This window comes from Peromyscus leucopus, chromosome 7 (genome assembly GCF_004664715.2).
Source record: "Peromyscus leucopus breed LL Stock chromosome 7, UCI_PerLeu_2.1, whole genome shotgun sequence".
Lineage (NCBI taxonomy): Eukaryota > Metazoa > Chordata > Mammalia > Rodentia > Cricetidae > Peromyscus > Peromyscus leucopus.
The window spans coordinates 60,486,406-60,558,494 of record NC_051069.1 but is presented as its reverse complement, the minus strand read 5'-3'; the positions used below and the strand labels follow the sequence as shown (position 1 = coordinate 60,558,494).

General features: G+C 42.7%; 1 long non-coding RNA gene across 1 annotated transcript; it reads right to left on the bottom strand.

Annotated features, from left to right (window-relative positions):
* Positions 1–25,203: 25,203 nt before the first annotated feature.
* Positions 25,204–36,260, bottom strand: LOC119088427. The gene is made up of 2 exons (XR_005092097.1): positions 36,222–36,260; positions 25,204–25,728 (listed from the first exon to the last, which is right to left on the bottom strand). It is a non-coding gene; the product is annotated as an uncharacterized LOC119088427 (long non-coding RNA).
* Positions 36,261–72,089: the final 35,829 nt, after the last annotated feature.

Below are 72,089 nucleotides of genomic sequence, written 5' to 3'. Positions count from 1 at the left end.
GCCTTGTTGGAAAAAGTGTGTTACTGAGGGTTAGCTTTGAGGTTTCAAAAGTCCCTGCCATTCCCAGTTAGTTCTCTCTCTGCCTCCTACTTACAGATAAGGTTGTGAGCGCTCAGCTACTGCTCCAACACCATGACCACCTGCCTGCTGCCATGCTCCCTGCCATGAAGGTCATGGACTCTAGCCCTCTGGAACTGTAACCACTATAAACTCTTTCTTCTATAAGTTGCCTTGATCATGATGTCTCTTCACAGTAACTAGAATATGCCATGCCACTCTCTCAGCAAAGAGACAGTACTGTACTCCGACTGCCCATTTGGGCCATTTGGTACACCTTGTGGTCTGGAGGGGGCAGGGCTCTCAGAATTAACCACTGTAGCAGAACTGGAGTAGGCAGGGAGGTGAACCTTCTGTAAGGAAATGGAATTGCTGAAGACCTGACAGTGACAGATGGCCACTGTGCTATCGTAAGCACCTGCAGTATTGCTTGTCCAATTTTATGGACTCAAAGAGATGGCTTTGCCAACATTCTCAGCAGTTAGCGAATAGCTGGACTAACTCTTCTAACAACTTTTTTGTTGGTGTTTAAGTTGGAGAGCTACTTTAGTTTTTGCTTTTTTGAAAAATAGTAAATGAAATGTATTTATTTTATGTGTGTGTATATGTATGTGTTGGGGTACAAAGTGAAGGCCAGAGGACAGCTTTCAGGAATCCATTCTCTCTTTCCACCATGTGGGTCCTAGGGATCAAACTCAGGTCCTCAGCTCGGCAGCGACCATCCTTAAACCTTGAGTGCCACTTTACTGGCACACATTAGGTACTTTACAAGTTTGTTTTCACCAGGCACAGTAGCACACAGGTGTAATCACAGCACTTGGAAAGTGGAGACAAGAAGATCAGTAGTTCAAGGCTATCCTCAACCACAGACTGAACTCAAGGCTGCCTAGAGATCCATGAGACCTTGCCTCAAAAACATTTTTTTTTTCTATTTTCTGAACAGAAGGGGTATATAAATAGGCATCTAAATTTCCTTCTCAAAGTAAAAACAATTTGGCACATTTTATGACCTAAAAAGAAATCTGAAATATTTTGCAAGTGGTTGCAAACAATAAGAAAACATTGCTTTAAATATATCCTAAAATTGTAAAAAGAAATATCAATATGCACACATAAAAAATCTGCAACATTTTTCCCAGTTGGAAATAATGTTTGGCACAAAAGTTATTATCAAGCTTTGCAGTTAGTATCATTTAAAAAGTAAGTTTCAAAATTAGAGCACTTAGGAACAGCAAAACCTCAGTTCATACATTAATAAACTACAATGTCATTGCCGTTGGGATATTAAATACTGTGATTTGAGAGTCAAGTGCCCTCTTAGGCTCATGGCTTTGAGTACTTGTCCAAACTGGTCGTGCTGTTTTGTGGGGGAGAGGGCATGTTCAGGAGTAGATCTTAACTAGAGAAAATGAGCCACCTCATTTTTTGTCCAGCAATTCTCATCTATTTTCAGCCCTTGATCTGCAAAGGTGTGAGGAATCTCGGCCACACAGCCCTGTAAACATGAACTCTTCTGTGTCTTCCTCACCATGGTGAATGGTTCCTTCTCAAACCATGAGCCAACATCAATTCTCCTTCCTTTGAGTTACTTCTATTATATATTCTGTCACAACAATGAGAGAAGAAACTAAAAGAGAAAAATTAAAAATATGATATAGAGCCGGGCGAGGTGCCACAAACCTTTAACCTTTAGTCTCAGAACTGAGGCAGAGGCAGGAGGATCTCTGAGTTCAAGGCCAGCCTGGTCTACAGAGTTCCAGGACAGCCAGGGATACACAGAGAAACCCTGTCTCAAATAGCCAAAAAAGAAAAGAAGAAAGAAAGAAAAGAAAAAAAATACTGATGAACCTCTCCTTAAAAATTCTTCTAGAACATCAAGATTGGATGATAGGGAGAATTTGGACAGAATGATGGAGAGACACAGGGAAAGCAAGTAGCCTCTTCAGAAGTGTGTTTTCCCGTGGGCTGTTGTCAGAGGAAGTGAAGACATGAATGGGGAAAGGCAGGAAGTGAAGGAGTCCCAGGAATACCTGATGGAAAGCTGGGTGTGCCCACCTAATTTATATTTCTAAAACAAAACTGAACCCATGGGAACGCACAGGTGTATGTGTGGTACTGGAGCCTGGACCTGAGGCCTTACAAACACTGGACCAGTGCTCTGCCTCTGAGCTACAGCCTGGGTCCTTTTAAACATGTAAGATAGGTATTATGGTTAATATTCATTGTCAACTTGCAGGAATCACCTTGGAGACAAGCCTTTAGGCACCTCTTGACCAGGCTCTTTGAGGTGGAATGACCCACATGACCAGTGAATGGTTCAGTTCCCTGGGATCTGGTGGAACACTGCATAAAAATGAGCTGAGCTAGACCATCTCTCTCCTCTTCCCAACCGGATGCAATGTGACCAGGTGCCTCTTCAAGCTGTGGCTGCCTTGACTTCCCTGCCAGGACATTGCACCCTCAAACTGTGAGCCAACATTGACCCTTCATTTCTTTCTTTTTTTTTATTTAACATAATTTCTTTATTGAATCTTTGGGAATTTCACATCATGCATCCCAATTCCACTTATATCCCAGTCCCTCTATTTCCTTCTCCTGCCCACTGCAGTGACCCCCCAAATGAAAGTTGAAAAGAAAAAATCAAAACAAAACAAAACAAAAAGAAAAACAAAGAACAAACAAAAGCCCCAAAGAACAAAAACAAAACAAAACAAAAACAGCAGAAGAACCTCTTCCCTCCTCCATCTTTCCAGCCTCTCCAACATCTTTTCCTTTTACCTGGTGGCACTGGGAGCAGTGTGTCACACAGCGTACCCTTTTGTCCTGTCTACTTTACTAGCAGATGTTCATTGCAGTGAGTCACTGGTCTGGTTCAAGGCCTCTGATTTCTGGTACACCATCATCCCGGGATCCTCATTGAAGCTCCTCTCAGATATCCCTTGGCTACCCCTAGTCTAGGAGATTCTGTGGTTGTCCTTCTATAAGCCCAGTTTCTTCACCAGCTCCAGCAGGTCCTAGATGGGGTAGATATTAAGGTGAGCCAACCCTAGACCTGGCTGTGGGCCTGGGTGGTAGTGGAGCTGGTCAGTCCAGGCCACTATGGTTGCCTCCCTCAGGTAAGACGTGGAGCCAGTTCCCTACGCCCATGTCCTCAGGGTCAGATGTCCCACCCCTCACCACGGGGTCAGCTCTCCCATGCCCCTGGTGAGGGGTGGGACCATCTCACCCTAGTGTCAGGGGATGGCTCTCCCATGAGGGTCAGGACCAGCTCTCCTACTGCAGTGACCAGCGAGGGGCAGTCCAAGCGAAGGACAGGGCTAGCTAAGTATGGCCTTCTGATTCCATCATACATGGTGCCCATGGCTACCTAAGGAGACATGGGCCACAGCTGCAGCAGGACCACAGACCCAGATGTGGCCCTCAGCTGCAGCTCTGCCCTAAACAACACCATGGCATCGGGTAGCAGCACAGGCTACTCAGATCTGTGTGGTCCCAGCTTCAGCATGGCCCTGGGCCACCAACATGGACGCAGGTGGCTGACCTGACCCTGGTCATCTGTTATTATTCTGGAGTCACATGACCACGCATGCACTGTCAGCAGTCAGGCAAAACGATTAGTCACCCCAGGGCCTTATGTCCTATGTGATCTATGGTCATGTAATCTGCACACAGCATGATCATACAATCTTTGTGTATGTGTGGGGTAGCTATGTAAGCCCATAAACACATGTCGAGGTGACCTATGAAAACAGACTCTACCCGCTCCCTGCTTTCTCTCCCTCTCACCAGAGGTAGTGTGCACCTCTCTCTCTCAATCTCTCTCTCTCTCTCTCTCTCTCTCTCTCTCTCTCTCTCTCTCTCTCTCTCTCCCCTCCAGCCTCTGCAACTTTTTTTAAAGTAGGCTTACTCTCCTCCTCCATTTCCTTCCCTAATAAAAATTCTTAAAGTGGGTTCTGTTGTACCTTGTGTTTTCTCCTGCCCGGCAAATAATGCCAACAAAAAAATAACATCATCCACACACACCACCTTCAGTGGCAACATGGGCCATTGACTTCAACAGAGACCCTAGCTGCAGTAGAGCTATGGACTCAGACATGGCCCTCACCAGCAACCCAGGCCTCAGCCAACACCATGGCCCCTAGTGATATTGCAGGCCACTCAGATGTGTATGGCCCCCAGACTCCAACAAGGCCACAGGTTGTAGCCCAGACCCAGGCCTCTGAGCAGCCCTTGGTGGTCACATGTGTAAACGGATGGTTCTCTCCTGACCACCAATTCCCAAATAACCTCTCAGAGGCTTATAGTAATTACAAATGTTTGGCAAATGAGTGAGACTTATTTCTAGCTAGCTCTTACATTTAAATTAACCCGTATCTCTTATCTATGTTTTGTCAAATGGTTCATGGCTCATCACCTCATTTCCTGCACATCTTGCTTTCTCAGAGGCCGGCTGGAGTCTGCCCTGCTCTGCCCTCCTGCTTGTGTCTCCACTTGGCCTTCCCACCCAACCTTATTCTGCCTGGCTATAGGCCAAAACAATTTTATTATCAACCAATGACAGAGACACATATTCACAGTGTACAGATGGACATCCCACAACATACATGGGTCATGGACTTCAACACAGACCCTGACTGTGGTAGGACCACAGGCCCAGACATGGTCCTTTGTGGGTCTGGATATCACCGTGGCCCCAGCTGGCACCACAGGGCACACAGATTGGCATGACCCATTGGCATGGCCCCAGTGGTAGTGTGACCCATGGACACCAACGTAGGCCCAAGTGGTGGCCCAGACCCCAGAAATCCACATGGCCCTCATGGCAACAAGAACCACGGACATCAACACAGATCCTGGCTGCAGTAGGGCCATGGACCAAGACATGGTCCCCAGCTGCAGCCCTGACTCAGATGTCACCATGGCATTGGATAGCAGTATGTGCCATTTAGATCTGTATGGTCCCAGATGCAGCATAGCCCTGGGCAACAACATGCACAGTCATCAGTTGCAATAGGACTCACAGATGTCGACTCAGACATGGCCTTCAGCATCAGCTTTAGCCTGGACAACACCATGGCCTCTGATCACAGCACAGGACACCAAGATCCGAGTGGCTCTGGTGGCAACATGGCTCTTGGACACCTACATAGCCACCAGTGGCAGCCCCATACACTGGGCATCCTTGTGGCCTTTGGTGGCAACATGGACCATGGATAGCCACACAGACCCTGGCTATGGTAGGACCACAGACCCAGACATAGCCTTTGGTAACTGGCTGGACCTGGACATTACCATGGCCCCAGGTGGCAAGCAGACCTCCCACTGATATCAACCTACTCCTCACCACCTTAACTTCTTCCATTCTGCCTCTTTCCACAGCACATGAACCATTCAGCATCTCATTTTCTCCCATTTCTCCACTGCATACTTGTTCATTATAACGGGACCCACCAGCCCAGCATTGTAGGGTGGCTTGCAGCCATCTGACCTGGATGGCATCAGATGAGTCATGGATGTCTTCCTGCCTGCGCAGGTCTTGATGACCCAGGCTGGCCTTTGGGTGGCCTGTACCCATCTGAGCCAGGTGGTATCAGATAGACCACGGATGTCTTCCTGCCAGCTGTCTTGAGGACCCAGGCTCAACCCATCATTTCCTCAGTTGCTGTTGTCAGGATATTTTGTCACAGCAGCAGAAGACTGACAAAGACAACAGGGGCTGCCCAATTTACCTAGGCTGACCTTGAACTCATGATGCCTCAGCCTCCTGAGTAGCTAGGATTACAGGCCTGTACCATAAAGCTGGATGATAGTTACTATTGTTATTTGTTTTTATTCTTTTGGGGGCCTCCCATCCAGCTCCCAAATAAATCACACATGGAGGCTTATTCTTACAAATGTCCAGCCTTAGCTTGGCTTGTTTCTTGCCAGCTTTTCTTAACTTAAACTATCACGTCTACCTTTTGCCTCTGGGCTTTTCCTGTTCTGTAAATCTTACTCTGTGGCTTGCTATGTGGCTGAGCGGCTGGCCCCTGATGTCCTCCTCTTTCTCTGGCTACTAGATTTCTCCTCCCAGATCTCTCCTTCCATAATTCTCTCTGTCTGCCAGCCCCACCTATCCTTTCTCCTGCCTCACTATTGGCCATTCAGTTTTTATTACATCATCAGGTGTTTTAGACAGGCAAAGTATCACAGTTTCACAGAGTTAAACAAATGCAACATAAGCAAAGTAACACTCCTTAAAACAATATTCTACAAGTTCCTGACATCCATAAGGTACAGATCAAAAGCTGCTGACGTTTTCCAGGTTAACTCTTTGCCTGCTGTACAGTTTTACCATTACCTTTGCTGCTTTATTTCCTAACACACTTCAGGAACATTAAATTGTCTCCTCAGGAAGCTTGATCAGAAGTCACAGAGTGAAAACGAAAAAGTCATTAAGGGAAGTTTTGTGACGAAGGGGCTGGACAGACAGCTCTGTGGTTAAGAGCGTTTGCTGCTTTTGCAGAGGACCTGGATTTAGGTTCTGGTACCACATGGAGCAGCTCACAACCACCTGTAACTCCAATCCAATGGATCTGTTGCTCCCTCCTGGCCTCCAATGGCACACACACATTTATGCATACACATAAAAATAGTAAAATAAATCTTTTTAAAAGAGCTTTGTAGAGAAAAATGACAGATGAAAATCTCAGTTTCAGATTAAACAGAAAGACTGGGGGGAAATGCAATCCCCAAAGTAGGTTGACCATGCTGATCTGAAGAGAGGAGCTGGAGGTCATGGAGACTTTACTAAAATCAACAACTCAAGAGGGATTGAAAGCACACAGCTGCAGAGAAACAAATTCACATATCATGTGTCCTGGGGTCTGATTAAGAAAAAAGGACCATAACTTAGGTTCATAAATTATAGAAGCATCTGAGCCACATAATTAAGAGGCATTTCAAAATGATAGTTCAGTGCTTAAAATTGTCTTGTGGCTTTTTTCTTCTAAAGACGGGATAATGCTTTTGGTGTAAGAGAAAAAATGGTCCTATGAGAATTAAAATATGCTCAGTGTATAAAATAACTACATGGTATTCTCAGATTGTGGTTTTGAAAACATATGCTGATCCTATATATTCTGCAGATTTAACAATGTCTATAGCATATAGACTATATAATATATATATATATGTATATATATACTAGCTAAAATACTGATTTAAACATTTTCAGATATGCTATGAATACAATGACTTTAAATAAAGAGTGAACATTTTATACTAATTTGGCTTATTTTATCATCATCTGCCTTTCTACAACATGTCTGACTATCTACAATTTATTAGCCTGTAAGTGTGAGTCTGTAGTGAGTTTTTGTTCTCAAGAGCAGGATGATGAAAACTCAATGTTGGAGATTTAAGTACATTTTAAAATAGGTCATTGGATGACTTAGGGGACTCTGTTCCCTTCTTCTATCATATGAGTCCTAGGGGTCAAACTCAGGCCATCAGATGTGACAAGTAGATGGCTTTACCTGCTAAGCCATCTTCACAACCCTAAAAGCTCTATCACGTTATCCTTGGGTACTCAAGTTCTGTTACAGCTGGAGAGTGACCGACTGACTGGCTGCCTGAAGCCGCACTAGTCAGTCAGGAATCTAGGTGTTGACTGACAAATCCCCAGAAGTGCTGGGTCTGGAAGAGCCTGAGGGAACAGAGCAGACAGAGATCCTGACCCTGCTCATAGGCTCCTCCATGAGTCACTTCTGTTTACAAATCTCAAGGCACCGAGTTCCATGCATTCAGTAAGATATCCAACCCCAACTCCTTCATATCTGTTCATAAACGTCACTAAGGACAGTTAAAACAGACTTTCTTAGGCTCCTGAAAAATTGCCTGTTTGGTAACAAGGAAACTTTTTTTTTTATTTTCTCAGACATTTAAAGAGAATTTATTGCAAGAGAGGAGGTAAGCATCATGGCACAAACCTGCATTCTCCATTTTTGGCAGGCAGAGATAGTAGAGTCATGAGTTCAAGGCCAGCCTGTGCTACATGAGAGATCCTGTCATCAAAACAAAATGCAAACAGTGGTCAGCCTTTAATATAGCAGCCATGACTGGTCAAAGCACTGAGAATAAGTGACTAAATGCTGAGCACTAAAAGGCACATCTACATCATTCACCCCCTCCATCCCACAAAGGGCTCAGGGCATATCATAGAAGAGGGGGCAGAAAATATGTGAGAGCCAGGGATAAGGAGAAGAGCTGTGAATGCTGTTGTTTGCACTGGACAGGACATGACCATTGCCCTCATGAACTAATAGCAGCTGTGGTTACCTACATAAAACCTGGAGAGGATCAAGCAAAGAAACATTTTTAGCATGTGTGGGGAAGGGACTGAGGAGGCCTCACTTGTAGCAGAAGAGCTATTGATTGATGGCTGTTGGAAGAAGAGAGTCATTTTTCCTTGGGAGGATGGTCACTGATAGGTTGCCTAGGCTCTAGCAGATGGACCCACACTCATGCTTATGTGGGTAACATTAATGGACCTCAGTGGGTTATGGGATGGGAGAGAAGAAAGGAGCAGATTGTGTCGGCTGTATTATCCCTATCTAGCGTATAATACAACTCAGAGCTACCTAAGATTGCACTTAATTGTGTAAAACTGGAAAACCATTTAGGCTTACAGCTCCTAAACGAACGTGCTGACCCTGGCATTGATTTCCACTTGAGACAGCGCTGACGACTCAGAGTGACTGAGTCTTCCACCAGTAGCGCTGGCTGTCTTGCTAAGTGGTTTTACAAGAAGGCACACAGTGCACCATGGCGGAGGGCCAGCAGCTCCAGACTCCCTTCCTCCTGCTGTAGAGCACGTGGCTCTTGCTGCAGTGAGGATCCTGTGGGCCACAGGCAAACAGTGCTGTGTCCCGGTGTGTGTGTGCCCGAATCTCTTCTCAGACCCCGTCCCCAGCCATAAAACACAAAACTAGAAAGCAAAACCCTTCCACTTTTCGTGGCACTGCACCAACTTCAAATCACATTCTGGATTCAGATTGAAGGAGCAATACTCATTTCTTTTTAAAAAAATCATTTTTATGGGTTTGGCCAGATGGCACTTTTTAATTTTAACAATTCTCATGAGTGTTTCAATGTAATAGTGCATTTTGTGAGATAATAACACATAATTATTATTATCTACTATTATGCAATGACCTCATGGTGGGGTATAAACACTAATTAATTGAGGTTTACAAAACCCTGTGAGCAGAGTGGCTATGATGCGCTCACCCTCATTTCTCTAAAGGCTGCTTTGAAGTCTTTGAATAGTTAATTAATGATTATAACTCTCGCTGCTATCTGGGATAAGTGAAGCTGACTCGTTTTTATCTTTTCCTATGGTTTTCAAATGATTTATCACTCATGATTTCTGAAAATAACTGGAGAAATTTAACTAGTTAATTCTGACTCAGGGCCAGTTGTGTGGTGGATGCCCGTAATCCTTGCACTGGGGAGGTGGAGGCTGGAGGATCAGGGTTCAACTACAAAACAACCTCATGGCTAGCCTGAGCTGTGTAAGGTCCAGCCTCAGTAAAACAATAACAGTTTGAGTAAGGCTTGAAACTCCACGCCAGCCAGAGCTGCACAGTGACACCTTACCCCGAAAAGTAAATCAAGAAAATGTAAAGCCAAGAGCATGCAAAGTTCATTTTTAGAAGACCTGCTTGATTCATAAATTTCAAGAAATATCAAAGGCCTGTTTTGTACCAGTCTATTTAAAAGTTTTGGTGACACATGCCTCTAATCCCAGCACCAGGGAGGCTGAGGCAGAAAGATTACATGGTCAAGGCCAGTCCAGGCATAGTGAGGTTCTGTCTCAAAAAAGACAGAGGGGGAAATGTTGGGTAGGTTTGGAATATAACAATATGTAAATAAATAAACAAGGGGAAGAAATAATGGTGTTTTTATGAAATGTGCAATCTAACACCTGGGTGGTAAGCAGAAATCTATGATATGATTATAGATTACTGCTTTGAATTTGTTTTGAATGATTTACTATGACTTGAATAACAGTCTCCACCAAAATTCATGTTGCAATTTTTTTATTTCTTGTTTTGTTTGTTTTTCTTTTGAGACAGTGTCTCATTATGGAGCCCTGACCGGCCTGAAACTGCTTATGAAGGCTAGGCGAGATCCAATGGCCTCTGCCTCCTAAGTGCTAGGATTACAGATATATACCACCATGCCCACATCAAATGTTGTGTCCTTTGTTTGTTTGTCTTTTTGAGACAGGGTCTCATTCTGTGGCTCAGACTGGCCTGGAATACTCTATGTTGCTAAGGCTGGCCTTGAACTCATGATTCCTCACCTTCTGTCTCCCAAGTGCTAAGATTACAAGCACACACCAACGTAGCTGGTTTTGGTGCAAACACCAAAAGACAGGTTCTTGCTAGACAGCCTTGCCTGTCTTTAGATGCACTCTATGTAGTATGGGATGGGGTGGCCTAACATTCAGAGAAATTCCCATACCTCAAACTGCTAAGTGCTAGGATTACAAGTGTGTGGCTTCCACACCCGGTATTGTGTTGACATTACTAGAGTGTTAAACATTGAGACATTTGTTACAGTTTAAGTGTGAAATGTCCCCCACAGTCTCATGTGTTTGAGCCCTTGGTTCCCAGCAACCAGAGCTGTTTTAGAAGGCTGTGAGGTCTGGGTGGGAGGGCCGCTGGGGGATCCTGGTAACTGAGGAAGGGTCTTGGTGTTATATCACACACAGCTCTCTCACTTTGAGATATGTGGTTGCACATACATAAACATAACCTGTTTGTATATGTATATAAGTATAACATACGTGTATATGTGTCTACACATATCTTTCTGTTGCTGACCCACTGACATGTGAATGAACAGCTTCACATGCCTGCTGACATGACCATGAGCCACCCCACTGTCGCTCCACAGCAGAGTGCATCCTCAAGCTCTGAGCCAAAACAAATCCTTCCTTCTTTAAGTTCCTTCTCCTCAGGTATTTGGTCCCAGCAACGAGACCTAACTGATGCAAGTGTTAGGAGGCTGTGAGATTACCTCTGTTACAAAAGGGAGCTTGGATGTTTGGTTTCTTTGTTCTTCTGGCTTGAACATGGGTAGATGAAGCATTCAACGAGCTGTCTTGGAATCAGAACCATGGATCTGCCCATGCCTTTATACTCAATTTTGTGGACTTTCATACACAAGAATGCATTTCTGCTCACTCGGAGTCACCCAGTGAGTGGCAGTCTGCTACAGATGGTATAATGGTGACATACTTTATGGAAGATCCTATGTCCATACAGGCTCTAACACTTACAAGCTATATGTCTGGGAAAACTGCCTGAGGGTATGTGTTCACTTTTCTAAGTCATGAGATGGAAAAATAAAAACAACACATTGAGATTGACTGTTGTGAAGTGTTTTATCACAAATAGTTTGGTTTGCTGCTCTCATAAGACTAAGTGACTTCTAAGTGATTTAGAGTTGCTAGGCAAACAAGGCAAGGAGATTTCCTGAGACACTGTTGGTATTCTTAGAGGTGGGGTATAACCTCAGGCCATTAAAGTCTGGGTTGTGCACTTAACTCTGGACTGATGTCACCTTGAAGCAATGACTGCAGCTGAGAGAATCACACTTTTGATTTCATCTAATCCACGTAGGAACCCTACACAGATGAGAACATTAACGTTGCCTCTTGAGGCCATTCCACTGCAGTCCTAAAGCATCCCTAGCAGGTGGGCAGGTTTTCTTCCTCAGAGATGAAGCTTCCTTTGTGGGGCAATCTCTCCAAGTTCTGGTTGCAAATCTTTTCTACACTCTCTCTTTGTCCAGCAGTGCTGGCTACGAATCACTATGTAGGATTGGTTAGTTAGGGTTACCCAGACTGGCCTAGAACTTATTCTGTATCCAAAGCTAGACTCAAACTCTTGATTCCCCTGCCTCCACCTCCTGAATACTGGTTTTGACAACATATACCTGGCAATGTTTTTTTAAAAAAAAAGAAAAATTTTTTGAAGACTTAAAAATTTTTTTTAAAAACTTAAGTCACTTTCTTTTTACATAATCACTGGAGGTTTCACAGGGGTTGTGTTAATTATATATGACTCTGCTTAAATATATATCATAAATAAAAATTGTAACTAGTAAGGAGTATGCTGATATTAATTTAAATTATGTTAATATTTATGATATATAAATATAATGGTGATGGGGAAATCATCACATCAAAATTTCATATTACTAAAAAAATCCGTAATCACTCTGGAAAGAGAGCTGGTTTAAAAATGTTTTAAAGTTTTGTTTGTTTGGTCTATTGACAGGGTTTCTCTGTGTAGCCTTGGCTGTCCTAGAACTCTCTGGGCAGACCAGGATGGCCTCAAACTCACAGAGATCTGCCTGCCTCTACCTCCCGGGATTAAAGGTGTGTGCCACCACTACCTGGCTTAAAATATTTTGTTGTTGTTTGTGGTTGTGACAAAAAATAAAATTTCTCTGCTGTGTTTGATGAGGCAAAATGTTAATCTCAGCATCCCAAAAGCAGAGACAGGCAGGTCCCTGTGTGTTCTGGGCCAGTTGCTGTGAGAAAACACTCTGACAGTGGCAATTAGGAAAGAAAGATGCATTTGGTCCAGCTTCTGGGAGGAGCTTGGGAGAACTGATCAGAGAGCTATGCACATTTGTGCTCGGCTCATTTTCTCCCTTTGTTATGGTCTCAGATCCCTGCTTGGGAAATGGTCCCACCTACTTCCTTTCTACATCAAGAACCCTCATATAGTCCTTTACTGGTGCACCTGGAGACTTGTCTTCTGGATTATTCCAGATCCTGTCATGTTGACATTTGACACCAACCTTCACATCATCCTCAACATTTATTGGGCTAGAGGGATGTCTCAGGGGCTATGAACCCAGAACCCACATGACAGCTCACAACTGCCTGTAACTCAAGTTCCAGGAAATTGGATGCCCTTCACAATACTTTCCTTCTGTGACTGATTTATTTCACTCAATGTGATGCTTTCGAGTTGATCAGTGTTGTAGCATGTAGTAAGACTACCTTGGGATTTTGTGCATGCATGCCAGGAAAGTCTAAGATCAAGTGTCTTGGAGTTCCCTTTTGCTATGTATAAGTCATAACAGGGTGGGAGGTCACGGTATGGATGTGGAAGTGGGCAGGACACTTACCTGGGAAAGCTGGCCTTTATGGTCAAGCCCCCATGACCCTTTCCTCCAGAAGGACAACAGCCATCCTGAGCCAGTTCCAGCTTTACCTCCCCTCCCACACACAAGGTCACTGCGGCACACGAACTTCTGAAGACGTTGAAACCATAGGCTTTGTTAGATCGGAATTTCTTTACCCATTTGTCTATGGATGTTTTGTTACTGGGGAAACTGAGGTTCTTTAGGGGGAGTTTCTTAGTCTCCATAATAAAAGAAGTTAGACACAGGGTGGTTTTCTTTTTCTTTTTCTTTTTAAGTTGAAGGCCAATTTTGTTAGACTTTAAGAGAAAAACAAGAAGTCAGATTGCCAGGTCTCAAACTCAGCACAAAGGGCTGAGATGACTATTTAACATATCAAAGCGAACCTGGCCACCAGATTCTCCCAGCATCCCTCAGTCCCTACCTGTAACAGGCATGACTGGCATACCCTCTCCCTTACCCTAAACTTCTGCGCCCAGGGACTGGGCAGCTCTTCCCTGACATGTCCTTCTCTAGATAGTCCAGCCATTTTGGTTATGAGAGATGAAGACAGGAAACATTGACCTTGCAGGTTAAGAGTTCGTTGCACTTACGCTTAAGTTCCTGTTTGTCCTGTGTGTGTTTGACCCATCTACACCGGATGTGCTTGATCACCTGTGGGCGGGAGGGTCACAGGCAGGAAATAATAATGTGAGAGAGATAATGTGGTGAATTATGGGGCTGTCTTTTTAAGCCCTTTCGAAACATGGCCATTTTCTGGGAACCCAGAGATGGGCCTGGGCAGAGTCCATCCTCCTGGCCAATATTTAATGGAAGCTTGCTAGTGACCTTATTCTTGACTGGTGTGATTAATAGTTACCCTGCCGATTCATCTATCCTTTACTCTCCCCTCCCTACCCCTCCTCACACGACCGGCCTCAGGGTCATGTTCACTCTGGATCCTTCCAGATACCGCTGATTATGCTCTCCCCTTTATCTACAATAAACCTTCTTCTCCACCATACCTGGGAGCAGTCATGTCTTCCTTTTTATTTCTTTTTTTTAATTCACAGGCAAGCTGTAAATCTTGACAGTTGCCTGGAAAAGGGATATGGAAAGAGAGAAAGCCATCCTGATTGCAATGGAGTCCACAAGGCAGAGGTGGGCTTTAGGAGTGAGAAGCCCAGAATGCCAGGGAAAGCATGCTTATGCTTTGGACAATATCTCCCTTTCTCCACAAAAAAGGAGATTAAAAGAAGTTATACTTTTCTGAGTTGTAACTCTTCAGTTGTTCACTGCTTTTATAACCTCGAGGAAGGACGTTGTGAATCCTGTAGCTTGCATGAGCTTCCTGTGCCTTATACGTTTCCTGGGCTTCCTGAGTCTCCGTCTCCCCTCTTCCTCCAGGAGGGGAAGTGGGAAGGAAATAGAAACACACGTGATCACACGCACAGGTTTCTTTCTGGCTCTCTAGTCTGTTGCAGTTCTCTACAGTTTTCCTTTTAGCACCACACGGAACTTTCGCTCCATTTCATCAACTGCTGCTTGTGTAGTGTTTTGGAATTTGGAAGTGTGAGGCTTCCCACTTGAAGTCATCTCTCAAGTTGATTACAGTTTTTGATATTTTTCTCTTGGTTAGATTCTGAGAGGAATATCACAGAAGAAACGTTCTGCTCTCAGTGTATCGTGTGCTGTCAATCACTTCCCTGTGGGTGAGACTGACTTTGGTGTCTGCTGGATGTAAGGACTCACCCTTTGACAGTTTATTTTTGTTTTTCATGCTGATCTGATCCATGACTTCCTCCTCTGGATTTCACTCTCAAATATTTCTCAGCTTCATCTGTTTTCCTCTGTGTCTTTGATCCAACATCCATAAAACACGCTATTCCATCTCTTAGGACCATGGCTTCTTCTCGACATTGCGGCCCTCAGACTAATTTCATCCTTTCTGTTTTCCCACGTCAGATCAAACATCACCTCTTCCAGGAAGCCACCCCTGACCTTCACAGACAACAGGAAGCCCTGCTCTTAATTCTCATAGCACTGTGCCTGTCGTTCTTAGAGTTACTACCACAGTACATTGAGCTTTGCCTGTATGGACTCTGGATGGACCTTTACCTCCTTGATAAATGCTAAACTCCCTAGCACTAGACGTTATCCTCATGTCTGTGTTGGTGTGAAGCACTGGGCTGTGTCATTCATAACAGTCACGTGATGGGTAGACACATGATGGCATGCCTTCTGAGTGCTTGTATTTTCAAGCTAAGTTCTCAGTGCTAAGAAAAGAAATGGGAAAGAAAGAGTTCATAATAATCTCCTTGAATGTCATTGAACTTTCCATTTGTATAATCATTAAAAACACATTATATTGTGTATCTGCTTTTGGTAATTTACTGCCTAAATCAAAGAGTCACAATAACTTAACCCCCTCAAAAAAGTGTCACCGCAAAACAGACATAATTTCACAGAGATTTTTATAAATAATTGCCATTGTCTTTAACAGTGATCTCTGTGTGGACGAAACATTGCGCTTTCTCTTGTCTGTAGATGGTGTACGCTCAGACTGCACAATGGATTCTTATAAACAGTGCTGCAGCAGCAGAGGACACCAGCAGTAAGAATTATAGACTCAAATCCATGAACTAATTTTAAAAAGATTTAATTTATTTTTACTGATGTGTAATTATCTGTGTGAATGTATGCCACATGTGGGGGTGACTGCAGAGACCAGAAGGGGTGTCAGATCCTCTGGAGCTGGAGTTAGAGGTGATTGTGAGCTGACTGACGTGTGTTCTGGGAACTGAACCATGGTCCTCTTGACCAGCAGCAAGTGCCCTGGAACGCTGAGCCATCTCTCTAGCTACTTCTCTCTCTATTTCTCTATTTAAAATTAATCAAGAGTGTGTCTGTCTGCACACATGTGTGCGTGTGTCTCAGAGGACAACTTGTGAGAGTTGGTTTTCTCCTTCCACCATGTGGATCTCGGGATCAAACTCTGGTCATCAGGCTTGGTAGCAAGCGCCTTTATCCACAGAGACATCTTACTGGCCAGATCCATCAGCTTTTATCCCCAAGTCAGAGTCCGAAGACTTTGACTTCCATTACCCACATGCATTTTCTGGTTTTAACTCTCTTGACTGTGGTTTTCTCAGCTAAATATCAGTAGGAAACATTTGCTTTGTATAAGCTTTGGAAGAAGAAGGGAATGTATTCTATTTATTTACATATTTCTTTGTTATTTTGGGACAGGATCTTGATGTGGAGCCCAGGCTCGCTTTAACCTTGAAAGCCAAGATCCTTCTTGCCACAGCTGAGATTACAGGCATTGCCCACCATGCCTGGCAATTTATTATTTAATTATGACTTGAGGTGCTGGAGAGATTGCTCAGTGTTTAAGAGCACTGCCTGCTTTTCCAGAGGACCAGAGTTGGTTCCTGTCATCTACATGGTGGCTCAAAACTGCCTGTAACTATAGTTCCAGGGGATCTGACACCCTCTTCTAGCCTTCCTGGATACCACCAGCTATACATGTAGGCAAACACTCATGCACATAAAATAAAAACAAATAAATCTTTTTTTAAAACTGCATTTAATTATAATTGGAATGAGTATAATTTTGAGTTTTTACAAGTATGAGTAGCTCCCGTCCCCACCCCCACCTGTCCTGTCCCATAGAATGAAGGAGTCACTTTGCTTCTCTTGAAACTGTTTGCAGTGGTTGATATTAGCCTATAATTTAATGAATGGTCTTTGTTGCCCTGCTGTGAGAGAAAGGGATAAAATAGTCATATACTATGGTATTTAGTGAGATCCTGCTGAACTCTTTATCTTCTGGGAAAAATACTATAACCCATGTTTTTACCATAACAGAGCAGTCAGTCTGTCTGCCTAAATAAGACATGCCTGAACATTCATCTTCTCAGAGGAAGGCATGGCTTTAGAAGGCCTTCACTCTTAGAAAAGATTAAAAAGGTTAGGTGTGGTAGCTCAGGCCTGTAATCCAGCACTTGGGAGGTTGAGGCAGAGGAGTTATATATGTGAGGCCAACATAGTGGGACTATGACTCAAAGATTAAACAAACTTAGGAGATTTTGTCAATCCATAAGTCACAGCTCTAAGTTCTGCAAATCCAAACTCCTAGAAAGATGGGCGTACTAACGTTTTTGAGACCCAGAGAAAAAGAGTCTTTCGTTTTTTAATCCCACTGTGTAAAATTTTATTGAATTTATGCATTTGGGAGAAGGAGCCTCAAATGTCAAACAAGCTCTCTCCTGCTGAGCCACAAGCCTAGCCCAGATGGAAATACAGAAGTACAGCTAGTCAGTTCTAAGTGGAAAGATCCCAAGGACAGTTAACTCTCTAGGAAGCTGTATTTGCAGACCAGAGACGAGGTTTAAAAAGAAGCAGAATGTGCTCTTCTTGAATTACAAAGCTGAAAAAAATAGTTGAAGTACTATTTTTTTCTTATCAAAATTAAAATCATAAATATGTTCTAGAAAGTACAGAGAAACTAAATATAAACATATACTTGATATATTTCCCCAGCTTCTTTACATATACAATTTTTTTCTTAATACCCAGTTTTAAAAACGAAACATAGAGCTGAGAGATTGCTTAGCAGTTAAAAGCATGTGCTGCTCTTGCAGTGGACAAAGATTTGGTTCCAGCACCAACACCAGGTAGCTCCCAACTGCCTGTAATTCTAATTCCAGGGAGTCTGACCACATCTTCTGGCCTCCAAGTACACCTGAGCATGCATGGTGCATATAAGTTCATGTCCGTATACACATACACATAAATAGATAAATAAAGGAATTGACATTCAATTTCATGTACTGTGTGCTAAGTTGCTTTTGTTAGTAGATACTGTATCATGACTGATCAAAACTTTAAATTTTCCTCTGTGAAATTTGTTGGAGAATTACTTTTTTAAACACAGCTGTTGTGTAGTCAGATTTTGCATTTGAGTTTGAAAGTGTATAATTATCTGTTAGAAAAGGAGACTATAGTCCATACTATGGTAATCCTGTGACCCCAGTGCAGGGGTACAAGTTTTACAGTATGTTTTCCTGGGGAGATGTGGTGTTGACATACTCATTAAAGAGTGGAGACCAAGGATAAGCAAAGAAATGGTGTATGCTAACTCATGAAACCTGCATCCTGGAGCTCTCCATGCAACATGCTCACCAGCCTGGACACTCTCCTCTGCTCAGCAGTCCTTACTCCATATATAACTTGGGGAGGGAAGAGCTTTGTGCATCTGGTAAATTTCAGGGACATCCTGAGACTTATAGGTTGTTTATTCCAGAGTCACCATGAGCCTGTCTTTAGAATCCTAGGGGCACTTCAATTAGGAGGAAAGTGCTACACAACATTCTCCCACATAACTTCAAGGAAGCACAGTATTCCACAGTAAGACAGCATCATCTGTATAACATGTTCTAGATAATTGAGCACCACCTTGCTCCAAATGTCTCATTATTAGGTACCACACTACAAGCACCATCCTTGAAAGCCAATTCATTAGCATTCCCCTGATTACTTCTTTGAGATCATTTCTTGAAAATGGAATTTCCAAGTGACAAGTTCTGTAGTTTTATAAGGTTTTTCAGTGAATTACCAAAATTTTGTCCTAGACAGAATTTAAAAAACTTAATACAATGCCTCAGGAATAAGTTTAGGAATTTCAGTTTTGCCACAACATTGACATAAGTTTGCTGGAGCTATGAAAAGAAATGAATTGTTAAGTGAAGAATGTGCCTTACCACAGACAAACGCTGAAAACATTATGCTTAACGAAATGAGTTAGTCACAAAAGACCACATGTTATATGAACTGTCCAAAACAGACTAATTCACAGAGACAGAAAATAAATGAGTGGTTTCCAGGAGTGGGAGGGAATTGATAGTGATTCTTATATTGGGTTTCTTTGGGGGGCAATGAGACTATTCTAAAATTAGACAGTGGTGAAACTCACATAACTGTGCATATACTGAGATCACTGACGTTTATACTTTCAAAGGAAAAGAACAGGCTGGAGAGAAGGCTCGGTAGCAAAGAGTGCTTGCTGCTCTTGGAGGGAACCCAATTTCATTCCCAGCACTCACGCAGTGACTCAGCCACCTGCAATTTCAGCTCCACGACACCCAATGCCCTTTTCTAGACTCCATGGGTACCAACATGTACATATATTCCACCAGCATCAACTGAATACATATAATTAGAATAAAAATACATCTTTAAAAGGGTAATACAGCTCAATAAAGCTATTTTTAAAAGCTTTAGCACAAATCATCACCATGAAGAATGACTTGATTGCCTTGGTAATTTGCTTCAATTAATAGTGATTTGTGCTCTTTATTTCCCTCATGTCTCAGCATTGATTCTTGCTTAGTTCCTGTCATGTCTCTTTTCTCATTTTCATGTCATCCTTTTAGCAACGATTTGTGTTAGACGATTGCTGCTTTTCACTCATTTATTTTTATTATCTTTATTTTTAAGTTAAAAATATTTATTTATATACTCGTGTGTGTGTGTGTGTGTGTGTGTGTGTGTGTGTGTGTGTGTGTGTCTGCCTGTGTCTGAGTATGTATGTGCACCATGTGCAGACAGTGCCTGCAAAGACCAGAAGAGGCTATCAGATCCCCTGGAATTGGATTTACAGGCAATTATCAACAGGCAAGAGGGTACTGGGAACGAAATCTAGGTTCTCTGCAGGAGCAGCCAGCTCTCTTAATCACTGAGACATCTCTCCAGCCCAGATATATGCTTTTTAGTACGTGCCTTTCTTCAGACAGAGGAAAAGTCATTGGAAAACGCTGGCACCATGTTTAAGATTCTGGCCACTACATAGCTGTTTCGTATCAGTAAGAGGTGGGGTGGAGCCTCCACTTCTGCATTTACTCTGGGCTGCTGGTCATCTCGATGATGCTCTAGAAGATGGCAAGCAGAAGGTAAGGACTTGAGCTGAGTTAGTTTCAACCTTGCAGGTCAGTTTGCTGCTGCTGGTATCTGCTCAGCCCCTAACTCAAATAACATGTTAAATTTAAATGCAGTTTTAGAAAGAATTTGACCTGGCAAGTCTCCTTCAGTATATAGAAACACTTTGGAAAGTTAGGAAATGCTGAAACAGCGGGTAGCGTTAAGCAGAAAATGTGTCCTTGGATATCTCATAATGCAGAGATTTACTTCAGTATGTTCAGCATCACCTATAGCCTAGGCTGGCCTCACACTCCCCATGTAGCTGAGGATGATGCTGAATTTCTGTCTTTCTGCCTCCCCCTCCCAAGTGCCGGGATGACAAGTGTGCACTGCCGTGCTTCGCTCATGACTGTTCTTCTTTGTGTAGAGTGAAAGATGAGGGAAGGAAGGCTCTGCTTTGATGCCCTGAAGCCTAAAGTCCGTGTTGGTGGATCTGTGTAAACCACTTCTAATGCCTGAGGTGAAAATCCAACACTCTCCCATTAAATACATGTACCAATTATAAAATTCATCACAATTTTAGAATTTGGTTTGTTTTTTATGTTTTTGAGGCTGAGTCTCTTTCTGTAGCCCAAATTGGCCTAAATCTCATTACATAGCCAAGGATGATTCCAAACTCTCAGTGGTATTTCTGCCACAGTTTCTTTGGTGTTAGGATCACAGGTATGTTTCACTATGCCAAGTTCTATATTTTCAATATCAAGGGTATCATAAATAAATCAACCAGCAGGGGATTGTAAATCCAGGAAAGAACTTCACATTCTTGATTGTCTTAGTGTATGTAAGTCTGTTCTCAGCAACATGGTCCAAGAGATGGCTCATCGCATGCAAATGTTATGTTGTAATGAAAGAGCAGAGCTGTAGAGACCAGATTGCAATCTGTATTGTCTAGTTTATTGTGAACTTTATTGTCCGGCCAAATCAACGCCTCCAACTCAGTCCCAGAACTAATTAAACCTAAAAGTCAGTACTTGCAAGTGGCTGTGGAGAGAGCTTCTGGAAGCGTTGGGCAAGACTTGTTCTTTGTTCCTGTGCCCCACCCCCCTCGCCACGGGGGGGCGGGGGTAGCAGGACCTTAACAAACTTGTTTCTCCATTTGGTTTGGGAGGCTGGGAGAGTTTCTCTGACTGACAGCGAAGAAGGCGTGGTCTCTCAGGACCCTGACTAGTTACAGATGACTGTATACGTTGTGGACTGGACATTCCTTTTCTGGACAGATCTTAAGCATTCTTATCTCAGACACGATGGAAGGTTCACTGTGAGATGATGGATGTAATTTGTTTGGCTATAGTAACCATTTCATATGTGTAAATATGTCAAAATAACATCACAAATATATACCTGAGCCACACATCGCTAAGGACCTACAGGCAGTTAGTGCTTTTAGGGTGTGGAGAGACATTGTCTTCATGATGTATCCACTGGTAAGTTGCTCATGCTCCTATAAATAACCCCTCACCATGTACCTGTAAGTAATCCTATCTCACAGTAAAGTAAGTAAAATATCTCACAGTAAAAGGCATGAAATTAAAAGGGGAATTAGTAATGAAGAGGAAGGAAATCATGAGTGGGAGGGGGCAAGAGAGGGAGGAATCTAGGGAGAATATGATCAAAGTGTGTTATACAGTATAATACATCCCAACGAAACCCATAATTAATTAATATGTGCTAAGAAAGCACTTACTAATAGTAGGAATAAAGTCAAGAGAAGCAGTCAGGGAATTTAGAACATAGGGAAGGATGGGAGGCAGGAAATGAGAGATGGCAGAAGCAGATGTGTGGCTGGAAGATGCTGGGGATTGGGCAGCTACGGACCTCTAGGTCAGGGGCAGTTCAACTAGCCTGGATTCACATGAGAGTGGAGACAGTCTTTGCAGTGGGAAAACAGATGATGTATCACAGCATAAATAAACAAGCTTCCTAGGGAACGAGTCACATGTCTAGAGACCTGAAAACAAGAGCGGGCAGGCCCTACAGAGAGCCCTGGCTGTGATGAAGGGAGCTTGCTCCCTGGGAGGCAGTCAGGATTGTGTAGAAGTTTGTATGTAAACACATTTCCAGGCCCAACTAAAGAATGTGTTTACTTAACACCTCTCTTGTAAGCACTGGGAGTTTCTCAGACATACATGTACACAGCTCTCTTGGATTCTGTGAGACTGGTGTGGAATTGGTCCTTATGAATGCATCAGTAGCAGTCACAGAAGTTATGATAACATGAGGTAACAATGAAGGGAATAGAATGTTGGATTTCTCTTTGAGTTCTATAAAATGCTATGAAGTGAACAGGTTGGGCAGCTCTTCAAGGTTCTGATGGTCAATGAGATTGGTTCTACATTGAATTTCATGTGCCTTACAGGATCAGGTGCTTATGCAAAATGACTGTGAAGTCTGCATTTGTTTTTCACAACCATGCGAGGCACACGTTTCTATGGCCAAATATGATGTATTGACTTGGGAAACAATTTTATAAAAGATTACCGGTTCTATCTACGTGTACATACTGCAATATATATATTCTTTTCTCTTAAAGCTGGGTGCACGCCTTTAATCCTAGCAGCTGAGAGGCAGAGGCAGGCAGATCTCCATGATTTAAGGCTAGCTCGTTCTAAATAGCTAGTTCCAGGTCAGCCAGGGCTACATAGTAAGACCTTGTCTCAATTTATTTTTTCCTTTTTACCTCTTCTTACTGCTTCTCAGATGCAAGACATCTTACAATGAATGCAATTGCCTCAACAGATTTTTTAAAAATTAGAAAATAAAAGATACTCTTCTAGTACTCAGTGAGATTTATGTAAAAGTGTTTTGCTGCCGTGTGGTGGTGGTACACGCCTTTAATCCCAGCACTCGGGAGGCAGAGCCAGGCAGAACTCTGTGAGTTCGAGGCCGGCCTGGTCTACAGAATGAGCTCCAGGAAAGGCACAAAGCTACAGAGAGAAACCCTGTCTCGAAAAAACCAAAAAAAAAAAAAAAAAAAGAAAAAGAAAAAGAAAAAGAAAGTGTTTTGGGAGGGGATTTACAGGTAATTTTGTAATTTTTAACCTTTCTAAAATAGATAAATGTACTTATTTCTAATATCATGGATACTTTAAAAAGATAATTTGAAATTAAAATTTATTACATTTTTACTTATTTTTTTTTTTTTGTGTGTGTGTGTGTAAGAACATGTGCTTATACCATAATGTATGTGTGAAAGTCAGAGAACAGTTGGCAGAAGTCAGCTTTTTTTCCCCACAGTGTGGGTTCGAGGGATAGAACTCATCGCCTCAGGCTTTGCAGCAGGCACTTCTACCCTCTGAGCCATGTAACTGGCCCCAAATTAAGACCCAGCTGGCAGAAAAATGTCAGGATAGAACGAATGTATTTGTGTTGTTTTATTATCAATGCATCTTTTCTTTGCAGAGCCTCGTCTTACACAGGAGGACCTTCCTATGTAAAAGCACATTCTTGGGCTATCAGGACATGTGAGAAAACAGATGGTGTCAGGTGGGGGATGGGATGAGGCAAGGGCAGAGCAAGAGGAGCGTTGCATACACATGGGAACTCAGCTTCAAGGGGCCAAAGTGTTCCTGGAGACACCAGGGACTTGGGGCTTGAGGAGACTTCATAGACAATGTACTTCAAAGCCTGACCTTTTTAAACAAGAGCAGTCTGCCAGCCAGGCAGCTAGGAGCCGTGCCTGGAGTCACACAGCTTGCTCAGTGCTGTCTTCCCATTTCTGTTTAGCAACTGTTCTTATCAGTCATGTGGGTCCCCCAACCCAGACTGCTTCTTCAGCTTGGTGCTCACAATTCTGAATTCTTTTCACAAGAGGAACCCCAAGACACTCTAAGAAACCCACAGATAGCAAAGAGCTCCCCCCACACCTCTAGGAAGAGAAGTGTCCTCCCAGATTCCCCCCTGACACCCCCAGGGAGACAAGCGTCCTCCCAGATTCTCCCCTGACACCCCCAGGGAGACAAGCGTCCTCCCAGATTCTCCCTTGACACCCCCACGGAGACAAGCATCGCCCCAGATTCTCCCCTGACACCCTCAGGGAGACAGTCATCCTCCACAGATCCCCCCATCCCACTTGTCTGGCCTATGCTGCTGCTTTTCCTTGGCACTCACTTACTTGTGATCTCTTCTAGATCTTTCTGTAGGAAGACGCATGGCATTGCAGCTTGGTATGCAGATGCAGAGTCTCCAAACCTGAGCTTGACCCATAGACTGGAGAGAACTACATATGCATACCAATGGTTGAAGAGGCCAGGGTGAGGATGAGGATTTACTCAGTGAACAGGTTTTCTGGGCACTGAAGGGTAGAATGCAGTTGTTGATCATGTGTTAACTAAAAGGTCCCTGGATGTGTAGATGTAAACTCTGCTAGATGTGGCAGTGCTCATGGGGATGGGGGCATTGACGAATCACACTGCATTACCGTTGGTGGTCTGACTCTGATGGGGAAGAGCCTGCTGGTGGGAGTCTAGGCTGAGGGAGAAGTCAAAGGCACTTGAGGGGACTGTGATCTGATGCCATCGTGACCTAAACACAATCCTAGTGGTCTACACAAAAGCCACATATTAGTGATGTGTGCCTTGGAAGAAGGAAAAGGTCTGGAATTTGTAGCTGGGTTTGGTGATGTTTTATCATGGGTCTCCAAATAGCATTATCAATAAAACCCACATTTAGTGCTTGCTATGGTAAGGGACTAGACTACCCCCATCAAGCTTTGGTACACAGAAGGCAAAGTCAAACTTTATCAAGAATTGAAGCTTTCTTTGGATAATGAAAAGGATCTGTGCAGTCATCTAAGCACTTAGAGATACAGGTTACTAGGGACCTTGTCAGCAACACTGACAGGTCTCAAAAGACTGGAATAGATGCCAGATTGAGCATGTGGGGCGGGACTTAAGTCATTTAATCCTCAGCCTTCAGTAATGAGACTTCCAGCTCACCATCAGCAAAGGTGAATAATGAATCCAATGCTCACACCCGATGTATGTTAGCAGGGTCCTTTATTTGCTACCCAGTTGCTGTCAGTGGCTGGAGACTTTCCTTCACTCTGCTCAACACCTGTTGCAGTTCCCTGTTAGCCTGTCTGTTCACAGACGTCCTACGACTTTTTCCATGGGAGGGAAGTTCATGGCCTGATAGCAGAAGAAGTTTGTTGGAATGTTGATCAAGTTGATTCTGGAGCAGAAGTACCTGGTGGGGTGATAAAATATTTCTTGTCTCTTTAATTCCCGGACTGTAATCAGTCAGTTTCTGACATGTCAGTCATCTCACCCGGAAGCCCAGACATCTGTGACTGATAAGGTCTTCTGAGGCTGCTCTACAGCTTTACAGCAATCTTGGTGTCATTACCTCTTCAGCCCTCTGTCCGCTCTGAGTCTGCGTCGCAATTGTGCAGAGCACCCTCAGTCCCACTGCAGGGGAAACACACTCCAAGGCTTTCCTCTGGACTCCCTAACGAAGCCGGCCTTTACACCAGGTTTCTTCTCCAACATCTGTCCTTCCAGTTTCCTGATGAGATAGAGATGGAAAGTGGAAGGCTATCTGGGATTGGGGAAGGATGTGGGGAGGCTGATTTTGTTTTGCTTTTGAGTTTGTTTGAGATGATGAGCATATTTCAGCAATATACAGTGATGAAAGATTATCCAAGATTGTAACTGTTGGGTTGGGAGAAGGCTCAGTAGCTGAGAGTTTGTGTTATTCTTCCAGAAGACTGCACAACTCTAGCTCCAGGGGATCTGACATCTTCTGGCCTTCTCAGGCACTGCGCTCCTGTGACACACACACACACACACACACACACACACACACACACACACACACATTTAAAAATAAAAATTAAAAGCTATTTTAAAAGAAGATTGTGACGGTAGGCTGGTGTGCAGTTCAGTTTGCAGAGTGCTGACCTAGCATGCAGGAAACCCTGGCTTTGGTCCCTAGCACCATATAAGATTGAATATGTTGGTGCTAGCCTGTAATCCCAGCATTTGGGATGTGGAGGCAGGAGGATCAGAAGTTCAAAGTCATACTAGGTGACTTGGTGAAAGTGAGACAAGCCTGGGCTAAACAAAGCTGTATTTCAAAAATATTGTAAATATGCTTTTTCATACTCAGCTGGACACTTAAACACAGTGATCGTGGGAAAATTTTATGCTATATTTAGTTCCTCAAATGTTTTTGCTACCAAAAATAGTTCCATAAGAACATAGTACATAAAACCTAGCAGTTTTCTAAGTACCTTTAAATATTTATATCACCACTACCACCACCATCATTACACACGTGTGTACACGCAGATGTATGCATGCTGTGGTATATATGTGTTGCTCAGGGGAAAACTCTGGGGAACTGGGATTCTCCTTCCATCTGGGATTGGAACTCAGGTCCCCAGGCCCCCAGAGGCAAACGCTTTGCCTCCTGAACCATCACACTGGCCTGAAAGTACCTTTCCATCGTTGAGGTAGCTGCTTTTTGTTTTCTTCTGGGATTCAACTTTGTATGTCTAAACGAGCGCTTGTCTTTCCTCCCTCTCCCTTCCCCACCGGCTCTTTCTCAAATAAGATCTCACTGTGTATCCCCAGCTTGCTTGGAACTTTGGGATTGGTATTTAGGCCAGGCTGACCTTGAGCTTAGATCTCCCTTCCTCTCCCCTCCCCCTCCCTCCTTTTCTCCCTCCCCACCTCCCTCCTTCTTTCTGCAGTGTACCCAGGGCTGTGCACACGCTAGGCTATCACTCTATCAAAGAGCCCATTCAAAGCCCTTAATTACTCCTTTTTTGGCACAAGAGCTCTTGCCTTATGCTTTGCTCATCTGAATTCCCTATCTTTTCAGTATTTGTTCTGTTTCCTTTTTTCCTGTGTATTTTAATCAACTCTTGTACATGTTGGAACCTGGATTCTGTATCGTGTGTCCCTGGAGTGGCCGTTGGCTTCAGGCACTCTCTGAGTGGGCACAGTCCCATCCTTTGTTTTCTCCTTTGTACCAGGTTCGGCTGGCACACTATTCTGAATACCTTCTCATTCGTCTGAGTCTGACAGCATGCCAACCTCTGCCAGCTCTCCTCCATGGCTGGTTTAGAGTCTGCATATTCCTGGTTTCTGGCTCTGGCTGGGTGCCCGCTTCCAGCAGACAGTGCTTATAAAGTCTGCTGCTGCAGCCGGTGTGGCTTCCATCCACTCTCTCCTGGAGATGCTGCCACCATTCTGGTCTACATGCCAGAATGAGTCTCCGTGGACACAGACAGCAGATAGAACCGAGGACAGTTCACTCTGTCGTTAGTGCCCACAGTTAGGTTTACTGCTTCTCCAGCCCCCAGTGCCCTAGTGCATCCTGCCCTCCCTTTGGGCTGTGACCCTAATGTTCCAAAGTGGCTCACAGATATGACTTCTTACATTACAACAGAGGGACCCTTAGTAAGAAGCCAAAATAAAGCAAAGCACGCAGAGACCCAGAGGGGGAGCTGAGGGGGTTCCAGAGGAAGTGGCCAAGAAGAGGAAAAGTAGGGGCTAACTAGGAGAGTGGACAGAGTTCTGGGTTTGGCCTCTGTAGAATCTTCAGCTTTGGTCTGTTTTCTCTCAAATAGTCATAATGAAAACACCGGCCACTCTTTTCCTTGCAGAGCTTCCATGAAGACCAACTGAACTGTACACAGGAGCACTAGCCATGAGGGAGCACTTGGGAGGGGGAGATAGGAGGTCAGAAATTCAGGATCATCCTTGGATATGACTTGAGTTCACCACATATCCAAGGGGAAATACAATCAATGTTAAAAATTACATTTATTTGTGTGTGTGTGTGTGTGTGTGTGTGTGTGTGTGTGTGTGTGTGTTTAGGTCAAAGGACCACTTTCAGAGTTCAGTGTCTCCTTCCACCATGTAGTTCTTGGGACTGAAGTCAGGTTGTCAGGCTTGGTGACACACTTTTTACCCACTAAGCCATTTTGCTTATACACACACACACACAAACACACACACACACACACACACACACACACACACAACACACAAAAAAAAAAAAAACACACACACACACAAACACACACACACACACACACACTCACACACACACACATCTAATATTGAAAGCCTAATTGTCTCTAATAATAAACTTGATCAGTTTAGAGTTCTAGTTGTTTCTTTTTCCCCAGTTGCAAACGAGCTCCTTAAGATTTATGTCATGGGATGCACTGATATTTCCTTGCTTGGCTTACTTGACAAATCTGAAGACTGAGCATGTACAAGAGAACTCACTGTCTAAAAAGTTAGGCTGTCCTTTACAAAGCAGCAGAGAGTCCAGTACTGTGACTCATTTTTTTGTTCTGTTTTGAATCTGCATCTTGAACCTTTTATGTTCTTCAGGACATACAACTTCCTCTCCTAGAAATTTCCCACGGTTTCACAGGCTGCGCTGTTCCTAACTCACTCACAGCAGACTTCATGCAGCAGCTGCAGATGACTGAACCACCTGACCACATCACCAAATGCTGTCAGTCTGTTGAAATGCACTTTATATTTTAACATTCATTACATCCTCCATGTATCTCAGCAGGGATGCAGTCCTTGGAATATATGAGAGACTTTACAAATAGGTTTATGATTTATGATTTCTCCCTGATAGAATAAGGAAGTCGGAGGAGTACAGCTTCCGGCAGCACTCTAATTTTAGTTATTCTATATGACTTGTGTTCTGGGGGTGGCATTTAATATTCAATAAATGTTCACAGAGTGTGTGCATGAATAAAAGAAAAGGGGTAAAAGAAGGAACCAGGGGAAATTCACATTAGTTAGCTTTGCTATTGGCTGGCGTGTGCTGGTTTTAAATGATTCTTCCCACGCCTTCTGAAAGCTCTCTAAGCACTCCCAACTCTGCTCACTGCTGATGAAAATTGGCTCGTTCTTAAAGTTCTGCTCAGAGTTTATTGTGTGGGACACAATGATATGTCACCCTCTTCGGATCCATTGCCCAGGCTCAACCACCTGCTGGAACACCTGCTGGAGACTGTTCCTAGCCTGCCTGTTCCCGTTAGAAATCTCTTGGAACTCTGCTGCTCCAGATGGGTGAAAATAGCCCAGAAAGGGGAGAATTCTGGGCAACAGCCAGGAGATGTTCATTTAGTCATGAGATGAATAGAAAGAGGTACCCTGGAGGACTGCAGCAATTAGGGAATATCAGAGGGAGGATTGGGGTAGTGGGTCAGCCATGGTCTTACTCAGAACACATCTGTGGCCCTTAACTCAAAGGTGACTGGTGATTTTCTGTGTGGGGTTTCTGTATGCCTTACCTGTTACTTATAGAGGCCATAGCCTGGTTACACTCACATGCTCTTTTTTTCTTGTTGCTTGTTGTCTCCGTTCTCTACTGTCTTGGTTACTTTTCTACTGATGCAATTAAGCACCATGACTAAAGCAACCTGGAGAGGAAAGGGCTTATTTGGCTTACACTTCCATATCACTGTTGATCACTGAAGGAAGTCAGGACAGGAACTCCAACAGGGTAGGAACCTGGAGGCAGGAGCTGATGCAGAGGCCATGGAAACAGCTGCTTACTGACTTGTTCCCCTGACTTTCTCAAGCCTTCTTCCTTCCTTCCTTCCTTCCTTCCTTCCTTCCTTCCTTCCTTCCTTCCTTCCTTCCTTCCTTCCTTCCTTCCTTTCTTTCTTTCTTTCTTTCTTTCTTTCTTTCTTTCTTTCTTTGAGACAGGGTTTTTCTGTGTAGCTTTGGAGCCTGTCCTGGAACTTGCTCTGCAGACTAGGCTGGCTTTGAACTCACAGAGATCCCTCTGTCTCTGCCTCCTGAGTGCTGGGATTAAGGTGTGCATTGCCACTGCCAGGCTCTGCTTTCTTATAGACCCCAGGACTACCAGCCCAGAGGTGGCACCACCCACAGTGGTCTGGGCCCTCCCCCCTCAACTATTAACTAAGAAAATACACTATAGGCATGGCTACATCTAGATCTTATGGGGGCATTTTCTCAACTGATGTGACCTCCTCTCAGATGACTTTAGCTTGTGTCAAGTTGGCATAAAATTAGCCAGCATAATTGACCCCTTGTCAACTTGACACACAAACACATCACAGTTAAGCTATAAACTTTCCTTTCTTGTTCATCCCCAAGATTATACATTAATAGCCACATCATAACATAAAACTTTTTACAAATTTAAAAGGTCCCACATCCTTACAAATGCAAACATTAGAGTGTTTTAAATTTTTAAAGAAATTTAAAAATATCCAGCCTCTTTTAAGATCCAAAGTCTCTGTAAAACTTCAAAAGTCTCCTTTTTAAAAGTTTAAAGTTTTTCAACTGTGGGATCCTATAAAATTAAAAAAAAATCAATTAAATACTTTCTTATTCTAAGAGGAAAAACCAGGGCATAGTCATACCCTAAACAAATCAAAACCAAACTCCCAACAGTGTAAATAAGCCAATGTCCAACATCGGAGATTCACTCATGATCTTCTGCGCTTCTCCACGGGGCTGGGGTCACTTCGCCACCTCCGCCCTCTGCAGCACACACAGCTAGTCTAAGCTTGGGCAGCCTCCACTCCGCCATGGCTCCTGTTCTCTTGGGTCACCACACGGTACTGATAACTCCAAAATGCCGGAATCTGCTGCTACCGGACTGCACTTTCACCGGTAGCTTCTCTGGGCTCTCTTCACTGCACCAAGCCTCAAATTCTGTTCATGACCTTCGGTACTGCGGCTTCAACTGCTACTGGGCCTGCGACTTCTGCAATGGCTCTCCTGGGTTCTTACAGTGCCAAACCTCAGCTGTTCTCCATGACCCCTTCATGCCTTTAAAACCAGTGCTACCTGGGTGATGCTTGCACATGACCAGGCCTGGCTGCCAGTATGAGATACAACCTTAATGGCCTCTGGAACATGGCTTCTGTGTGTTGCTTCTGATGAAACACTTCCCAGATTTAACTTTAGTAGTGTTGGGCCTCTTCTGAATCACCACTAATTTCTCAGCTCCAGTCGACCAGCATTAAGTGTCCCAGCAAAGCTAAGTTTTCACTTAGTGGTTTTGGTATCTTGTTGATTACTGCCGATTTTTTAGTCCCAGCTAACCAGAAACACAGAATTTTTACTAAAATATATGAAGTCCCTGATAGAGTTTTTAAATGACTTAAATTCCCCTCTGGAATGTCCCAAGCCAGGTCTCTTATCTTCCAATCCCCTATAGAACAGCTCACCAAGCTTTGAACACTCAATGGCTTTTCTAGCCATTGTTCCAAAGTCCTTCCACAATCCTCCCAAACCAACACAGTCAGGTCTGTCACAGCAATGCCCCACTCCCAGTACCAATTTATTGTAGTTACTTTGATACTGCTGTGACTAAACACCATGACCCACAACAACTTGGAGACAAAATGACTTATTTGGCTTATACTTCTACATCACATGTTCATCACTGAAGGCAATCACAACAGGAACTCCAATGGGGAAGAAACTTGGAGGCAGGAGCTGATGCAGAGGCCATGGAAGGGTGCTGCCTACTGGCTTGCTCCCTATGGCTTGTACAGCCTACTTTCTTATAGAACCCAGGACCACAAGCCTAGGAATGGCCCCACTCATAATAGTTTGGGCGGCTGGAACTCTTGGAAAATGGAGCTTTGCCAGAGGAAAGGGGAAGGCCTTGAGGTTAGGAACCTATCCCCCCCCCCTTATTCTTGTTCACTCTCTGATTCCTGGTTGTACAGGAAATGTAAAATGTGGCCTCATGTTCTTTCCTACATGCTCCCAAAAACCACCACCATGATGGATTCTACCTTCAAATTGAAAGTCAAATAAATCCCCCTTTAAATTGTGTCTTGTCATAGAAACAAAAAACGTAATTTATGTAGTCACTACTTAAACAATAGCATCCCTAGTGGTCCTCCACTCCTGAAGGTGATGTTTGGTGCATTCATGGCTATGCCGAGCCCAGTCCTTCCTAACCAGGGTGTCTTCATCTTTCTGTAGGAGCTTTGTGTACTGGCAGTTTGCACAGTGAAGTGAAGTCCCATGTTTACATAGTCATCCATGCTGCTTAATCTGCTCTCATCTCCCTTCTCCTGGCTTGAGACCTTTCCCTTTTTCTTAAAAGATTCTTTGCAGAGACTGATGAGTTGGCTTAGCCATTAAAAACACTTGACATCAAGTCTGAAGACCTGAGTTCCAACCTGGGACCCATGTAAAGGTGGAACCAATGCTACAAAGTTGTACTCTGACCCCCAAATTTGAAATGAGATGCAAATGGGTGCATGCACTGGCATTCACACATGTGTGCACACATGGTGATGGTGATGAGAAGAAAGAAAGAAGGAGAGAAAGAAAGAGGAAGGAAGGAAGGAAGGAAGGAAGCAAGGAAAGAAGAAAGGAAGGAAGGAAGGAAGAAAGAAAGAGAGAAAGAACTTTCTTTAAGCCTTGCCTTCCCACCAAACTTGTTTCATAGGTTGCCTTTGATCTATCTACTTCTACCTCTAGAGTGCTAGGAATGGAATGGGTCCCACCATGTCTGGCCCATGCACTTTATTTTTTGAGACAGGGTCTTTTAATGGGCTAGAGCTTTCTCCTCAGTGCTAGGACTGCAAATATGCCATTACAGTGTGGGAAACCAGCCCCACACTTATTTATTCCAGGAACTCTTGAGGAATGAGGGATAAGAGACTTAGAAATAGGAAAGAGAAAACACAGGATAGATCGGGTGGGCCCAGAACTTCACTCCAAAGGTCTATTTATAACAATGCCAAGAGGTGGAGCAAAAGACCTCCCCCTTGCTAGTTAGACCCTTACAAACACTGGGTACCCAGGCCGGTGGTCCAATCAACCTCCCATACAGTCCTGCTGGGTACAGCCACTAGGAAACCTAGTGGGCTCCAACACTATATCTGGACTTTTTCAGTGAATTCTGGGGGACAGAACTCAGGACTTTGTGCTTGTGAGGCAACAACTTTATCAATGAAGCTATCTCCCTAGCCCCCAGGGTCACCTTTGCTCACAGGAGACCATGGTGAGGCTGAGTCATCAAGGCAGACGCTTGAGTTCTGTCCAAGCCATGAGGCCTTTGCTTGACTCACTGGACTCATCCTTAGTGCTTGTGAGCCAGTGGATCAGTGACCACACCAAAGATCTGCTACCCTTGAGGTCAACATGCAATTAATTTCCATGCACAGGAAAGCACTATGTCACTAAATGTTTAACCAGACTTAAGACATAAACAACCCTGTCTGAGGTCATACAACAATTTCTGTGGTATAAATACATCATTCTTGATCCCACGCCAACCAGCATGACATTCCTGAGAACAGATGTCATGTAAGTCCTGATGCTTCACAAAGTTTACCATCGATGCCAAGTTTAAAGGTAGAGGGAGTGGCCAACAGCCGAAAGTGTGTCTCACCTGATCATAGACTATGATGCTGGAGACAGTGACATTTCTCTGGCGTACCACATGCCAAACACTGAACTTTCCCCTGCTCTGGGTTACTGCTTTATGAATTAACTCACTTACCCACCAATCCTTTGCTCCTAATAGCTTCAAAACAAGTAGTTCTCAACCTTCCAATTGCTGCAATCCTTTAATACAGTTCCATATGTTATGATGACTCCCAACCACAAAATTATTTCATTGTTACTTCATAACTGTAATTTTGCTACTGTTATGAATCATAAAGTAAATATCTGATTTGCAGGATATCTGTATTGTGACCCCCAAAGGGTTTGTGACCCACAGGCTGAGAACTCTGTAAACCTTCATACATTAGGCCACTCCCTAGTACCCAGCTTTTTCAGCTCTATCTTGGGTGTCTATTATTAATCTTTATTGATATATTATTTTTAATATTTGTGAGCTGCATCTCCAGTCTACAGCATTTGACCAAATTACCTTTTATGCATTTCCTCTGGATTCTGTCATAAAAACAAAAGCAAAGCACACACACACACACACACACACACACACACACACACACACACTCACACACAGACAAAAACAAACCCACTATGTTCAGAAGCCAATATACTGCCTTAATTACCCTTAAGCCAATGCTTATGCTCCAACTGATTTTTCACATTTTCTGATATCTAAGTTCTGTGTCTGTCACATTTCATCCTTATTTCCATTTTTAACTTTCTTTTTATTTTATTCTTTGTGTGTTTTTCACATCATACATTTAGATCCCATTCATTTCCCTTCATATCTGCCCTCTGCCCTTGCAACGTCCTGGCCAAAATAAAATTTAAGAAAAGAAAAAAAAAAAGAGAGAAAAATCTTATAATGGAAGCTGTAATGTGACATAGTGAGTCACATAGTATACTCTTCTATCAAATATCTTTACTTACAAGTGTTCATTGCAAAGAGTCACCTGCTGTTGCCCTGTGTCATGGAGACCCTGAAGCTTTGGGTCTGCAGGACTTGCCCCTTCACATGCTCCAGCAGATCATAGATGGGTGGATGCTGGGGTGGGCCAACTCATAACCCTGGTTCTGGGCCTGGGTGGCTGAAGGGTTGTTCAGCCCACCAGCTCTCCCCCAGCTTCACCACCAAGGTGAGTTCTCCAGCATTGCCCCTACTAGTTCATCCTATGCAGCATGGAGCAAGGGGTGGGGCTGGTTCTCTTTTTTAATGCCCTCAGAGCTGGCTCACCCACACATACATCACTAGGACCAGCTCTACTGTGTTGCTCAGGCAAGGTGCAGGGGTTACTCTCCTGAATGCTGTAGCTACTGAGGGGCAGGGACAGCTCTCCTGCTCTTATGACCTCACCGCCAGCTCTCCCTACTACTGTGGGGTAAGGGGGTGCATCTCTACCTCCCACCAGATGGCAGGTGAGGGGTGGGACCAGATCTCCCACACTCTCATTCTCAGGGCTGGCTCACCCACATTCCTGTCAGCAAGTTCAGCAGCTCTGCTGTGTTGCTGATAGAGGCCATTTTCCTGAGTGCAGCAGCTGGTGAAGGGAAGGGGCCCCCTTGTCTGCTGCAGGTGGCTGGGGTGAAGGAGGGGACAGGAGGGATTTTTCCCCTGCCCTCCCCACCACACCTCAGATGGAGTGGGTGGTGGCACCTATTCCACTCTCACACCCTCAGGGCCTGCTCACCCAAACCCCAGTCTACAGGTCAGCTCTCCTGTGTAGAGGTGCAGCCTTGGCGAGGTACTGCCCGGGCTGGGCCCTTTCTGCTTAGTGCTGCAGCTGGTGAGGGGTTGCGTCAGTTCCCTGCCAGCGGCAGGTGGTGAGGAGCAATGGGGAGGAGGGCATCTTCCCCTTACCCACACCATCGCATGGCAGATGAGATGGTGGGACCCACTCACCCATTCTCATGCCCTCAGGGCCGGCTCACCCATGCCCCTGTGAACAGGGTCAGCTCAAATGTGCTGCCCAGATGGGGTGTAGGACCCACTCTCCCTAGTGTTGTAGCCAGTGAGGGGTGGGGCCAACTCTGTAGTTTTCTCTCCACCTTCAGTGATATCAGGAGCCTCGGGCATCAGCATAGACCAAGGCTGCATCAGGGTCAGGAACCCAGACATGGGCCCCAGCAGTAGCCCAGGCCCAGACATCAACATGGCCCTGGGTGGCAATCAAGCCACGCACCTCAGCCCACTCCTCACTGCTCTCTCCTCTTCAGACATGCCTCTGTCCAAAGGACAGGAACCATTGTCTCTCTCTCTCTCCCATACACCACCATACGTTTGCTCACCATAATAGTGCCCCTCTGCCGGTGCCACCACCAGGCACCAGCCGGCCCCTGTTTCCTCCTCTGTGCCCAGGACAGAGTTCCCAGGGTCTGCATGTACGTCTCTGTCCCACTCAGTTCATAATGGCACTGAGCAGGGCCATGCTTCTTCCTCAGTGCCTAGGGCACAGTCCTTATTGTCATTCTTATTCCTTCAGCTCTAGTTTTAACATCCAGGATCCTGTTTCTAAATGTGTAGATGTAACCAACCAGTCTTATTAAATAAGAAACACAGAACCAATGTAAGAGAGAAAGCCGAGAGGTCAGAGCTCAGAGCTAAAATCTTACCCTTCCTCCTGCGGTGCTCCTAGCTCCCCGAAAGAGACCTATTTCCTGTGTGTCTGTCTTTAAATAGTCTTTCTGTTCTGCCTTCTCATTGTTTGCAAACCCAAACACATGACTGCCTCGTCACTGCCTGTAAGTACTGCCATCCAGGTCTTAAAGGCGTATGTCTCCAATGCTGGCTGTATCCCTGAACACACAGAGATCTATGGGATTAAAGGCATGCGCCACCACCGCCATGCTCTTTTTATGGCTCTAATAGCTCTGACCCCTGGGCAACTTTATTCATTAACATACAATTAAAATCACATTTCAGTACAAATAAAATACCACCATATTTCCCCTTTTCTAGTTTAATAAAAAGAAAAAAAAGCAAAAGGTTATAACTAACATGAGAAAAACTATATACAAAAGTACAATAACTATATACAATATATACAAGTAACAAATACCTAAACAATGTCTAGTCCATTTGTATTTGACAAATCAGAGAAAATAATTCCATTATCTATCCTATTTTGGTAAGTCCAAAATGTATCTAATTCACTTCCTAGTCTAATTAATCTTCAACTATAACTAACTAATCTTCAACTATAACTAATCTTCAACTCCCTCAGAGACCCAAGAAGGAAATAATATTAGCTAACAAAAATAAAAAGAAGAAGTGCATGCAAGCAACTTCCAAAAAATTTGTGAGTTGACAGAAACAGTCAGCTGCCTGGACAGTCACCTGAGATTTCTCCGCAGTGTTGGGGCATCATCTTCAGCCTATAGGCTTAGCGTATTCATTTGTGAAGTAGGATGTATGCAAGGTCAACAATTCAACCTCACATTGGGTGAGAGCAGTCCATGTACCAGAAACACCTGAATTCCACTAGTGTCCTATCATGATTCAGGATTTTAAATTCTGGAAATTGTTGACGGGTTTTTTAATTCAGCTGTCCATTCTTCTTGGCTGTGTATATATGGCTTCATCTCAGCATCCCCTTCTTCTCCATAAATGACCATAAAGGTTATGTATCATAATCTTCATTTTTCTTAAAATGCATTTTAAAAATGTTCTTGTTTTGTTTTGGCTTCAAACTCAGAGATCCGCCCACCTCTGTTTCCTAAATTCTGGGATTGAGGATGTGTGCCACCATCACCTGACTTTAAAAATGTTTTTTATTTCTCAGATTCCCTGGGGAAACTTTCCCCAAGATCTTCACCTTGTATGATGATTACAAAATCTATGAATGCTAAAGTGTCTTAAGTGGCCAAGTGGTCCATTGGGCGTTTGCTATACAAGAACGATGCCCTGAGTTTGGTCTCAGGAACTCACCATAAAGACGGTCCCGAAAGCTGTTCCCTGACACCCACTATCTATAGTGGGACTCACACACCTGCATGCAACATACATAGGGTGTGGGGTGGGGAGAGAAACAACTTTTAAAAACTAAAAATTAAATATAAAGTTAATTATGTAAAATGGTATATTTTCATACAACCCACATGTCTTCCTGTATTTAAAAATATCCTCTGTTATTTAAAGTACTTAATTCAGTACAAATGCCCTGTGAGTGGTTGTTATAGTGTCTGTGCATGTTAAGAGAGCTGCAGTCTTTTCTCAAGTAATTTTGATCTATGGTTGGTGGGTTAGATGTGGAATCCACGACATGGAGGGAACACTAAGCCAACCAAACAAGAAGGCCCAAAAGAAACTCTGAAATTCCACTTCCCAGAGACAGCACTGTAACCTGTTGGCTAATCTCAGCCCAAATATTCTGTGTATGCATTGTTGATGTATGTATGAATGAAAGAACATTTTCCTTAGGTATAAATACAATCCACAAAACACAACTGTGTATCACACTCACATGTTAAGTTAACCAGTCTTTCTCTGAATGCACAGGATACAGTTATAATTTCTTGTTGCTCTTGGACATTCATTACTGACAGGCTTTTCTTGTGTGTACAAGACATTGGGTTTCTTTATGACTTGTTGATGCAGGCACTTTGTTGTGCTGTGCTCACAGTCGCCCCCGTTACCTTCCCTGGTCTCCTCCCCCATCTTCCACTTGACTCTTCACACAAATCACTCCCCTTTGCTTTCCGTCCTGTGCTTACATGTATGTGTTATTTGTGTATACCAGTCAGCCTTTTATCAATGCATGATGCTACTTCATGTTCAATACATATTTTATAACTATAAAATCAAAATATATAAACCATATTTCAATGTAACAATATGATATGAATATTTTATTTTTATTAATGATTGTTGTTTATATGTGCATATGTTGTATGTGTGAGTGTGGGCATACATTTGGGGGTCAAAAGACAACTTTGGAAATCAATTTTCTCCTTCTCCCATGGGTTCCAGAAATAAGATGTCAGGATCAGCAACAAGCACTTTTCCCCATTGAACCATCTGTGCTGGTTTGAATAGGAATGGCCCTATAGACTCATGTGTCGAATACTTGGCCCAGAGGGAGTGGCACTATTATAGGAGGTGTGGCCTTGTTGGAGGAAGTGTGTCACTGTGGAGGCGGGCTTTGAGATGTCATTTACTCAAGCTAGGCCTAATGTGTCTCACTCTCCTTCTACCTGCAGATCAAGATGTAGAACTCTCAGCTCCCTCTTCACCACCATGTGTTTCCCATCATGATGATAATGGACTAAATCTCTGAAACTGTAAGCTAGCCCTGTAGCTTTAGTTTTTTTCTCCAGGTCCTGCCAAACCCCGGCAGTCCTGTTGCCCACTTATAAAATAAACATACAGACGCTTATATTATTTAAACTGCTCGACCATTAGCTCAGGCCTTCTTACTCTTATACTCAGCCCATTTCTGTTAATCTATATGTCGCCACATGTTCTCTGGCTTTACCTGTTGCCTTTACATGCTACCTGGACAGCAGGCTGGCATCTCCTCCTCTCTACCTTCCTCAATTCTCCTTTCTGCTAGTCCTACCTATACTTCCTGCCTGGTACTGGCCAATCAGTGTTTTATTTATCAATCAATCATCCACAGCACAGCCCCAATTAAATGCTTCCTTTTATAAGAGTTGTTGTGGTCATGGTGTCTCTTCACAGCAATACAACTCTAAGATGTCATCTCACCAGCTAGAGCGTGAGTTTTATTTTTTCTGCTTTTGAGATAGGTTCTCACTATGCAGCTCTGGCTAGCCTATAACTGACTATATAGACAAGTTGACTTCAAACTCAGAGATACTCTCCTGCTTCTGCTTCCCAGTAGCTGGGATTACAGGCATGCACTACCATGCTAGTTTATGAGGTACTAGGGATCAAACCCAGGGCTTTATGCATGCTACACAGTCTACCAACTGACCAACATCCCCAGATCCTAATATATCCATTGAATGGCTGTGTATGCTTCATTAATCAAGGTCTCAAATCGATAATATTCAGGTTTTCCCAATTTTGTACTAGGAGAAACAAATACTTATGCATATATGTCTCCCCATGGATGATGGATTACTAGAACTTTAAGCTTAGTTAAAATATTGGATTTGAACACACACACACACACACACACACACACACACACACACACACACACAGTACCTCACACTGTTGAATGGGGTTAAGAATGGAGTGAGAACCAGGGCTGGGCTTGAATTCAAGATGCAAATCTGACCTTCTGGAGTTTACATGAAGTGATATTTTTAAAAGGTTAAAAAGAAAACAAGAAAGAAGACAACTTGAGCCTTAGCTTCTCCTAACCTGAGCTTGAGTGCTACAATCCAAGCTCGCACCACCCCCCTCGTTCTACCTTAATATCAGCACTCAGAACAAATGTGTACTCACATACAGTACAGCAGTCAATGAAAAAAGTTATCTTTATATTCCTGCTCTATCCTTATCTTTTGAAATACTTTGTGTAGCAGGAATCTTAAAAGTTCTTATTAATAAAATCAAACCCGAGGCGAGTTATTGGGCGCCAGATGTTGCAGGAATCTTAAAAGTTCTTATTAATAAAATCAAACCCGAGGCGAGTTATTGGGGTCCATGCTGGTAGATCAGAGAGACAGAACTGGCCACAGCTATCTCACCTTGCCAATTCCTTAGCTGGTCTTGTCTCCTCAGACTGGAGGCCTCTGAGTCCTCATCCCAATGGCTCTCAGCTGAACTGCTGCTCGAAAGCCTGAAGCTTAACCAGCCAAATGCCTAACCAGCCAAAATGCTTCTAGTTTCTCGCCCTCACGCCTTATATATCTTCCTGCTTTCTACCACCACTCCCTGGGATTAAAGGCTGGCTTTCTGGGATTAAAGGCGTGTCACCATGCTTGGCTATTTCCAATGTGGCCTTGAACTCACAGAGATCCAGAGGGATTTCTACCTCTGGAGTGCTAGGATTAAAGGTGTGAGTGCCACCATTTTCTAGCCTTTGTATCTAGTGGCTGTCTGTTCTCTGACCCCAGATAAATTTATTAGAATACACAATACCACCACATTTCCTCTCTTTTTGTCTAAAATTAAAGAAAGCTTATAACTAATACAAGAAAAACTATCTTCAATAAGTATATGCAATTTACAGTCAAGATTACATTAACAATGTCTAGTCCATTAACATTTGACAGATCTTGACAAAAAAAACTGCATTATATATATTAACAATGTCCGGTCCAGTAACATCTGATAAACTCAGACCAAAAATTTTCATTACTTATCTTATTTAAAACAAGCAGTTCCTTTTTAAAAGTAGATTCCACAATCTCCCTTTTTATCTTATCATATCCATATTTTCTCTTTTTTCTTTTCATAATAGATTCATTAGTCTACCTTTTGTCATTTTTATATCTTCCCCTTTTTCTTCAGTGTAGATTCAATGATCTACCTATTTATCCTATTATTTCTTTACCTTTTTTTCTCAGAGTAGATTCAATGATCTATCTCATATCTATATTCTCTTTTTCTTTTTGCTTTCTAGGGGTGAAGATATCTTTAGGGAATCTTGAAAAGAAAATTTTTTGGGTTAATTTTCAAGTCCTGTATCATTTGTCCAGTCTCTGCATAAAAGGAAAGTTCAGGGCTTGTTTCAAGTCCTTGTTCAAGTAGTCTGTCAGGTTGGATCATCTCAGCTAGTCCTCTCGAAATTGTCCTCACCAGTTTGTAGTCCAAAGTCGATTTTTCCATGGTGTTAATCAGCTTAATGGCTTTATCATAGTCCATGTGGAATCATCGTTGTAGGATCCTGTCATCTTTTTGAAGATTTCAAAGTCACTGTTAGGCATGGTCATGGTTTCCTGCAGACTTTTTTTTTTTTTTTTTTTTTTTTTTTTTTTTTTTTTTTTTTTTGCCTCCTCTGTGGTTTGGAGTAATCACAGTCTGATAAATGTCTGTCTCTCGGAACCATGAACATTCTTCCCTAGAACAGAAAATCTTCACAACAATTTCTTCCCACCATTTGTCTTGCCAAACTTTTCCAAACTGACCTTTGCCGATGCTTTCTTGTAACACGATGGTCCTGGCAATTCTTCTCTGAACCAGCAGCAGTAAATCCTTCGTCCCAGGTAGCAGCATCACCGCAGTCACCAACATGATGAGAAGGAGCTGGCAATGTGGAGCACTAGCCACTGCTTCCATGGTCCCACCACTGTTTGTGGTTCAGTCCGGGCCAAAGCTTCTCCCAAGCCTCCTAGGCCGGCCTCAAACTCAGGATCTTCCTGCCTCTGTCTCCTTCAGCAAATACTACCGGCGTGTGCCACCACAACTGGCTGAGTGTAGCTTGGGCCTGAGCTGGGGCTCACAAGACCACAGGCAAACAGCTTTTTCATGAATTCGTAACACGAACGTTGGGCGCCAGATGTAGCAGGAATCTTAAAAGTTCTTATTAATAAAATCAAACCCGAGGCGAGTTATTGGGCGCCAGATGTTGCAGGAATCTTAAAAGTTCTTATTAATAAAATCAAACCCGAGGCGAGTTATTGGGGTCCATGCTGGTAGATCAGAGAGACAGAACTGGCCACAGCTATCTCACCTTGCCAATTCCTTAGCTGGTCTTGTCTCCTCAGACTGGAGGCCTCTGAGTCCTCATCCCAATGGCTCTCAGCTGAACTGCTGCTCGAAAGCCTGAAGCTTAACCAGCCAAATGCCTAACCAGCCAAAATGCTTCTAGTTTCTCGCCCTCACGCCTTATATATCTTCCTGCTTTCTACCACCACTCCCTGGGATTAAAGGCTGGCTTTCTGGGATTAAAGGCGTGTCACCATGCTTGGCTATTTCCAATGTGGCCTTGAACTCACAGAGATCCAGAGGGATTTCTACCTCTGGAGTGCTAGGATTAAAGGTGTGAGTGCCACCATTTTCTAGCCTTTGTATCTAGTGGCTGTCTGTTCTCTGACCCCAGATAAATTTATTAGAATACACAATACCACCACAACTTTGCATGGTGGATATCAAACCATCGTGAAAATCCAACCTCCAGGATTTCCTTTTGGGAGCCCCCAGGTCTGGGGTATACCTTGGCATATGTCAGTGCTGTGGGATGGTCTGTATGTCAAATTACTCTGATTGGTCAATAAATAAAACACTGATTGGCCAGTGGCTAGGCAAGAAGTCTACTCTTGCAAGATTCCCAAAAGTTGCTTGCATCCATCTACCATTTCTCAGGTACCATTATGTTCCTTCTCAGGTCTTTGATGGGATTGAAGACTAGCAATTATAGTTACAACTTAGTATATATAATATTTTAGATAGAACATATTAAGTATTAGATTCAGGTTTTTTAGGATAGGACACCTTTGAATGATCTTTATAACATGCCACTTACCTATGCTCTATACTCCCCTGGATTTTAGTATGTGTTTCTTGCTTGATATTGTTTGCATTGGTTGTAGTTACATCTTATCTAAGTCATTATCCCTCATTAATCCTGGACAATATTTGATAACCATTTCTTTGTATATAGTCTTATATTAGTTTAGAACCTTCTTATTTAGACAAAAAGGGGGAGATGTAGTGTGGGTAGCCATTCCAGCTTGGATCTGGAAGTTCCAACCCCCATTGAGACTCTGGCAACTGTCATGCCTATGAGGCGGGGTCAGGAGAGGCGCCTGGAGACCCAAGAGCTGGATGGGCCAGTGCTCTCTCTGTGCGCTCTCTCTGTGCCGGGACACTGAGCCGTGGAGGTGAACCAAGCAGAGCTCCAGAGAACAAAGCTGGACTGTGATACACCTTCCCCAGACCCTGCGACCTACCTATCACTTAATTTGTGAGTTACACCATTAAATAAATATCCTTTTGACTACGTGGAGTGGCCAAAATAATTTCACCAATAAAATGTAGCCAGCCGCAGTAGAATGGATGGAGTGCAGAAGGAACCTGTCAGAACAGAGCCCACAGCCGGGCAGGAAAAGCTTCTCTGGTGTATGAGGAGAGCAGAACACTGTTCTGGAAGTGATGGAAAGTTACTGAAAGTTTTTAAACATGAACAAAATGTGACTGATTAGATCTATATTCATGACAGCCAAATTCCATAGTAAAATTAAAGGCAAAGTGTTAGTGTTTGTTTATTAGTGAAGAAATGTAGTATTCTTACATGCTTCCTATCTCTGAATGTTTCCTTGTAATGTGGTCTCAAGAAGCTGAAATTATTAGCTTCAAGGTAATCTGTAATGAACTGTGGAGGTGTAGTAGGACAGGCCCATAGGGTTGAGGAAATTGGCTCAGACCAGTAGCCAAGGCATGCACATAACAAACTCCTTATGAGCCAACCTGGAGTCTGCCTGAGGGCCGAGCAACAGGAGTGGTCAGAGTTCCTGATCATGCCCAGCCAATGAGGGATGTGGTCAGAGTTCCTGATCAATGTCAGAGTTCCTGATCATGCCCAGCCAACGAGGGATGACCACACAGACTGTGCTGGGAAGAGGGTATATAAGGCCTTCCCTGTTATTGAATAAATGAGTTTGTTTTTGTCTTCAACAGACTCCTGGTGTCTGTGCCATTGAAACCTCAGTTTCTCACCATCTCCCCAAGGGAGCCATTGGAATCCAAGCAACATGGAGGGACACAGGATGAGTTTAGCTGGCTCCTGGGTCATCACACAGCACACATAGCAAGCTACTAACTATGTTGGCAAAGACCCCTGATGTAGAAAGGTTTTGCTGGGCCCATCTCAGTGCCATCAAAGATATTCAACCTTGAGTTGTGTTGGTAATGGGTTTTTTGGTGCCTGTGTCTCTGTGTGTGATATTAACTACACTGATTTTTGAACATCTGAATACTGTTTTCAGTTTACAGTATTTGTAGAGTGTCAGGGAGCAAAAATCTTGTGACTATCTCTGTGTCCTGAAGGAAAAAAAAAAAACTGATCAAAAGCAGAAGGCAGCACAAAACATTACTTTTCAAGTCTAATTTTGGCATTTGGAGGATATTCAAAACAAAATCATGTACACATAAGAAAAATAGAGTAAAATAGCGATTATGTTGTGCTACTCCAGGCATAATTGTGGACTTTTAAAAGCCTATGAGGAAAGCTATAATTTTAATCTTCCCACCAAATCCATGATTCCCTGGGTTTTGCAGTAGCCCTTTGAGGTCATCTCTGGAAGGTCAAATTATTGGTCTCATTTTGGTCACAGAGTGGAACGGGGTTGGTGGCAATCCCACAGGCTGTCAAGCACAAAGTCACACTTGGGCAGGGAACCTTCAGGCATTTTTAGGGTACAGTTCAGATATTGTACAGTTTTAAAATGAGAGGAACCCATGTGGGGGTGCTGTTCTAACTGTTGGTGATTTGAATGCACAGAGTGAGATCATTCAGGTTTTGTCCTCCCTCTAGTTCCATCCTTATATCTGACACCATCTTTTTTTTTAAGATTTATTTATTTATTTTATGCATATGAGCCCTCTATCTGCATGTACAGCTTTATGTTAGAAGAGGGCATCAGACCCCACTATAGATGGTTGGGAGCCACCATGTGGTTGCTGGGAATTGAACTCAGGACCTCTGGAAGAGCAGCCAGTGCTCTTAACTGCTGAGCTATCTCTCCAGCCTATAGGCTCCCATGTTTTTAATTTAACTGACACCATCTTTTTAAAATAATTACGTGTATGTATGTGCACAGGTACTAGTCTAGAAAAGGGAGTTGGATGCCTGGATGTGGAGGTACTGATGGCTGTGAGTCATTCAGTGTGGGTACTAGGAACTGAACTCAGGTCCTCTGAGAGAGCAGCAAGCACTTTTTAACTTCCAAGGCATCACTCCAGCCCACCACCATTTTCTTTTTCCTTTGTTCTGATGGTCTGGTGCTTCCTCTGTCTCCCAGATTTCACTGCTGGTCTGCTTCATGCCTCTTGGTTCCTAGTACTTGCTGTGGTTTCTGGACCACTGAAGCTGAAACTCAGTCCCAAGCCTTGGGTTTTTATCAACTGTGCTCTGTTACCATGCTGCTGCCACAACTGGACCAGGCCTTTAACCACTCCAGACTCTGTTTTCCTGATGTGCACAAAGGAGACCAGCAGATAGATAGATGGCTTCTGCTGTGTTCTTCGCCTCGGTCATCTGTGCCTCTCACAAACAAGGAATGTAATTATTGTGATGACAGTAACCGGAGATATAATTAAAGGAATGCACTCCTGAAATATGAAGTGTTTGGTGGTACTGCTGTGGTGACATCACAGGTGTTGACAACATCACACGGTTTATTTGTGTTTGATGGTCTCATTCTGTTTGTCGATGCCACCACTGTCTCCTCCCCCTCCTTTCTTCTTCATGTGTTTGAGATGGCCTCTCTACGTAGCCCTGGCTGTCCTGAACTCACAATGCAGACCAGGCTGTGTTGGTTAAGCTGTGGTGCTCGTGGCTGGCCGCTGCCCGCAGTGGCCATGCCAACAGAGGAGAGTGCTGGATGTATCGGTGACGGAAGAGTCACGAGCCATGGTTACCTTTCTGGAGCTTTATTGGGAGAGAAAGGGGGGGGGAGATACCAGACTGAGCGGGGAGAATATGGAAGGAGAAAGTGCAGAAAGAGAAGGGCACAGAGGGCATACCCGCTTTTTAGTCTGGGACCCCGGTCACAGGCTAGTGACCTAATTAAGGACATAATCCTTCCAGGCTGCTTTGAACTCCCAGAGGGAGGTCCTCCTGCTCCGCCTGGGATTAAAGGTGTTCACCACCACGCCCAGCTCCATTTTTTCCTTTAATCACCATAAATATTCATATTTGAAATTGTTCCCCCACCAGGAGTGAGTGGAACCTTCTTTGCTTTCTTTTTCTTCCTCGTGTCTTCCTCCTCCTTTCCCTCCCCCACTTCTTCCCGTCCTTTTGTTTGGTTTTACTTGCTTGCTTTTCCTCCCCCCTCTTCCTTTCCATTTTTTTCCTGGTTGTATTTTCAAGATAGGGTTTTGCTGTGTAGTTCAGGCTGGTCTGGAAGCTACTACTCCCCAGCTTCAGGTTTCAGATCTCAAGTGCTGTGATTACAGGCATATGTAACTTTTTTTTTTCTTTTTAAATTAAAGGCTGTTCTGAGAGCTGGCTGCCGCTGTGGTTACTCAATCCTCATGGACAGAGTCCAGAATAGATTTGATTTATACTAGATGAGTCACAGGCATGAGTGATACAAAAAGTTGGTGTTTAACAGAAGTAGAGATTTGTAACAGGAGATCTGGGTTCAAATCTTGATTCAGCATCGATTTTCTATCAAATCCAAATGATTGATGATGGAAAATCCTGCCGCATTTATTGTCTTCTCCACACCAAAAATTCTCAAGAAGAAACATGATGTCACCTGGGCATGGTGGTGCACCACATACCTATAATCTCAGTACCTAGGAAGCTGAGGCAGGAGGATTGTCACAAGTTTGAGGCTATCCTGGAATACATAGTGAGTATCATGCCATCCAGGGATATATTTGGAGAGACTATATGAAAAAATGAAAAACAAAACAGAAAATGGAAGTGTGTCTTTGAAAGCAGTGATTTCTCTGAGTAGGAGAATTTAAGCACAGACTTCTAGAGGAAGTCATGGCAGAAGACATCAGACAAGAGGTAATGGAAACTATGACAGAAGAATCAGCAAATGATATGGTTGAAAGTGATTAAAGATGCCTAAAAAGAGACTCTTTTCTTGTTCTAAAAGGCAGAAGGAAAAAATAAAACAAAACAAAACCAATTCATATGGAATCTGGCAAGCTAAAGCAATTAAGCTCATGACTTCAAATTGTACACAATTTCTATCGTGACAGTGACAGTGTGGCACTAGTATAGAACAGGTTCAAACAGGATAGGACAGAAATCCAGAAACACGTCCTCATGGCCACAGTCATTCAATCTTGGACAAAACTGTCAAAAGAGAATCCATATACTGGGAAAAAACCAGCTTCTTCAGTGAATGGTGCTTAGGAACTCAGATCTCCACAAGAGAGGAATGAAGTTATACCCACATTCTCACCCTATACAAATATTAATTCAAAATGGATCAAAGATCACAGGGATGCTGGGAGCCAAATTTGTCCTCCAAAAGAACATAAATCTCCCTTAACTACTGAGCAATATATCCAGGCTCAAATCCAATTTTATTACGAAAGGCCATGTTTGCTTCATTTAAAAATAATTTTAATTTTGCAATATTATGGAGTCACAGGAAATTGAAAAGATACTACAGAGGGGTAATGCATATTCATCACTGTAAGGTCACATCTTTCACAATTACAGAACAATCTCAAAACTAGGAACTCATTATTGGTATATTTATTCCATGCCGTTTTACCACAAGTGCATGCATATTTGTAGAGAAACCACAGCTGCAGAAACAGTACAACTTCTATACAATGAATTTCATTATCATACTAACACTCTATAGTCCTGTTTTAATATCCTTTCTATAGCCGTGATAGTATACTCTGACCAAAAGCAACTTAAAAGGAGAAGAGGGTTTATTCCATCTCATGGTTACAGCCCATCATTGAGGAACATGAACACAAGAACACAAGTGGGAAATTGAAGGCAGATCTACTTGCTCTTCCACACAGCATTACCTCCCACCACAAATTCCCTTCTCAGCTGAGTGGGTGCAACAGGAACTATGTGAGAGGCTGCTCATCAGCTAACAGAATGGTTTGTACTCAGATGGCTTTCTAATATAGCTCAGGACTGCCTGTCCAGGGGATAGTGCTGCCTGCAGTGGGCTGCGTGCTCTTATATCAATTAATAATCAAGGCAGTTCCTCATAGACACGCCCATAGGACATATTGATCTAGGCAATCCCTCGGTTGAGTGTTTCTTCTCAGATGACTATCTGTGTCAAGTTGACAATCAAAGATAACTAGGCAGATCCCAAGAAAGTCCTACAGGAATTCTACTATGGCGCTCTCTAAGGTTTGGCAGCCCCAGCTTTCTTTCCTATCTTTGTTCATCCATTTTGTGGAGCCAGAAATGCCTGTAAACAGAATTCTGAAGACCGAACCTGGAACATGACTTCTTTTCAATATGATGACACTAAGATCCATTCAAGTAGCTGCACACATCTCTAATATTGGTGCTTTCCAGGAAGAAAACATACTACCTCTAACCAAGAAGCTAATTAATACCACCTGGGAGAAAGGAAATCTGTTTTCTTTAATGGAGTGACACTGGGTATATCAACCACACTCCAGTTTAGGCCCCATGCTCAGGGATAGTTGACTAACACAAAGTGTGTGTGTGTGTGTGTGTGTGTGTGTGTGTGTGTGTGTGTGTTGGAGAGGATATGATCAAAGAACATTGTATGAAAAAAAATTTAAGTAATCTAAAAAACAAGTTCCACAAAACCTATTTGATGCTGTTAATTTCTCTCATCATTGCGTTAGCTTCATTCCTCTGATAGATCATATTTTCCACTTATTTATTTGTTTGTTTATTTAATGGGTATAGGTGTTGTGCCTGTATGTATGTGTACCACCTGTGTGCCCCGTGCCCACAGAAGCCAGAAGAAGGTGCCAAATCCCCTGGAACTCAGACTATAGATGGTTGTGAGTGTGGGCGCTGGGAGCTAAACCTGGACTCTCTGCAAGAACAGGAAGTGCTCTTAATCTCCAACTCCTTGACATATTGTATTTCATTTTCTTTTAGCTTCTTGTATATTTTAATTTTCTCTTAGATTACTTTGAAGATTTATTTTTATTTTTAAATTCACTTATTTATTTAGAGACAGGATCTTACCATGTAGTCCTAGCTGGCCTAGAGCCTACCATGCAGATATGATTGGCCTTGAATTCACAGAGGTCCATCTGCCTCTGCTGCCTTGGGGCAGGAATTAAAGTTGTGTGCCATTACATGCAGCCTCCTTTAAAATTTTAAAAAAGATTTTAAGAAATTATTTTATGTATATGTGTGAGTGCCTATGTGTGTATATTGTGTGAATGACTGGTGCTGACATAGTTCAAAGACAGTGTCAGATCCCCTAGAACTGGAGTTATAGATGGTTGTGAGCCACAATGCTGATGCAGGGAACTGAACCTGGGTCCTCTGCAAGATCAGCAATTGCTCTAACTGCCTCTCTCAAGCCCCAGGTCACATTATTTTGCTCTACTTTTTCCTTTGCCTTTTTGAGAGAAGGACTTCTTATGTAGCCAAGAATGTCTTTGAAGCAATGGTGCAGCCTCCAGAGTATGTGGATTATAAGTGAGTGCCACCACATCAGGTCAATCACTGATCTTTATGTTGGTGTATTTAAACTGTACATTTTGTCCTGGTTGGTTTTGCCAACTTGATGTATTTGCAATGTATTCAACTTTCCTAATGCTGCAAGCCTGTAATACAGTTCCTCACGTTGTGGTGAACCTCCAACCATAAATTATTTTCACTGCTACTTTATAACTGTAACTTTACTTCTATTATGAATTCTAATGTAAATATTCATGTTTTCTGGTTGTCTTAGACAATTCCAGTGAAAGGATTGTTCAATCCCTAAAGGGGTAGCAACCCACAGATTGAGAACTGCTGGTCTAGGTCATATGAAGGGGTTGTATTGATTATTAATTAATGCAGGGGGCTCAGCCCAGTGTGGGTGGCACTATCCCATGGCAAGTGCTTCTGGGTTGTATGAGAAAGCTAGTTAAGCATGAGGCTGAGAATGACAGAGAGCAAGCCAGCAAGCAACATTCCTCCATGGTTTATGCTTGTAGGTCCTGCTTAAGTTCCTACCCTGACTTCCCTCAATGACCAACCGTTCCCTGGAAGTGTAAGTTTAAATAAACTCTTTCTTCCCCTAATTTGCTTTTGGTCAGAATGCTTTATCACAGTAAAAGAGTAAAATTCAACACAATGATTGATGCTTGATGTAAGTCTGTTATTTTACTTTCAGTTCTATTTGTTCTAGTTTTGTGGATGGGGATGGCTCTAGGCATTAATCCAGAGCATATGTATCAAGTTATCTACCACTGAGCTACACTCTTGGATTTTTTCATTTAGAGGCAGTTGCATTGGACATAGACTTCTGGGGTGATAGCTCGTCTATTTCAGACTTTGGGAAAAGGTCGACCTCTGGCCACTGCAGTGCCTGATGAGGTATCTCCCGTATGGATTTCCCTTTTTGGATGTTGACATTCCTTCTCTCTGCTTCCAAGGTTCATTTTTCTGATTCTGGTTTTGTGGAGTTTGCCTCTGATATATCTTGGTGTTGGTTTCTTTAGTATTATAGCATTTGTTCAGTTTCTTGAATTTGAAAGTTTATATCTGCTGTGAACCTTGGGGAAAATTGTCATTATTTTTTGAATATTTTATTCAAGATGACCCTCCTTCTCCTTTTTTTGAACTTACCGCCACAAAGCTGAATCTCTGGTTACTGTCTCAGAGGCTCCTAAAGACATTTTTATTGATTTTTTCCAGCTTATTTTCTGTTAGCTTTTAGAAATGGACATTTTACTTTATTATTTTGTTTATTGATTTTTGTTTCTTCTCCATTCTGCTTTGAGCCTGGGTCAGTAAAACATGTGCGGGTGCAGGTGTGTGCATGCGTGTAAATTAAATTTTGGGGGCACTGAGATGAGGAAGAAGGTGTGTGAGTTACTCCTGCTCCTCTGTGAAAGCCCCCACTCTCCTTCTCTGATACCAGTGTAAATTCATATTTATACTGAACAAGTGCTAGTTAACAACTCTGTCAAAAAAGTTCACACTTCCTTTTTCTTTCATTTTACTTTGTTTTATTTTATTTTTGAGATAGGTCTCTCTTTGTGGTTTTAGCTGTCCTAGAACTTGCTGTGTAGACCAGGCAGACTTCAAATTCACTGTCACTCTCCTGTCTGACTCTGAAGTGCTGGGATTAAAGGTGAGCACCACCTTGCTTGGTCTTTTTTTCTTTTGGGGACAGAGTCTCATGTGTTCTAGACTAGCCTCCAATTCATTCTGTAGTGAATTCAGATGACCTTGGATTTCTGGTGTGGTGGCTTCTACTTCCTAAGGGCTTGGATTTAGGGTGTGTGCTACTACACCTAATTTTTACATAGTTCTGGCAATCAAACTCAGGACCTCAAGTTTGCTAGGCAAGAGCTCTACCAACTGAACTACCTCTTCTGCTAAAGAGGTCACAATTCTTTTTGTTCTTCTGACTAGTTCTACCCCATTCCCTACCCTAATTTCTTTTTTTCCTTTCAGAATTACTTTAAGCATATTTAAGGAAATGATAAATGTACATAAATAAATTCTTACTTCTCCTTTAAACAGTAGCTGTATCTGGATCTAGCAAGATGGCTCAGAGGCCCAACAGCTTGAGTTTGATCCCTGAAACCCCCCATGGAGGAAGTAGGAGAAGCAATTTCAAAAGGTTTGAGGAATGTTAGATGTTTTGGATGTGGAAAGCAAGGACATTTGAAAAGGGACTGTAAACAGGTCATTCCTAGAAACAATGTTTCTTCAGGAACAATGGCAATAGAATGCCCCTTCCTTCTGGAGTATGCAGAAGGTGTGGTAAGGGAAAACACTGGACCAACTAATGTAGATCAATAAAGGACAGAAAGGGTAATCCTCCGCCTCAGTCTTCGGGAAACTCCCAGAGGGGCCTCATGCAGGCCCCCATAGCAAATCCAGTTCAAACCTTTCCTGCAGCCGTAGAGGAAACCCCTAGTCAGAGCAATTAAATAACCAAATGCCTATTGGGATAAATCATGCTGGTCAGGATGATGAAACAGAGAGAATAGAAAATTCAGGAGAAAACATAAAGAAAAATTTTTGGCAAACTTCTATTAATGAACAAAGACCAAAATTAACGATAAAAATAAATGGTGTTTTGTTGTCTGGTCTGGTATACACAGGTGTGGATGTTACCATAATTGTACCAGAATTTTGTCATCCAAATTGGCCTCTTCAGGAGGTAAACGTTCAACTGTTAGGAATTGGGACATTATCTCAGGTGAAACAGAGTGCAAGATGGCTGGAATGTATAGGTCCAGAAGGACAGAGAGGAAAATTAAAACCATATGTGGCTAACATAGCTATGAACCTGTGGGGTCAAGACTTGTTGCAACAATGGAATACTCAGATTAACATCCCTCCAATCTCAGAAACAAATCATAAACTAGAACATGTTTCTGAGAGAAATATTAGAAGATATTGTTCTACTGAGTGGTCACCAGCCATCCATATTATACAAGAACAGGGCACAATAACTGATGGTCTTCCCAAGACACCAACAGCTCTACCTTTAAAATGGTTAACAGACAAGCCTGTATGGGTCCAACAATGGCCTTTAACAACAGAGAAACTCCAGGCTTTAGAAGAGCTGATAGAAGAACAGTTAAATACTCAGCATATCAAAGAATCAACCAGCTCTTGGAATTCTCCTGTATTTGTTATTAAAAAGAAATCTGGTAAATGGAGAATGGTAACAGACCTTAGAGCAATTAACAAAGTAATTCCGCCAATGGGTTCTCTACAATCTGGAATTCCTTTGCCTACTCTGTTACCAAAAGGATGGCCTCTCATAGTTATTGATTTAAAAGACTGTTTCTTTTCAATACCCTTACAAGAAAAAGACAGAGAAAGATTTGCTTTCACAGTGCCTACTTATAATAATTCTCAACCAGTTAAAAGATTTCAATAGAGGGTCCTCCCAAAGGGAATGTTGAATAGTGCAACTCTGTGCCAATATTTTGTACAACAGCCATTGGAAGTGATACGTAAAAAATTTCCTAAACCTACAATTTATCATTATATGGATGATATTTTACTAGCTGACTCAAATGCAGATACTTTTGAAAGAATGTTTGAAGAAGTAAAGAAAATTTTGCCTTGCTGGGGATTACAAATTACTCCTGAAAAGATACAAAGAGGAGATTATATTAATTATTTAGGATATAAAATAGAGCTACAAAAAATTAGACCCCAAAAGTTGCAATTTAGGAGAGATAGACTCTAGACTCATAATGACTTTCAAAGATTATTTGGAGACATTTCTCATCTACAAACTATTGTTGGGGTAAAAAATGATGAACTGAATAATTTGTTCAAAACCTTAGAAGGTGACAAGGACTTAAATAGTCCAAGAAAATTATCACCTGAAGCTCAAAAAGAATTGGCCTTGGTAGAAAAGAAAGTACATGAAGGGCCCGTGGATCGTATTGATCCAAAGCTGGATTGCATTTTGGTTATTTTACCTTTTAGGCGTTCTCCTACTGGAATATTAATACAGAGGGAAGATATTATATTGGAATGGATATTTTTTACCAAATAAACCAAATAAAAAATTAAAAACTTATGTGGAAAAAATCTCTGACTTGATTTGGAAAGGAAAATTGAGACTTCTTCAATTAGCAGGAATAGACCCAGCAGAAATTGTCATACCTTTAACTAAGGAGGACATTGAAAAATTATGGACAGAAAGTGAACCTTGGCAAAGAGCTCTCAGTAATTTTTTGGGAGAAATTAACAGCAAATATCCCAAAAGGGATAGAATTGATCTTATAAATAGAGCTGATCGGATCTTGCCTCAAATTGTATGGCAAAAACCCATATCTGGAGTTCGTACATTTTATACAGATGCCAACAAACAATGAAAGGCAGGTTACAAATCAGAAAATTTAAGTAAAGTGATTCAAAGTCCTTATAATTCAGCTCAAAAATGAGAATTGTATGCTCTTCTGTTGGTATTAATGGATTTTTCAGAACCTCTCAACATAGTAACTGACTCTCAGTATGCTGAAAGAGTGATATCACATATTGAGACTGAAGAATTTATCCCTGATGCTTCAGAATTAACTTCACTATTTATTCAATTACAAGATACAATCAGGAAAAGGAGTCATCCTTTATATATAAAACTCACATTCGATCCCATACTGGTCTGCCAGGCCCTCTGGCACAAGGCAATGATGAGATTGATAAATTATTGATAGGAAATGTGCTGGAGGCTTCAGAATTTCATAAAAAAACATCATGTCAATAGTAAAGGTTTAAAAAAGGATTTTTCCATAACCTGGCAACAAGCCAAAGAAATAGTAAAGAAATGTCCTACTTGTTCCTTCTACAATCAAATGCCATTACCAGCAGGATGTAACCCAAAGGGTACTCAGAGGAATGAAATCTGGCAGATTGACGTGTTTCACTTTGCACAATTTGGAAAATTGAAATATGTACACCACACCATCGATACTTATTCAGGATTTCAATGGGCAACTGCTTTGAGTTCTGAAAAAGCTGATTCTGTAATAACTCATTTGCTAGAAGTTATGGCCATCATGGGTATACCTGCACAAATCAAAACTGACAATGCTCCATCATATGTCTCTGTTAAAATGAAACAGTTTTTTTGCTTATTATAATACAAACCATATTACACGTATACCATATAATCCTACAGGTCAAGCAGTTACAGAAAGATCAAACAGAACTCTAAAGGATATGCTAAATAAACAGAAAGGGGTAACAAAACCCCCCAGAAATAGACTGCATAATGCTCTATTAACTTTGAATTTTCTTAATGCCAATGAGAAAGGAACAACAGCTGCAGAGAGACATTGGATAATAGAAAAAACTACAGAATTAAATCAGCCTATATACTTTAAGGATGTGCTGACCTCAGAATGGAAACCAGGGTAGTATTATGTTGGGAACGAGGTTTTGCTTTTGTTTCTACAGGAGAAGATAAGCTGTGGGTACCATCAAAATTGATAAAGGTTCGATTTGAACAAGAGAAACCTCTTAATTAGAGGTGGTGATAGTTCATCAACCAGCATGAACATCCAATTTAAACTAACTTGTACCAGTAACACATGCTTTTTCATTTAATCAGATAATAACTTGCCAAAAAGGAACATCCCCAAAATTAGTCTTGGGGAAAGGTTTTTGTTTTTGTCTTTTAGGAGAATGAAGGTTAAGGAATCTGAAGAACACAAGACAAATGAGACAATTGAAGAAAAGGGACAAATCATCTATCCCAAGAAACAGAGTGAAATGGCGTATGGGTATATATTATCTAAAATATTTTATGTCTTCCTAAATGTTTGTTCCTGCTTTTCTCTAAAGATTTAACACTATTCGTCTTCTAATAGTCTCAGTTCAATTAAAATTTAAAGCTGACTTTGAGTTGGAGAATGGCTCTCTCCTTCTTTAAACTCAAGCATGTTGTTAAAAGGAAAATGCAAACTCCCTGTATTATGCTAGAATAAAAGAGCCATCTTCTGCTATGGGACAGGACAAAGCCAAATTAATTAAGGGACTATTCTATTACTAATCTCAACTCTTTGATTCTATTCTGATTCTTTAAACTTTTCTCAAAGTATAAATTTTATATCAAAATTTACAAGATTAATATATATAGATATATATACATTTTAAACTTTGTTAAGATATGAATGGTCATATAGAGTACTAACTAATTCTAGAAAAAAGTGGCCTTCACAATCCAGAAAAGGTACAGTACCCTTTTCTTTGAAGGCTGCTGAACAGGCAGTAGGCTGATGGTTTCTGATGTGCAATGGAACAGCAGCTGAAAGAGTTATTCTTAAAGAGTAACTAAGCTCACGCCTCTCAATAGTAAACTGGCATTTAATAGAGCAATGTGGAGAAGAAGGGGATGCTGAGATGAAGCCATATATACACAGCCAAGAAGAATGGACAGCTGAATTAAAAAACCGTCAACAATTTCCAGAATTTAAAATCCTGAATCATGACAGGACACTAGTGGAATTCAGGTGTTTCTGGTACATGGATTGCTCTCACCCAATGTGAGGTTGAACTGTTGACCTTGCATACATCCTACTTCACAAATGAGTCTGTCAGATACGCTAAGCCTATAGGCTGAAGATGATGCCCCAACACTGCGGAGAAACCTCAGGTGACTGCCCAGGCAGCTGGCTGTTTCTGTCAACTCACAAATTTTTTGGAAGTTGCTTACATGCACTTCCTGTTTTTTATTTTTGTTAGCTAATATTATTTCCTTCTTGGGTCTCTGAGGGAGTTGAAGATTAGTTAGTTATAGTTGGAGATTAGTTAGTTATAGTTGAAGGTTAGTTAGTTATAGTTGAAGATTAATTAGAATAGAAAGTGAATTAGATACATTTTGGACTTACCAAAATAGGATAGATAATGGAATTATTTTCTCTGATTTGTCAAATACAAATGGACTAGACATTGTTTAGGTATTTGTTACTTGTATATATTGTATATAGTTATTGTACTTTTGTATATAGTTTTTCTCATGTTAGTTATAACCTTTTGCTTTTTTTCTTTTTATTAAAATAGAAAAGGGGAAATATGGTGGCATTTTATTTGTACTAAAATGTGATTTTAATTGTATATTAATATATAAAGTTGCCCAAGGGTCAGAGCTATTAGAGCCATAAAAAGAGCGTGGCGGCGGCGGCACACGCCTTTAATCCCAGCACTTGGTAGAAGAGCTAGGTAGATCCATGTGTGTTCAGGAATACAGCCAGCATTGGAGACATACACCTTTAAGACCTGGAGGGCTGTACAAGTTGTCCTTTGACCTTCTTAACTACACTCTGGCACATGCATGCTGCGTCCCCCCCCCCCATGAACATATTCTCTCTTTCTCAATATAAACATAAAACAATTGGGTTTCTTGATATAATGCTCACATAGCATATTAAGATAGAAGCCTTGTAGCCTCCAGGATGTAAGAATCTTAGAGGTCTACAAGTTTCCACTGTGGGGACAGAGATGCTATTGATAGTATTTGATCAATGATATTGAACCGTGGACTTCTTGAGAGATCATTAGTGTCACTTTGCATATGAGTCTCTGTTTATCCTTGGTGGGATGTTCAGAGATACTTGGATCTGGCTCATTTGCTTTTCCTTTTAGAATGGTTGGCACATAGTATGCTTATTTTACACATAAAATAACTTGTCATGTTATTTTTGTGCATTGAATTTTCCAGATGATTTTAGGGAACCCATGATTCTTATATTATAGGAGGAAAACGACAGGGGGAGAAAGATAAGTGAGTCTTGATGCCTTCCTTATATCAGACATTGAGCCTTGTGTAGAAGTCAGAATGATTCTTCACATGCGCGCGCGTGCGCAGCACGAAATGACACCAAGGAAGCAAGAAGTACCTACAAAAATTGTCTTCCAACATTTCCATTTCTTTGCAGCACTCCTGTCTGTGACAGCCAAGTAATTTTTCCTGCGTCTTAACAAGTGTTTTTCATCCCTTATCCTCAGGTGGTCATGTGGAACTAATTCATGTGGGTTGGTAAATCTATCAGAACTTTTTTCTGCCTAAAGTGCAGACAATCACAGCATACCTTAGATGGGCCCTGCAGCACTGCAGGCTCTGAGATATTGCTGTTGAGACAGGGAAAGCAGAAGTATAAGGGCAGGTGTTGAGGGAAACACTGTTTACTAGCATCCTTCAAATGGAAAGAAAGATCCTTGTGCTTGCAGCTAAACACATAATTACAGCTGTGAATCACCACACTGGGCTCTCTTTTTCCACATGTGACAATAAACATGCTAATTGGAGGCAGGTGAATTGCTGTAAAGATTCTTAGCACACAGTCGTGTTCAGTAAAATGGTTCGTAGACAGTATGGCCCAAGCATAAATATGAATCAATAAATATCAGTAAATAAGTACCTCCCTCCATCCATAGTCAACTGTGAAAACCACAAAGAGTGAGCAATTCCTGCTGCACAACTGTTGTAATGTAGTGAATTCCTTGTTTGAACGCAATGCTGTGTGGAATAGCAAGGAGGCCATCTTTTAAGTCCTTGCCTCGACTTCACTCAGTAATGAACTGTGACCTGGAATCTTAAGGTGACATAAAGCTTTCTTCCCCAAGGTGCTTTTTATCAGGTTATCTGTCGCAGTATCAGAGTGACAGTAGAAAAGGGCCCAAGCACAGTAGTTGTAACACTGGCTTCCCATGTGCAGAGGCAAAGCCATGATGGTGTGGAATAATCCTTTTGTACACTGTGAAGATTTGTCACTGTGATTGGTTTAATAAAGAACCTGAATGGTCAATAGCCAAACAGGATAAGGTTAGGAGGAAAGCCAAAAAAAAAAAAAAAAAAAAAATGCTGGGAAAAAGAAGGGTGGAGTCAGGAGTCGCCAGCCAGATGCAAAGGGAGCAGGAGGTGAATGAGCCATGCTAATAAAGGTACTGCCACATGGCAGAGCATAAGTAAGGAATGTGGATTAACTTAAAATGTAAGAGTTAGCTAGTAACAAGCCTGAGCTATTGGCCAATCATTTATAATTTATATTCAGCCTCTGAGTGATTATTTGGGACCAGGCAGTTGGGACAGGAAACATCTGACAATACCATAATTTATTTCCTTTAAGTGAAAAGGTGTAAGTTCTTACTTAATAAAGAAAGGAAAATCACATTGTTGAGATTGCTTGGATATTTAATAAGAAACTGTGAATCTGTGAAGAAAGTTATCATGTCAGATTGCAGAAACATCGTAATCACTTGTAATAAGTGTTCAGGTAAGAGGTGAAAGTCATTACATTTGAGTGTTCCTATATATAAAAAGCAACTGTGTTCCTGGGGATGGAACTCAGTTGGCCGAGTGCTCCACTAACATAAAGAAAACCATGGATTTGATCCTCATCCCTGAATAAACTGAGCATAGGAATACATGCATTTGGAAGGTGGAAACAGCATGATTAGAAGTTCAAAGACATCCTCTGCTATGTAGCCAGTTTGAGGCTAGCCTTGGCTAACTAAGAAATTGTTTCAAAAATTAATAAAAATGGTCTGAAGAGATGGCTCAGCGGTTAAGAGCATTAGCTGCTCTTCCAGAGGACCTGAGTTCAATTCCCAAAAACCACACGGCAGCATACAACTAACTATGACCCCATTTCCAAGAGATACAATGCCCTCTTCTGGCCTCCCTGGTGACTTGGTACACTGAGGTTCACAGACATTCATGCAGGCAAAACACCATGCACATAAATAATACAAATGAATAAAAGAAAATTAAAAGTAAATAAATGATCATATGAGTAAATAAATAAGTAAATGAGTAAAAGCCTATGTGGTTACCCTCCTTATGACAGGGCTGTGTCCTACTAAATCTGGTGATCCCCACAGCTTAGTGGTAGGCGTCCTCCCCCACCCGTGTGTGTGTGTGTGTGTGTGTGTGTGTGTGTGTGTGTGTGTGTGTTATAGTCCTTGGTACTTGATACTGTTGAGAGGAGCCCCCTCTGAGCTAAATAGCAGTGGCATGAGAGACATCACAGAGTGCTATCCCAGAAAACCATCAGGGGCTGTGGTGGTTTGAAAGAAAATGATCCTCAAAAGGAGTATCATTAATGGGAAGTGTGGCCTTGTTGGAGTAGATGTGGTCTTGTTAGAGGTAGTGTGTCACTGTGGAGGTAGGCTTTGAGGTCTCATATATGCTCAAGCCATGCCCAGTGAGACAATTCACTTCCTGTTGTCTGCAATATGTAGAACTCTCAGTTCCTTCTCCAGCACCATGTCTGCCTGCCAAGTATGATGATAATGGACTAACCTCTGAACTGTAAACCACCCCAGCTAAATGATTTTCCTATATAAACATTGTTATGGTCATGTTGCCTCTTTACAGCAATAGAAACCCTAACTAAGACAGAGTCATAACCCTAGCTCGTGGGAGCTCACCGACTCTAGATAGACTGCTAGGGAGCCTACACTGAACCAACCTAAGCCCTCTGCATGTGGGTGACAATTGTGTAGCTTGGTCTGTTTGTGGGGCCTCTAGCAATGGGACCAGGCTCTGTCCCTGGTTCATGAGCTGAGTTTTTGGAACCTACTCCCTATGGTGAGATGCCTCACTCAGTCTTGATGCAGCGGGGAGGAACTTGATCATGCCTCAACTTGATATGCCATGTTTTGTTGACTCTTATGGGAGGCCTTACCCTTTCTGAGGAGTGGATGGGAGGCAGGGGTAGAAAGGAGGTGGGTGGAGGGGGATGGGAGGAGAGGAGGGAGGGGAAACTGTGGTTGGTATGTAAAATAAAAAATTTAATTAAAAAAAAGAAAGGAAGATGGAAAAAAAAGACAAGGTCATAGGTCAGAACCTCCACTTCAGTCCTTGAACAATGAACTCCTATCAGATGTTAGTGGCCAAGATCTCTAACACAGGGATCCTCGAGTTTTTTCACTGTTCTTATTCCTCTTGATGATGGATTTGTTGCATGGTGTGAAATGCAATTTCAGTCAGTGAGAATTTTACAAAGGAGCATTGTGGGATTTTTTCCCCTTTTCTCTTTTTTAGACAGGGTTTCTGTCTGTAGCCCAACCTAGCCTAGATCTCACAGCTATTCTCCTGCCTCAGTCTCCCAAGTGCTGGGATTAGAGTTGTGTGTCACTACACCTGGTATTTTGTACTTTTGTTGTTTGTTGCTTCCTGTTGCAGATTTTCTCACACAAAGAGAAACTCTTGGGAAGCAATGGAGTTTTCTTCTCCTGGAAATTCAGTAGCCATTGAGACTGCATGTGACTAGGAGCAAGGAGAACCCTGAGGAAGGTGGAGTGGAGAGTGAGAAAAGGTCAGACACTTGATAATGTTACTGTACCGGGGGCTTTCCGGCAGCAGGCCTTAGCACACGTCATATGTGCCGCATTCGAACCCCAAATCCTCAGCTCTGAGGGATATCTGAAAGAGAGAGGTTATCGAGCTTCACAGTTTGGAAAGTGTGCAGCTCACAAACACTGCCTAGAAGATGGCAGCAGCAACATGGGGAGATGCAGTTAGAGGGAATCTTGGGCTGGTGTTCACCCAAAGCCTTGACTGATTTCACTTCCTCTTCATTTCTCCTCTTTGTCTTTCATCTCTGTTAATAAGTTATAAGACTACCAGAAAACTTCTTTTACTACACGTATTACATTCTCCACATTATGTAGTTTTTGTGATTGGGCTGGGGTTTTCTTCCCTTTGCGATCAAATGTAACCTTACTGGTGAAATATTTTAATACATTAGACTTAGAAACACCAAACACACACACACACACACACACACACACACACACACACACACACACACATGAAAAGCTTGGCACTTAGTAAACCATAGTTGTGTTTATTACTAACCTTAGTGTCTCTTGTACTTAAAGAGCCAACTGTGTGTCACCTAGCTTACCCAGTGATAAGAGGACTCCCCAAATACAGGCAACAGCCAGCTTTAATCTGCAGCTGCCCTGTTTGTGCTCTGGCCTTGGCAGACAGGGCATTGCTGGGAGGAGGCTCCAGGAGGACTCCAGGTGCTGCTAACCTCACTGCTCCGTGAAAGTGCTTATCCAAGGTGCATAGGAACCACTCGAAAGTGGCTCCATAGACAGATGGTCTGGGCTTCGTTTCATTCAGTTTGTACAGCTGAGCACAGCCAGCCTGTCACAGGGAATAACCACAGCTCACCAGATGAAGGGATTGGTTCACCATGCCTGTCTCACTCCCATTTCTAATGACTGTAATTACTTGAAGTAATCTTTCTATCACACAGTGTCCTTTATGATCAAAATGAAACTCATGGGTGATCTTTGCTTAGGAGCAAATTAGTGAAGTCATGCTGGGTGAGCATCAGGGAACAGAAGGCCTGTCATCCAAGGTGGAGACAGCCAGAGTGCAATGATAAGCACTTGGATAACTGGAGAGTGTATTCTTGGAGCCCTCAGGTTGCCAAGGAGACGTGCACTGTGATGGGCTGTTTAGAATAGAGGAAGTGTTCTGGGGACAGCAAATATATCCAATTCTATTTTGCTAGACACCATTTGTAAATATCTTTCTACTTGGGGATGAAAGATTATATGCAAGTGCAATGCTTATAACTCTTACAAAAGACACTTGTCTAAACTTGGCCAAGAAACGTAACATTTTTGGTAAGTTGTAAATGACATGTGCCCCTTTACTGATATCAAGCAGGCCCGGGGCAGTGAAACTTGGCTTTCTGGGAAATGTGTGGCCAGAAACTTGGGTGCCCACAAGTTCTGAGACTGCATTACCAGAGGCGGTGGTAACAGTGTGAGACACGCAAATCTCACATGTCTTAGTGATGCCTGGCATCTCGGAAGGTCATTTCCAGCCTCCCCACTTCTCTGCTAACCTCTCAATTTTCTTCTAGCATAATCTCCATGTCAGTTGTTCTCAGCTCCCTGAAGAATCGATGGCTGAACACATGTGTTTCTCGGCCAGGTTCCTGCTGCCTGCACACACTGTGGAATTCCCTTCTGAGTAACTCTGTTTCTCTTCAGATTTTAGTTTTGACATCATTCTTGTTAGAAAGTCACCCTTGAGCACACTCCAACATGCCATCCCTTTGTTCTGTGCCATGTCAGATGTTACCCATTTCTTTGCTTCCTTGGAAGCATGTGCTGGGTCTCATTCATAGTCATGTCTATGCCCAGCACGTGAATGGGATGTAATGGATATTCAGTAAATGCTTATTTAATAGATGAATGAATAATAAAGGGGTAGATATAATCTCACACAGCTTAAGAATGTTAACGATACATAGTATTGTCAGTGTGATAGGAATTCAGGAACCATAGACATGAAATAAAAACATTGGGTGGAGAAGTTGCACTTTAAAATCATTTTATTTTAAAATAATCTTAGTTTATGAAATGTTTCAAGAACAATATATGAAATATAAGGAACTTTTTAAACATTTTTATTTCCTGAGCTGTTTGAACTGCCTCCCCCTACAATTGTGATGGTTAAATTCTATTGTTAACTCAACTGGATTTAAAATCACCTAGGAGACACACCTCTGGTCATATCTGTGAAGGTGTTTCTGGAGAGATTTACCCAAGAAAGGAAGACTCACCGCCCCATGGGCCGAGGTCGTGGAGTGAATAAAAATGAAAGATAAGAGAAAATGGTCGGAGCTCCAGCACTCACCTATCTCTGCTTCCTGGCTGTGGATGCCGGATCAGCAGCCACCTCACTCTCCTGCTGTCACAGCTAGAGACACATTCTCTCCATTCCTTCTGGGGCACGACACCCTCAAACTGTGAGCCAAAGCTTGATTTCCTTCCTGAAGTTGCACTTGTCAAACATTTTGTTACAGCAATGAGAAAATTGACGCAGTGACCGCGTCCTTCCCACAGGTGGCTTTGTTCACTTCCTGGACTCTGGCCGCATTTGTCGGGCCTGTGTCATAGCTGCTGTCTTCCACACTGTTCCAGGGTTCAAGGTTTGATCAACAGAACATGGGACAGTACTGCACGTTTGTGGTTAGACAGTGAAGTCGCCTGTGCATCTCTCTCTATCGTGGTCATTTGCTCCAGGGAATCTCGTGCTAGATCATGAAACAAGGTTGATAGGTTGAGAAGCACATATGTGAGACATCTTCAGACAAATCCTTTATCTGTTAAGAGTCCAGATGACTGAAGCCTAGAAACATGGATGTAAAACCATGGGTCTGAATCAACCAGTCATTCCTGGGTCTATGACCCTTAGGAACTAAGATAACTCAATAACCATTGCTTTTGGCCACTGAGTTTTGGGATAATTTGTTATGCAACAGGTAATAACTAATATAGCTCCTGACATTCCGGGTTTTAAAGCTTCATGTCCTGGAAAACCTCCCAATTCTGCACAAAGAGCACATGTATCAGACAAAATATAACTTATATTAACATTATAGAGTCATAAGGTCATAGATAATCGTAATGGCTTGATTACAGTGTTTTTTCAAGATGATGTGCCTGAAATTCCTAAATTCTGTTCGGTGACTAACCTTCACCTCCCTCCCTCCCTCCTCTCCACCTCCTTCCTTTCTTTGCTGATGTGGTAGCAGTGAAGACCATGCCCAAGCACACAGGCTGTGGTGCCCAGTGAACTTTAATTCGAGCACTGAATTTGCAGCCTGCAGTAAAGACAGTGTTACGTCAGTTCTTACTCAAAAACATCTTTGAAAACATGATGTTTTAATTCCAACTCCCATCTATCTGAAAAGGATTTATGCTGTAATCTCCATCGTTGATCCTTTGTCTTCATTCTAGACGACACAGGATTGCCCCAAAGCACAAGTTAACTATCTCAATCACCTGCCATTTAAACAAGAGATTTATTATTTTTATCCATGAGCAAAATGCTAACTTGCACTGCCATTTTCTGTGATATGTCCTTGTGGTGATTTTATTTTCTTCATTTGTTTGGAGACATGCCGATGTGTGTCACTCTCCCCAGCATTGTTATAACAATAGGAGGTCGGTGTCTCTATTGTGGTAATAGTCGTAACAGGCTGTTGCGATGACATTAAGATTACAATTATGGCATGGTGAACAGGGAGGGGAGTCTATAGGGAGTTAAAAGTCTGCAGGGCAGGGAGAGACATTTTCCTCAGTGGTATAACTGCTGGAAGAAGTCCATGCTCTTTTAAACAACTTCTGTATCCTGTAAAAACAAAAACAAAAACAAAAAACAAACAAAAAAAACAAAAAAAAACAAAAACAAAAACAAAAAACAGAAAATGAATGAAATTGAATGGGTCACAAAATACAGAAAAAGGAAGAAAGAAAGAGAGAAGGGACGAAAGAGAGGAAGAAAGAAAATAGAAAGGATTAGGTGGGAAAGGAAAATGATCGGTGGGAGTGAGAGTGAGTGAGAGATTAGGGCATGAGTATCAAAAAATGCATTAAAATGTTATAACAAAGCCCATTATTATGGAGAACTAATATATATGCAAAAATAGAAAGGAAAACAAAGACCAGAAGTGTGAAGCACCATGGAAAAAGCTTTCTCCTTCCCTCCCATTTCCTCTCCCCTGCTCTCCTCTCTTTTGTCCCCTCCCTTCTCTGTTTCCTTCTCTCTCATCTTTGCTTCCCTTTCCTCTCCTCTTCCTCTTCCTCCCTCTTCACTTTCCCCTCTGTCTGTTCTCCTTCCTCCCCACTCCTTTTCCCTCTCTCCTGTACCTTCCTCCCTTCCTTGTTTTTTCCTCTCATCTCCTCTCTCCTCTTCTCCTTTCTTGGCCCTCTGCCCTCCTTCCCTTCAGAAAGGGAATGAATATATATCATGTAAAAGGAGGAATGTCCTTCAGGAAGGGAGTGTAGATGAGACTTTCATACCCCAGAGATTTCATTCTCCCTAGAAATCCAAATGGCAAAAATAGACAGTAGCTGAGGCTCCCAGAAACAGAAGACACCTGCTAAGTCTCAGAGATCTAAGCATAGCATACAGACCTTCCAGGAGGTGGAAGTTTGTCTGAAGGACTAAGAGGAAGTAGAGGCTCCTAGAGAGATCTCAAGTAATTTTCAGCACTCTCCACCAATGTTGAGGACTGTACCCAGGATCTCACATGTGCTATGAAATTCTCTCCCTGGGTTGTATGTCCAGCCCTAATTAGTAATTAAAAATAGAATAAGAAAAGCTGGGGCATGTGGACACATGGGACTAGATCTTTACTGCACTTCCTGTTTGTGTGGCATTAAGTCCTTTTAGAATTTGTGAACAGGGAACCAGGGCTGGTGTCATAAGAGAGGAGACATGGATCTTCTGTTGTGGTGATCTTATAGTGGGTCATCCACTTCCCCAACACCAGTCTGTCCAAAAGGCAGAATCTAATTAAAATTCTTTTCACACGGACCACAAAGTGGACACAGAGCAGTGCCTTGCTTCTCATGAACAGTAGAAAGAGAGATATATGATGTTGAGAATGCTATAGTGACCATTTTGGCTTTTCCTGGTACTTTCTCTCTCTCTGAGACCACTTTGTCACTGTACTTTATGATTGGTTAGCAAGGGCCACTGGTCAGCTGTGCCAGCCACCTGATTATAGCTAGAAAAGCAGCTGAAGGCTTCTGTTAGCAACCATGTGGAGGAGCCAACTTTGTGCAGATCTTGATGTCCATCAAGACTTCAGGCTACAGATCTACCCAAGCATATTGACTGCAATCAAGAGAAATGTCAAGGTAGAACCACAGCTAAGCCACATCCACATTTGTGGTCCTGAAAAACTGTGAAATAAGAATACTATTTATGATTTTTAGACAATTTGAAATTTATTTGTAATGTAATTAATACACTTGTCCATCCTTAGGCTTCAGTAAACTTCAGTGAAAGAAATAATCACTATACTTCCCTCTGTCTTACAAATATTTCTAGCATAATAGGGACACTTTCTTTTGTGGATGAGGAGGGCTGTGCTAGAAATTGAACACATGGTCCAAGGCCTGTGTACAATCCACAAACACGTGCCTCTGAACATGATCTGTAGCTAAAATGCAATGTAATCAGATGTCAGGGCACATCCTGACTCATGAGCTATGTAGGCTACCAGAACTGTCCACGCATTTCTTCTTCTGTCTTGCTTCATGGCCATTGGGTTTCTGGTCTCTGAGGACTAGCATTCTGATGGTATAAAAATCTGGAACTGTGATATACTAACATGGAAGATCTGAGATTATATTCCATGGCAAGCCAACATGGAAAGTCTGGTTTGTAGATACAGTCATGGACAGTGGAAGAGAGAGGGTGAAAAGAGAGATTTGTCATCTTCCTGGAAAACACCTAAACAAAGATCTTACCTTTCAGGACCAATCTGGGTACTATGAGACTCACTGTATCCTTCTAATTGTCCCTTTTATCTTTGAGCTGCTTTGGAAAGCTTGCCTTTCTTTGCAACTAAATGATTTCCTTACAGACAGTGTCCTAAGACCTCATTACTTGGTCCCTTATTTACACTCTGGAACAGTATCTGTGGAGTAGAAGCCATGCTTTGTGTCCAAATTTTCAGCAAGGATAGTTTTTACAACACAAGATTGGCCAACATGTATAGAACCATTACTGTCACAAGCTAACGACAATGCAGTCATTTCTTGGGCATCCCACATCCAAGCACAGAAGGGAGAGCAGCCCTGTCACAGCAAAGGCTAAGAATATAAAAATGAGAATGTAGCACAGTTAGTGGAGGGCCTGACTAACATGCATGAAGCTCTGTGTTTAAAGACAACACCTCAAAGACTTTTTAAGTCTTGGAATCTCAGCACTGGAAGAAGGAGGCAGGAGGACCGGAATGTCAAGGTCATCTTTATCTACATAGCAAGTCTGAAGCCAACGTGAGATGCAGAACACCCTTCATAAATCAACAAAATAAAAGCTAAAGAGCTCTGTCTGTGAAGTGTTTGCTTTGAAAGCATGAGGACTTGAGTTCACTTCCAGAACCCATGCAAATTAGATAAAGTGCCAAGGGAGGTGGAGACAAGAATATCCTTGGAGCTAGTTGGCCACTCAGTCTTGCCAAATTCCAGATCAGTGAGAGACCCTGTCTCATCAAACAAACAAACAAACAAACAAACAAACAAACAAACAAGGTATATGGATTTCCAAGGAGAAATAGCCAAACTTGTCATTTCTTCATACAAACATGTGTACATGTATCTACACACACATGCATACACAAAAGAATATGAGCACATATACACACCAAACAAAGTTGCTGGATCCTAATGGCTCCCTCAGGGGAGGGGGTAAGAAGGTGCAATGTCAACAACATAGACACCAGGGGTTAGTTGAAGGCAAACAGCAGACTCATTTATTCAGTAATGGGGAAGGCCTTTTATACCCTCCTCCCAGCACCCATGCTGTGTCCTAATCAGGTAGCATTGTGTGGTTGTCTCTCATTGGCTGGGCACAATCAGTAACTCTGACAGCAATCAGGATCTCTGACAGTATTTGTGGCTAGGTCCTTGGGCAGACTCCAGGTTGGCTCATAAGGCAGTACCTTATGTGAATGCCTTAGCAACTGGTTTGAGCCAATTTCCTCGACCCCATGGGCCTGTTCTACTATATAGCCACCTTTTTGTTTTATTATGTGGGAGCTCAGCAGGAGTCAGAGTTCTTTGCTCCACCTTTGTTGACCCACCTGGTGGGGAGGGTGCTCAGAAACTGGACTGTGCCTTCTTAGGTGAGCTGGCCAAATAAGCTGTTACCTGTCATTGACTATCAGCCCTTGAAGAGCATCCATCTCTGGTGAGTTACCCAGGTGGGGAGGGTCAGGCATTAGAATTTCAGAAAACCAGGCATGCATAACCTCCTATGGAGGGCTATAAGTTGGCTGTCTAAGAGCCATTAACTGTAGAGTCACCTTAGTGGCCACCCATTGTTGCCAGATGTGCTGTGGGAGACACTTAAAAAGGGGAAAGATTAAAAGCACCACCCCGCCAATCAAAACATAAGTGAAAATCCAGGAGGGATCAAACAATCTTTTTATATCACGCCAAACCTCTTAAAAAAATAAAGAGTTAAAGGCCACAACCTCTGCCCTTGTCTCATTTCATTGGAAAATTTTGTGTAATGAATAATATAGAAACTTAACTGACCATGGGCCCCTAATGTATTTAGCTAGCTCCTGGGCTGCTAAACTAATGTTCCTCATCTCAAAAGACATCATACAAAATGAGGAAATGCAAGAGTTCACATGTCTTCTGCCTTTAGAGGGGCAATGAGAGCAAGAAAGGGGAGTATATATATTATCCATCCTGGGTTATTTCTTCCTTGGTGGAAGCAGTCTGATCTCTTGCTGGGACCCATATTGGCATAGTGGCACTCTAAGGAAAAACACAAGCATACCCTCTTTCGTGGTTTAGCAGGGGGGCTGGTGGCTGCCATTGGAGAGAGACAGGATCTCTCCATATCACCAGGGGCAGGATGTGTTCTTTGACAGAAACATCCAGTGCTTGTAGGCTGGGCTGAAGCAAATCTTTTGCTTCTTGAGTAAACCTAACCTTAGTGGAAGGACAGGTGGGGCCTTCCAACAATGAAAAGAGGTGTCTTATCTCTTGATCAGGGGTAGTTAAGAAAGATTTAAGTCAATTAACCATACCACATGATTGTTGTAATTCTGAGAGTGAGTATATTTTATCCATTTCTGATTTAAAGGAAAGGGGGAAGACATGCTTTGCAATGCAAAAGCCTAAAAAGGCAAAGAGGGTTTCCACTTGGACCTTATCTGGAGCCACCATCAGATGTAATGATGCAAGATCTTCTAATATTCCTTTGGCAACTTTTGCAGGTAGGCTGCATCTGGGTGTGCCAGGAGGAAATCATCCATATAATGGATCAAAAGAACATCCCTGGGGACATTGACCAAAGCTTGAGAAACATATGGCTGGCAGATAGTGGGGCTATTCTTCATTCCCTGGGGCAAAATTGTCCATTGATATCTCTTAGCTGGTTTATGCATGTAGGTTCCCACAACAGTAAAGGAACAATGATCTCGATTCTATAGTGTCAGGGGAATTTGAAAAAAGCAACCCTTAATATCTAAAACTAATAATAAACAATAAGATGGAGGAATGGCACTAGGGTGGGTGAGGACTGGTTGCTTAGACCCCATTTTTTCCATTAGACCATTAAATATCCTGCAGAAGGTTGTAGCATCTCAATTTCTTGGGGATAACAGATATGGGGGTGTCATGTTTACTTGTGGATGGTTCTGTGTGCCCCATCTTTAGCTGTTCTGCAACCAATTACTTTAAGATTGACAAGTTGGGTTCAATTATAGGCCACTGTTCCACCCATACTTCTTGATCTAAGAGCCACATCAAAGGAATGTGGCTGGGGGCTCAATTGTGGTGGATCTTATGGGGACAGTGGCCCTTAGAAATGGGGGTGCAGATTTCATGCAGAGTCGTGAGCCATAAGATCCACCTTTTCATGGACCTAAATGTCATAAAAAAGGCCCTGTCATCTAATTATGACAACACCCATATCCTGCAAAATATCTCTGCCCCACAGGTTCCTAGTACAGTGGAAATGATAGGTTCCCTGATTGCCATCAAGGTCTTTCCAATGGACCAGATGGGTGGTCATCTTAGAATCTTGATGTTCTCCCACATCACTGATGGGGGGAGCTGGGTTTAAACTTCCAGTGAGGGAAGTGAAGTACCTCAGTCTCAGTTAAAATGGTGGCATCCATACCTGTGTCAACCAAGCCTTCAGCAGCTTATCCATCAAGATAGACAGTCAGCATTGGGGAGTGTGGGAAAATGGGCATTATCCAATAGATTTTTGGACTACCAGAGCCTCCTCTTACTGGCAGGGCTGAGGAGTGCCCTGCCTGGAGTTTAAAGGGGCTGGTGTTTCAGCAGGCTATGACTGTCAATCCTTTGCCCAATGAAATCCATTATTACATGTGGTGCACTGGATCCTAGGTTTTGCCCATAGGCAGTCACTTTGCAAATGACATGGTTTGCCACATCTCCAGCAAATTCTATCTATCTGCAGGCCCTTGGGAGTGTCATTAGCACACTGCCTGTCAGTGAGCAAATGTCCAGGGAGGCAGTAAGAGCTGCGATGGGACTGGTGCTGGGGTAAAGATCTCTGGTGGCCTGCACCCATTTGTTTATGTCCTCGTTTCACAAGGCTACAATTGCATTATAGGTTTGGATACTGAGCCCCTCCCAAGTCAGCTATTTAATCAACATATCTCTAAGGGGTCCTGAATCCACTCTGTGTTCTATTGCCTCACTGACATGGGCCAGGAAGTCAGTGAAGAACTCCCTTGGCTGTTGGATAAGATTGTGAAAGAAAGCTGAGGGGTCCTGGGGAGTACAGGCTCTGGGGGCTTTGAGGACCAGGTCCGAGACCTGTTGAAAATAGGTATTCAAGCTAATCTGTGCCTGGTGCACAGGATGGACATATTCCCCTCACCCTGTGAGCAGAATATCATAGGCCACTGTGACATTAAGTAAGATGTTTTTCAGGCCTTGGATTCTGCCTAATCACCATAGGCTGATCTCTAACTGAGAAAGACTAAAGGCTCCAACACAGCTTTAAGCAAATGGTACCAAACAAAATAAGTTTGTAACTTCAAGACTATTGAGCAAGGACCTGCTGAAAGTAGGAGAGATCTGGGCCTGACTCATTGGCTGCCTTCCAGCTGAGGGAGAGACAAGCTATGGGGGTGGGAATCCAAGGGTAGGCATTGGCCTTTGGACCCATATTGCCTGGGAAGGCTTCTATGAGCCTACGGACTGACAGTGGCACAGGGTTGTAAGATGCCTGGTAAAATGGGAGAGTACCTGCATCCTGAGGCAGGTGGCTCCTGGGGTAGATTGTCCCAAGAATACCATGGCAGGGGCATAGGTGTTTCCAGTTGTGGTGGAGCAGAGAGGGAAGCAGTGCGTAACTTAATGACAGCTCCTTTCTCCTTGACAGATTTCCCGGGGCCCAAACTGCCTGTCTCCTCATCACTGGATATCATAGAGACATCCGACAGGGAAGTGGTGGGGGTGATGAAAAGATTACCCATCTTTTAGAGGGAAACAGCAGTCAGAGAGAAGATGACAGCCAACAGGGGTGGAAATAATTTATATTGGACCCTATGTCTTGTGCTTTAGTGGGGGGACTTCTGTGGTTTTTAGGCCACAGCCTTATGCCCACATGGTGTCTCTGGATGAGGGATGACATTTGGGAGCGAGCTTTGGTTCCACCTCCTGGGGGTCAATTCTTATGTGGAGGTGCCAAGTGAAAGGAAACAGAAAAAAAAGTGCCTTCCTAATGGGA